The sequence below is a fragment of the Protobothrops mucrosquamatus genome, unplaced genomic scaffold (genome assembly GCF_001527695.2).
Source record: "Protobothrops mucrosquamatus isolate PMUCROS unplaced genomic scaffold, P.Mucros_1.0 scaffold5, whole genome shotgun sequence".
Lineage (NCBI taxonomy): Eukaryota > Metazoa > Chordata > Lepidosauria > Squamata > Viperidae > Protobothrops > Protobothrops mucrosquamatus.
Genome location: NW_015386392.1, coordinates 3,421,383 through 3,493,371, shown reverse-complemented (window position 1 = coordinate 3,493,371; position 71,989 = coordinate 3,421,383). Strand labels below are relative to the sequence as shown.

The 71,989-nt window shown below is 40.7% G+C and overlaps 2 protein-coding genes across 2 annotated transcripts in view; both read right to left on the bottom strand.

The window, feature by feature from the left end:
• Positions 1-4,275, bottom strand: part of EXOG (exo/endonuclease G) — a 29,684-nt gene extending 25,409 nt beyond the window's left edge. Inside the window, exons 1-2 of the mRNA XM_029282954.1 lie at positions 4,105-4,275; positions 309-346 (exon numbers count right to left, since the gene is read on the bottom strand). Of these exons, the coding sequence (XP_029138787.1) occupies positions 309-346; positions 4,105-4,247 (181 nt within the window). The 5' untranslated portion in view covers positions 4,248-4,275. The remainder of the gene's footprint in view (positions 1-308; positions 347-4,104) is intronic.
• Positions 4,276-14,435: 10,160 nt separating this feature from the next.
• ACVR2B (activin A receptor type 2B) lies at positions 14,436-51,841 on the bottom strand. Its single transcript, XM_029282958.1, has 12 exons — positions 51,820-51,841; positions 49,969-50,058; positions 33,783-33,990; positions 29,137-29,246; positions 26,600-26,751; positions 25,701-25,844; positions 23,754-23,897; positions 22,441-22,589; positions 19,961-20,075; positions 18,810-18,948; positions 18,076-18,206; positions 14,436-17,285 (listed from the first exon to the last, which is right to left on the bottom strand). Exons 1-12 carry the CDS (start codon positions 51,839-51,841, stop codon positions 17,091-17,093), a joined length of 1,599 nt encoding a protein of 532 aa, XP_029138791.1. The 3' UTR covers positions 14,436-17,090.
• Positions 51,842-71,989: the final 20,148 nt, after the last annotated feature.

Sequence of the window (71,989 nt, the reverse complement as noted above, 5' to 3'; positions counted from 1 at the left end):
TCTGAGGTCCCTGGGAGTCGAGTAGAGCCCTGAGGATCGGAGCATCCACAAGCTTGTAAGCAGCGTGTGCGTGCTCCCAAAACCCGATATGGTCCTCTGCTCCCGCCATATCTGCCCCTCCCACTGACCGTACTAATCACACCACCCTCTATTAATCCCCCAGTCTCCTCCCTCACCACTCCGCGCCCCCCAGACTGGATTGGCCTTGGCCTCAGAGAGGGCTTCCCCAAGTCCCCTCGGGCCAACCCCGACCCCCCTAAAGACCCCGAACCCCTTAAAAATTTATTTAAAAACCCCTTTAAAAAAGCCCTCAATTTCAACTTCCTTAGGTCTCTTTTTTTGGCTGCTTTTTTTAGCTATGAAAGCTGGTTGGGTGACTTTGGGCCAGTCACTCACTCTCAGCCCAACCCACCTCACAATGTTGTTGTTGTGAGAAAAATAAGAAGAGTGTTGTGTTAGAGGAAGATGTGTTGAATACATTTGCCACATTCGGTTGTTTGTAAAAATAAGAAAGGCGGGATACAAGTAAAGAAATATTAGACGGCACTTTGCTCTAATGCAGTAAAATACACTTTCCAGAAGAGGACGGTCTAGCTGTGGAATTATAACCTCAAGAGAAGTTGAAACAAAAACTTAAGATAACCAATTCTTTCTTTCATAATGATGTACTTAATATACTCAAACATTTTAATCTATATCCCACTTTTATTATTTTTGTAAACAACTCAAGTCAGCAAACATCTCTAATCCTCCTTCCTCCTCCTGTTTTCCCCACAACAACAACCCTGTAAGGTGGGTTAGGCTGAGAGATAGTGACTGTCCAAAGTCACCCAGCCAGATTTTCATGGCTAAGGTGGGGACTGAAGGCTAAGAATAATGAATAGAATAGAATAGAATAGAATAGAATAGAATAGAATAGAATAGAATATATGGAATGGAATGGAATGGAATGGAATGGAATGGAAAATATGGAATGGAATGGAATGGAATGGAATTGGAGTGAAGTGGAGTGGAGTGGAGTGGAGTAGAGTAGAGTAGAGTAGAGTAGAGTAGAGTAGAGTAGAGTAGAGTAGAGTAGAGTAGAGTAGAGTAGAGTAGAGTAGAGTAGAGTAGAGTAGAGTAGAGTAGAGTAGAGTAGAGTAGAGTAGAGTAGAGTAGAGTAGGATAGGATAGGATAGGATAGGATAGGAGCTGGAAGGGACCTTGCAAGTCATCTAGTACAACCCCCTGCCCAAGCAGGAGTCCCTACACCATTTCTGACAGAGGGCAGTCCAGTCTCTTCTTGAAAGCCTCCGGTGATGAAGCACCAACAACATCTGAAGGCAGTCTGTTCCATTGGTTGATTGTTCTCACTGTCAGGAAATTTCTCCTTATTTCCAGGTTGAATCTCTCCTTGATCAATTTCCATCCATTGTTCCTTGTCTGGCCTTCGTGCTTTGGAAAATAGGTGACCCCCCCCTCCTCCCTGTGACAACCCCTCAAATATTGGAAGATTGCTATCATGTCTCCCCTGGTCCTTCTTTTCACTAGACTAGCCATGCTCAGTTCCTGTAACTGTTTCTTATATGTTTTAGCCTCCAGTCCCCTAATCATCTTTGTTATTCTTCTGTGCACTTTTTCTAGGTCAGGGGTCTTCAAACTTGGCTCTTTTATGACTTGTGGACTTCAACTCCCAGAATTCCTCAGCCAATGTGCCTGGCTGAGAAATTCTGGGCATTAAAGTCCACAAGTCATAAAAGGGCCAAGTTTGAAGACCCCTGTTCTAGAGTCTCAACATCTTTTTTATAGTGTGGAAACCAAAATTGGTTGCAGTAATCTGGGTGTGGTCTTACTAAGGCTTTATAGAGTGGTATTAGTACCTCACGTGATTGAATCCCTCTGTTAATGCAACGTAGGATTGCATTGGCTTTTTTGGCTGCTGCCACACACTGTTGGCTTATATTTAATTGATTGTCCACTACGACTCCATGATCCTTCTCACAGTTGCTGCTATTAAACCTAGTTTCACCCAATCTATATCTGTACTTTTGGTTTTTCTTGCCTAATGGTAAGACTTTACTTTTCTCTACATTGAATTTCGTTAGATAGGGCCCAGTGTTCAAGTCTGTCAAGATTCCTCTAGATCTTGAGCCTATCATCTAGGGTGTTGGCTATTCCTACCAGCTTAGTATCATCTGCAAATTTGACAAGTTCCTCTTCTATTCCCTCATCTAGGTCGTTTATGAAAATGTTGAAGAGTACTGGGCCTAGGACAGAACCCCACTACTTACTTCCGTCCGTGTAGATGTAATACCATTAAGGATTACTCTTTAAGTGTGGTTTGTCAGCCAGTTAAAAATCCATCTGATGGTGATGCTGTCTATCCCACTGTTTTTAAGCTTTCCAAGAAGTAGGTTGTGGTCTACTTTGTCGAATGCCTTAGCATTCCACTGGTCCATCACCTGATCCTTGGAACTCACATTCTCACGCTTTCTAGCCTGGTGCTTTAACCATTAGACCATGGGTGTCAAACTCGCGACATCACGTGACGTGTCGCGACGTAGCGTGACCTTTTTCCCACTGCCGGCAATGGGGTGGGCGTGTTTTTGGTGTGACGTGGGCCAGCAGTTTGACATCCCTGCATAAGACCAATAAATAATTCACCACATTCAGTAAAAACCTTCATCCATAACTCTGATTTCAATTTCATATTTTTATAGCGACAGTAATACAAATATGTAAATCACTTCAGTGGTCAAAATATACAATCACCAATAACTGTACTCTATAATGCAGAACCACAAAGTAGAGAAAGCTACTTTTTCAGTAGTGCTGGCTGATTTTCACTGAATGAAGGAAGAAAGGAAATGGAAGACGTTATTTTTTAAAATACATCTGGGTCCTTGCAACCTTGCTAGGGAGCTTCTGAGAAGTAAGGTCAATGCAGGAAACCAGATTCACTTAATGTCCACCTGATTGACTGTAGTGGTTCAGAAAAAAAATCATAAAATGAGGCAGAACTTATTTAACAATTGCCTTGCTTAGTAAGGAAAATTTTGGGCTCAATTATTGTAAGCTGAGAGCTACTTGTATGACCATTTATTTAGCAACTGTTCAAACGTACGATGGCACCGAAAAACAAGACTTATGACTGTCCCTCAGAGTTGAGCCTAAAGTTGCGGCATTCCCATGGTCACATGATCAAAATTCAGACGCTTGGCAACTGATATTTATGGTGGTTGCGGTATCCTGAGGTCACACGATCACTTTTTTGACCTTCTGAAAAGCAGAGTCAATGGGGAAGCCAGATTCACTTAACAACTGTGGCAAGAAAGGCCGTAGAATGGGGCAAAACTCACTTAACTGTCTCGCTTAGCAACAGAAATTTAGGGCTCAACTGTGATTATAAGTCGAGGACTGTCTGAACCCCATGATAAATTCAAGCTGCTATTCCCTCCCATTCATAGAAATAATTCTGGGGAACCAAAAAGTATATTCTAACATGCTCCTTGGCACAGTAGGCTAAAAACAAATGCCAGAAATCTGACTAATGTGAATTTATATACATGGCACTACATTTGGACACCCACAGATTATGTCAAGAGAAGTGACTGATGGGATGTCACATCAAATCATGTTGATGCAAGGACTGTCTATATCAGGGGTAGGCAACCTTGGCTCTTTTATGACTCGTGGACTTCAACTCCCAGAATTCCTGAGCCAGCTATGCTGGCTCAGGAATTCTAGGAGTTGAAGTCCACGAGTCATAAAAGAACCAAGGTTGCCTACCCCTGGTCTATATACTGTGAATTCCAAATTACTTCATCATCCTTCCCCACAATCCAAGTACAACCAGGTCTCACTACCTTACTTTCTGAATGGGTATTGCGATAAGCAATCTCAGCTTATTTTTTTTTAAAAAAACACGCCTTTGGTCTTTTTGTATGGAAGTGCAGCTGGAGCTTCCCGCGCTTGCGCACTCGGACTCTAGCTTCGGCTCAGCCACGCCCACTCTTTAGTGTCATTTCGCCTTCTCGGGCGAATCGATGGCTCTGCGCTTGCGCAGTCGCCTCCTTACCTCTCAACGGCGGTTGTGGTGGCGGCAGCGGTTCTTCTGGCTGGGACGCGGCGGCGCTGGGTGGCCGGTCGGGGTTTCTAAGGAGTTTGTTGGCGAGCAGCCCCGAGACGGTGGCACCGAGAGCCGCTCCGCACACGAAACCGCCGAAGAAGCGGCTCCGAACGAGGCGCACGCCTATCGCCTCTGCCATCGAGCCCGTCGGGAGGACCGCCAGACGGCAAGCGAGACTTTCCTCCGCCCCCCCCCCGCCCGGACTGCGCAGCCTCCCTGCCGCTCCGCTCCTGAGGGGGAAAAAAAAGCGCGCGAAAGTTGCTCTTCCCTCAGCCAGGCGTGTCCTTCCTCTCCCGTCATCCCTATCGCAAATGCAGGCAGTCCTCCACTTAACGTTAGCTGGCTCAGGAATTCTGGGAGTTGAAGTCCACGAGTCATAAAAGAGCCAAGGTTGACTACCCCTGGTTTAGTGACCGTTCAAAGTTATTGAAAAAAGTAACTTATGACCATTTTTCACATCCCCATAGTCACCTGGTCAAAATTCAGCCGCTTGGCAACTGATCCATTGCAGTGTCCCGGGGTCACGTGATTCCCTTTTGCAGCTTTCTGACAAGCAAAATCAATGGGGAAGCCAGGTTCACTTAACTGTGTCACTAACTTAACAAATACGGTGAAAGTTGTAAAAGAGGGACAAAATTAACAAAGGTCTCACTAAGCACCATAAATTTTGGACTCAACTGTGGTTGTAATTCAAGGACTACCTGTAGAGCACAGTTTCAAGAGCAGGGTTCATAAGCAATTAATGGATTAAGAGTTGGACAGGGCAACCTTGGAGGGCTTCTAGTCCCCAATTTCATAACATTAACAGCTTTGTGGATTGGCTGGGGAGGAGAGAAGGGATAGTTTCATGAGAATGGTCAGCAAGTACACAAAACTCCATTTGCATGAGCAGAATGCATGCATGCACGCATGCCGCTCATGCAAATGGAGTGCACGTTAACTGTTCATGCAAGTGAAAATGCGCATATGCGTGCTTCCAGCCATTTCTGTAGCCTGGTTGCAATCCCCTTGTGGCCGTAGTGGGCCATAGCCCACAAGTTGGGGACCCCTATTCTAGTCCAACCACTTGCTCAAGCAGGAGACCCTATTGTCATTTTAGACAAATCAGTGTCCAATTTCTTTTTAACAGCCTCCAATGATGGAGCACCAACAACTTCTGGAGACAATCTGTTCCCGAATCATTGTTCTCATTGTCAGAAAGTTTCTCCTTAGTTCTAGGTTGGATCTCTCCTTGATAAGATAAACCTTACTTCTTATGCTGCCTTCAGGTGCTTTGGAGAATAACTTGACTCCCTCTTCTTTGTGGCAGCCCCTGAAATATTGGAACACTGCTACCATGTCACCCCTAGTCCTTTTCACCAGACATCCCCAATTCCTGCAACCGCTCTTCATATATTTTAGCCTCCAATCCCCTGATCATGTTTGTTGCTCTTCTCTGCATGCTTTCTAGAGTCTCAACGTCTTTTTTTTATATCAGAACTGAATGGATGGGCAGCTATTGTTCTCAAGGGATCACATGAGAAATGAACTGTTGTGGAGGGCTGCTGCCACCACCCTTTGCCCCACTGCTGTGGTGGGCTTAACAAAGACAACCAAGGGGCCAAATATGGCTAGCAGTCCTTAAAATGCCTAGATCTGCTTAGGAGTTTGTGCATAACATCCTTGTAACTCCCTGAAATTTGGCCAGGAGGCATGAAAATAAAGCCACAGAGCAGACAGGGCAATATCTTGATGGGGGACCACTGGGACATCCCAGTTTGTAGGCTGGACTGAACTTGAACTGCTATCTCAAACAGACCACTTCTGTGTCGTAGTGAACAAAAAAAACCCCATGGCTGCATCCATGAAATCATCCTGATTTGAGCTGAATTTAAAGGAGCCTTTAGTATCAGCAGATAGAGCATCTCATTCAACCTAGTCCTAGATGGACTCTGAAGCTAAGCAGCTTGGAGTGCTTTATTTTATTTTTTCTCAGATGGGAGACCAACTACCAGGAAATTGTGGCCATAGAAAAGAAGGGAAAACCCTGAAAACGACTTGTCTTAAAGTAACCATGTCTATGTTGTTTGCATAAAATGTCACCAGGTGTCAAGCTCAATTTGAGGGTGTCTTTGTTGTCTTACATAGTAGAGGTAGTTTTTCTTCTCCTATTCTATGTGAAGTTGGCTGGACTCACAAACCTATAATTGGTTGTTTGTAAATCCCAAGAGCTTCATTCCATACATTAAGACAAAACTATACCAGCTCCACATGGCTTAGTGTCATTTGGGAACTCAATACCAATTTAATTTTGCAAGGAAGCCCTTTTTAAGAAGTATTTGAGGTTCAACTAGTGATATCTATAGAGGAGAAGGCATCAAAACAAGATAGTAGTTGTGACACTAATGCCTGAGCAGAGGGTTGGACTAGATGACCCCCAACCTCAGTCAACTGCACATTCAAATTGGGTTAGGGTTATTGTTGTTATTTCAAGCCCTGTTCTTTTGCATGTGCTCCATTGCACATACAGGTGATCCTCTACTTAAAACCATTCGTTTAGTGATTTTGAAGTTTCAGTGGCACTGAAAAAAATGACTTATAACCAGTCCTCACACTTATGACCAATGCAGCATTCTCTACTGTTTCATTGTCAAATTGGGCACCTGGCAACCAGCATGTATTTATGATAGTTGCAGCTTCTCAGGTCACATGATCACTATTTGCAACCTTCCCAGTTGGTTTCCAATAAGCAAGATCAATGGAGAAAGCCACTCAATAACTGTGTGTTTCACTTAACAAGTGCAGTAGTTTAACAACTGTTGCAAAAAAAAAAAAGTCAGAAAATTGGGCAAAAATCATTTCACAAATGTCTTGCTTGGCAGCGGAAATCTAGTCTCAATTGTGTCATACGTTATGTGCAATTATCACAATAGCTACAACCTCTACCCTGACTTTTGTTAAACCTAATGCTCCACCCATGGGTTCAGCGTAGCAAAAATATTTTTCAAGTAGAATTTATTGTATTAAACATGGTTGGATTTGCACTTCCCTAGTGTTTCTCTTTTAAAAGAATATATAGGTACTGTAGGTGATGGGTCCACATAATTGCTTTTTATGTTTAATTGCACTCTCGTAAAAATAAACAGCATATAATTGATTGCATGGATGAGAAAAAAAATTAGGAACTGGTAAGTAGCAATAAAATGTGAAAGGTTTTCAATTAAAGGTGAAATGTAGCAATAGCAATTGCCAAGCACTACTGTTCTAAATGGATATTTGTTACCTTTATGTGCATCTCAGTTGTGAAATTTGATTAGCGTGTAATGCTTGAACTTCACTGTTATTTAACTGTTTACAACCTTCCTTCATATGTGCAATTTGACTTTCCCACTTCTGTATTTATCAAGCATTTTTTATTCATCTGATGGAAATGGAATGTAATCATGTTAAAATTCTGCCACGTTAAATGTACTGATCTTTGAGTGCCAATGTTCAAGTACATCTGATTAATTATCTTTACACTTTAAAAGCTATGAGGTATTTCCCATGAAATTAGTAATAGTAGGAATTGCCTCCCCCAAAAAGCCAATCAGGCTATTTTTATCTTGTTTTTCTTTTTTGTCATTAAAAAATATCTGTTTAATTGAGCTTATATTTCTGTTCTCACCAGACCAGAATTGGTTCTGCAGTCATTAGAAAGAAATATTGATTGACCATCCCAGGCAGTAGTTTCATACAATTCACCATGTCTGTGTCTAGTGACTGCCTCATATAGTGACCATCTGCGTTTACAATGGTGATGAAAAAGTATCTTCGCAACCAGTGCCTGCATTTACTCTTGCAGTGTCCCTCAGTCCCATCATCACCATTATAGTCAGTATGTCCTGTGCCTGACCCTTTTCTCCCCCTCCCTTTCAGAGTGGAGAAATTCTTGGTGCCCTCTGAGCTTGCTTGTTTTCTTGCAGACATTTCATTACCCAAACTAGGTAACATCATCAGTGCTAGTAAGGAGTGTTAAGTAGTTTGGGTTAACGAAATGTCTGCAAGAAAACAAGCAAGCTCAGAGAGCACCAAGGACCTGTCATGTCAACCCTGAGCTACAAATATTCTCTTTTATTAGTGGAGAGATTGCCTAAGCAAGCTATATCTTCCTGAGTTCTTTTTCTCCAAAAGCGGAGCGGGTCCTAAAAAGTGTTTACTGCAAGTTAACAAACTCAGTTCTGTAATCTTAATTAGTTGATTAGCATTTTTCACTCAGTGACCATTTTGCTTAACAACCAAGTTACTGGCCCCCAACTATAGTTGCTAAATGTGAACTACCTAAAAAGTGAAAATGAATAATGAGTGTTATGTTTTGGTACACATAATCATTTGTACAACAGTGTCCTCTTAAGAGTATAAGGAAGCCCACTTTAGAAGTTGGGGCTATTCCCCGCAGAATTTCTTTGCAACATTATAAATGCATTCTTACCAATTGTTCTGTCCACCATGAATTTCCCCATTTATCCTCCATTCAAACTGTAAAATGCTTGCATTCCAAGTGTATGGTAATACTGATCAATGGATAACAATGATTACAGGAATTAGAATAAATGAAACAGCTACACAAATTAAGTATTGTATAGGTGATTTACCAAACTAGCATGTTACTGAACTGCAAAATCTGTCTTTTATGAAAAAGAATAGAATTAGAATAAAAAAAACCACAAAACAGATGGATAATTTGCCATTTAATGTTTATTTTCATATAGGAAAAAGATAAACTTTGAAATAGTTTTTTCTACATTTCCACCCCCTATTTGCTGGAGTGGAACTGCTTCACACAAGGCAAAAATACTACATTCATACTGTTTTATTTGGGTACCCTGTACTTGAAGCAGCGATACCCAAACTGGCAGATCTAATTTTCAAACATGAGACTCATTTCTAAAATACAACAGTAAAAAGAAACAAAGATCTATTGCAAATGCATGAATTAGGATACAATGCTTCAAAACATTTCCATTTAAGAGCTGCAGTACAGTGAATGTCTTCTTTAGGCCATCTTACATATGATATCTATATTTATATATAATATAATATAATATATATATATATAAAAATCAGCACACTTTTTCAGTTCAAAAGGGGTTACAGCTATGAGCTCCTCTGTTTAAATCTCTTTCTTTTAAGTGGATACTTATGTTTTGTTAACTCAGTAGTACAAGCTATCTCTGATCTACATTCTTTTTTTTTTTTTTAGCTACAAGAGTGAAATATAACCTACAATATTTACATTTCACATATCTTGGTATACAAACAGTACATTGGAATATGAGCCAAGGACTGATATCTTTTGAATTATTTCAAGATTTGATAGAGCTTTCTGCATTTAGTATTTCCTAAATTAATTCTTATTTCTGAAATTTGTCAGAAACCCAAAACTGAAAATTTTGTAGAAGCCAGCAAACTCCTGTTTAGACCAGATAATATAATTTATTAATAAGATGCAACTATTCATCATAAAATTGATTAACATTTCACTATGTTAAGGTAATTTTAAGATCTTTATCTGGTTTCCTTGAATAAACCTCACAATTTAAATGAACCACCACCAAATATTTGGATTAAATTAGGGATTTTTGTTTTGTCTTGTTTTCCTTCCAATTTTTGTTCTTCAACTTTTAGTGTAAAAATCCAATGCTACTAAATAATACAGAAAGCTCTTTCCATAAGAATTACCAAACTGTACTTAGGTTAATTTTACATTAGAAAAGTCATCAAAATTAGGGACAACAGATATTCATAGGTGAAAGATTGTACAGTTCCATTTGCATTTTAAAATGTGGACAGCAGCAAGACGAAGGCCCTTGGCATTTTGTTAATGTAGGGCATAGCATTGGAGATGAAGAATAGTAATCACTTTGATGTATCCAACAATATAAATTAATATGGAAAGTAGCTTTAGTAGAGAAGATGTTTTCCTCTCATCACCAGAAAAATTATGAATAATCGATGTACTTATACGTTTAAAAAGGAAAAATACATGTGAAAATTAATTTCTGTTGTACCACCAAACTTGAATTTTGATGAGAAGATTTTAATATATTGATGACCAGCGATGAAAGTTATGGGAATATATAAATAGATTTTTTTTTAAAAAGTGCAGTTCCCTACCAAGTCAAGATTAATGAAATTAATGCTACAGAATTTTATTCCAGAGAAAATGGTAATGTTCTATTTTGCTGTAACAAAGTAATGGGGTAGACCAGTTTTTTCTAAAGGGCTCAGTAAATAACTCATGTGCTCAGTCTGTTACACCCCTTCCCCAAACAATTATCCTCTCGTGATATCCTTCGGTACCTGTTTGCTATTAGAAGCAGAAAGCAAAAGTTGTCAAGATAATCAGGAAATTTAACCCAATACAAAACTGAAATCCAAATATTATAGAAAAGAAGCATTTTTTCTTGCCACTACATAAATCCAAGAAAATTGTGTATTTGACAAAGCAGCCTGTTAGGTAAATATTTGTGGGAAATAACCACCAGCTTATTTTTACGTGTTTACTCCGCGAGGAACAGTTCCATTCCCCTCTCCCTCAAATTTCTTCATTTTATAGAATGATTTCTTGTTTGCAAATGCTGCTACATTGTTAAGAAGTATCCAGAAAGAAATATTGAATTAATGTGAAATTTGAGGATGATAGATCCTCAAATAGATTGGATGAAAAATCAAACCCAGAAATAAGAAAGTTATAAAAAGCAGCTTCTAGCTTCTAAGCCTCACTTTGTCTTAACCCTGACTGAAAAAAAAAGTTTTAAGAGTTTACAGCAGTTGCTTTGCATTAAAATAAATGAAGGCACAAATAAAAAGCATTAGAATTCATAACTATCAGCCCTGAAATGGTAACTCCCTTGTCAATCAGAGCCAGCTGTGTTTATTTATGACTAAGGGGCACTAAACTCAAGTCTCAGATCGCTAAAAATATTCAGAAAGAGCACATAGACCTTACAGATTTTAGAAAATTCACTGAAAATCTTTTATTAATTAATGAACACTGAAACAACTATTAAGTGGTGGACCTATATTCTGTGCCATTGTCTGGCAATAGATCCACCTCTAGAAAAAGTAGAAATGCATAAAATAGAATCTACTGAAAAGATTAAGAACACATTCACACTAGTACATATATGTTTTAAACCATTAAATTGATTTAAGCTTTTTGCTGAACTGCCTAAGATTTCTACTTCATATAGCTCACAATGCGTACATTACTGATAGATAAAATGGCACCACAATATGAGGTTTATACCCCACAATGCTAGAAGATAGCAATGGCATATCTTTCCCTGTCTCCTACCAAGCCAGCCAAATATAGCATAAGAAAGGCCCTAGTGATTTCTTCTCTTACAGAACATGGATTCCTACCTAGGTTATTAAATTTTACTGTAGGAAAACTGTTAACCAAGTGGCTATGGGCTCTCCAAACAATTATTATGTGGCTGATCATTCTGGAATTCTCAGCATATATTTAAAAATATGTTTAATCTAGGAATGTATCCCTGAATAAAAAATTCAGATATCTATAAAAATAAATCGCTACCTTGAGATATAAAAAGCCAAAACACATCTACAGGGAATTCTATCTCATGCATATTGCCTTAGCAAATCCTGACTTAATTCAATTGGCAGAACATTTTCCAAACATGATCATGATTAAGAATTTGGGAGAACCAAATTAAAACTCACACTTATATGATTTTCTCCACTTCTCATATTTTGTTGCTAATCTTGGTATATCACTGTATCTGAACTGGGGCAGTGGTAAACATAATTAGCTTTTCCATTACTAATCAATGTCAAAATCAAGTTTCAAATGTTTTTATCCTGTCACTATTGCTAACATTGTGAAACAGAATCACTTGTACTGAAAAATGAGGAAACCCTGTATGTCTTGGATAATCATGAAAATGTTGCATAACACTAAGGGCTCTAAATATAATGTGCTTTATTTCTTTAAAAAAAATTTTTTTTTTGCTTCTAGATAAGAATTCGAACTTGGCAGTGTCTCTTTACTAGGATCAAAAAGTGGCATAGATTTTTTATTTGCCTATTGGTTTTAATTTAAGTTGCCCTGTACCAAAGAAGGAACAAAAATAGCTATGTGGACAGGCTGAACCTAGAAATACAAACATCTTAATTGCAGTACACTTTTTTTAAAAAAATTGGACATGGATTGGACGATTTCATGATTCGCACATCGCACTAAAAATATTTCTCCAATTCCATTGTGGCTTAATGTGATGAGTGAATAGGGTATAAAATGAAGTAAGCTTCGAGCTGTAACTCTATATGCCCCCCTTACCCGAGAGAAAATCCCACTTGTTATGTAAAGGACAGCCTTGTTTTTTTTAAAAAAATGGTCCCAATTTCAGCAAATGAAATATATTCAAACCACCACTACTTACGGTAATTGGCATAGTTCTATGTAGACCAAATCTTATTTGAAAATATTTTTTTTCCTCTCGTGCATAGCTATACTTGTGATTGAGCTCCTTTATTGCTATATCAAGAACCTTTTTAATATTAAATATATAAGACCAACTGAAGGCCAGGAAGATTAAAGAGATGCGCTGTTTAGGAAAAAATGCAATTACACAACAGGAAAACTGCATCATTAATAGGTAAATGTGACTGTCAGACACCGGAGATGCTATAGGCTAACCTTTTTCCACCTGGAGTCTGCCAGATGGGTCTGGATTGCAGATTTTTGAGCCAACAGCAGTTTTGGCCATGCAGTGTGGGAATTCTAGGAGATGGGTACCACATATGGGAAGGCTGAGAATCCAAGAAGCTAACAAAAAAAAAGATATGGACAACACATGTTAGCTAAGAAATATGTATATGTTCACATTTGAATCACAGCTAACCAAAGCAACTGGCAATGATCTGTAGCAAGGAAATGTAAGTAAGAAGAAGTCAATCTGGCGCAAAATTAGGTTTGACTCAACCCGTATGATGGGTATGAATATAACACAGATATGCTTCTCTCTTTATGCAGGAACGACTAAGAACACTCCTAATGAACAAAACACAAAAACAACCTCTATATGGCACTTTCTATCAATACTTAAAGCTTCTCGAAACTTTTGTTTCTTGGAAAAGCAAAGCAACTGCTGTACCAAGCTTATTTTAACCATTATAGGAATAATGCTGCAAAACAGGAAAAAGCATACTTGAAGCAACACAGCAATAATAACAGTGAATCTTTCTCACTGCTAACCACACACCTTGACTGTTAGTGACATACAGATGTCAAGGTTTATTTCATCCTATTGGATCTATTTTCCTTCACTTTGTTTTTCCTGAAGCCTCTGTTTTTAAGGGCAACATGATCATTCATAAAGACATAAATTAAAACTTTGTTGAGGCCTCATAATTGGTGGCCTTCCGAATACAGCCTGCTACTCCCCTGTGAAAAATTATAGTCTCTGCTCAAAAAATCACTTACATCGAGACTGCAAAAATCGAAGGAGTTGCTAATAACTTGGCAAGTCACAGTACATGGTGGGTCACAAATTGTCTTAGTTTGGGTTCTGCAGTGGCTTGAGGCTTTGCAGAGCAAATGCGGCAACCACTTTCCACCCATCTTGTATATTCTGAATGCATTAAATCGCTGACTCTTAAGATTTTTTTTTTAATAGAGCCAATGCTGAATCAAGTTTCTGAATCAATCAGATGCTTAATCTTGATATAAAACAGCGAAGAACGATGAAAGTCTATTCCGGGAAAAATGTACAATCCATGACCAATGAAACTATCATCCTGTTTAGTCAATCGTATGCAAAATTGGTCTTTAAGATACTAGTCACTGACAAATGTTGAATAAATCCCCAAGACGTTCACGGCGCCTGCAGAAGCTGCAATGACACCAAAATGACATCTGCACAGTGATGTAATTCTGCAAATGCTGCCATTATGTACAAGTTGCAGGACACCTGAGACAAATATATACATTAGGGCAGCTGTACGATTACATACACGCCACCACTTGTTCCCTAACAGAAACCCACTCCCGAAGTACAGAAAAGGTGTCTGCATTTTTTGAAGTAATAAATTAGCTCATCTTCCTCAATTTTAACTTATGCAAAAGCAAACCTAACGTATTTCAGTTAAGTCCAGGGTTGCTCATGGTTACCTTAAATAGTTTAGATATTCAAGCACTGAGCAAAGAGAAGAAGCATCAGTATTTCTGCTTCCTTATTAGGGAAGCAGCTGTTTCTCAAGAAAAGGATAAAATCTCGAATTTCAGTTCTTCCCTCTCTTGAAATAGTTACAGAAGCATGCAGAGTGAAACTACTATATATATATATTTTTTTGCACATTCACAAGCAGTCAAAAGCAACTCTCTCCCTCTTGTCTTACAAAACCAAAAAAAGCAGTTTGTTTTGGGCACCTCTGCTTCCACATGCCCATTTGGCAAGATTAGTTTCCTTTTTGCTGTTCTTTATTTGTTAGAAAAGCTTCTCTGAGATTCTTCTACAGTTAATTAAAATGCCTTGGGGAAAAGGAATTGCATTGCAACCTTTGTTTTTAACTGAATGATCATTTGTATTGTGTTAACTGGGTATCAGTCAACCAATAGCTGAATAACAAATCTAAAGAAAATAATTTTCATTCATGGACTAGCATCTCCCGGGGGAAACATTTCATAAAGGAAATGCTGTACTAATAATTCTTTACTAAAACAACTTGTGCTCCTACTACTCCCACCAAAATTTTTAAAAATGGAAACAAGCCTTCACAAGTAATGGTGAATATGTCCAGGAATCTTGTATAGCCAATTCCTCTATAATTGTTTACACTTATTTACAATGGTGCTTTATAGAAAGAAAACAGAAAGAAGTGGTAGCATTTTCTAAAAGATTGGGGAATTTTTTTCTTTTTTCTTCTTCTTTTTTTAAAACTCCCTTTTCATAAAAGCCAACTTACATTAAAATTTACATACTCCAAGATAACACAACTAACAAAATATATAATAAAACTCATACAAGTAGAAAATTTTGAGGTATTTCTGGTTTGAGGTGGTCTGTGGTCATGAAGGTTTTTCTTTTTTTTTAGTTTAAAACCTCAAAAGCCACTTCATGTGTATGTGTATTCTAAGTTTATTTCTTTTATAAATCATTGCATGTCTTGCAAGTTAAAAAAATATTTAAATGTTATATTGGCAGCATTAGGAGTATTCACTGACTAGAGCGGATTTTATATGGCGTAGTAGAATTAAGTGTATTGAAAATATGCACCACTGTTAAGACGAAAAAGTTGGGTGACAGTCTTCAGAGAATGAAGAATCAAGAAAAATCAAACCCATCAATTTCAACCAGCTATGAGCTATGTTGAAAGCAAAGGAATTTGTGTATAAAGTGTAAAAGTATACTTAGAAACAGAATTCTTAAAAGATGTGAGTTGCCAAGGTTGAGAAACATTGGCCTAAACTACACCTATCCTTACTATAAATCAAAGAAAGATAGACAACTCTATTCAACTGTATTCAGTCGCCATGACTTTTGCCAAAGGACTATGGAGACATGGACAGAGAAGGTGTCAAAAAAGTTAAGATGGCCATGATCACAGCTGCCATCTTGATATTTTTTTTCTTCAATATACACACATACATTCCCATGAAGTCTCAGGGACAATTGGTGATGGCGTTTCTATGTGTCCTTAATGGGGAATCATTATCTCCCTTTACAATTCTTGATAGTCATAGCAGCTAAACAGCCTTGACATTTGCTCTGCAGATGTTAAGATCTAAGAGTGAAATTGAATTTTATTAGTCCTGGCTACATTTACTTGGAAGTAAGTTTTACTGATTTCAATGAGCCTTCAAAGAAAGGTTGTTTCACATCATGAATGACATCGAATACCGAATGCCAATACATAACTGGATAGACTGGGCTTTTTTTTTAAAGCTCCAGGTCAGACGCTTGTTGTCTTCTGTATTTTATTTTTGTATTACAATGGCAGAAAAATCGCTTAGGGCTGTAACGCTGCCCTGTTAAGACAACTGAGGGAAATCTGCAGTTGTTGAATCCTAAGACCTCATTCTCTGAACTTATAAATGTAATAGAAAGGGTTGATTTCACTTAACATTTCTCAAGCCTGAGATATTTAAGAATCCATTTGTATCAGTGATGTTGTGACCCAACTTTTTCTGCATGTTGCAGCAGTTTAATAGTCTGCCTCAAAACTTGCCCATCCTCTCATTAACTGTTTTCCTGAGAAGTAATTCTTTAGCCATTGTTTCTCCAAATGCTGCAATAGTCCACCATCTCTTCCCCACCCAGCCTTCAACTTCTCGTCTTCGGTTCTACCATCATCAGTTAATATTCTCGACGCAATCACTCCCCCCCACACACAAACACGGCAACACCCGTTAGACCCGTAAAAGACACATCTGCTTTTTTCTTTTCTTTTTTTTTTTAAGCTCACTGTCTAAAATAGAAAAGCAAGAAAAGGAAAAGTAGTAGAGGGGGGGCGGGGAATCCGTTCTTTTGAGAGGTATGATCTCATGGAACAGTCTTGATTTTGCAGCATGTATAAGAAGATGAGTAGGTCGTTTTCTTGTTATCACTGATATTTGGTGTAAAAATTGCAGGTTAGTTAGAAGAGAAAATAGGTTAATAAAGGAATCAAAGAGTTCACTGAGGTTTTGAGGTACCTGCACTGTAACTGCATTCATTAGTCGGCACCTGGATGCTTTCAGAGAGATGTCTTTCTCTTAATTTTTTTTTCTCTTTCAATACAGTAGAGCAATATGCTGGTAAATTGATTCAGTCAAAACAACAACAACAACAACACAACAACAAATAATAACAATAGCAAGAAAAGTCAAGAAAATAGCAGCTGCATTCATGTATATGTATGCGTGTGTGTGTTGAATTCTGCAATTTTTTTTTTTTTTTGAAAAAAAAATCCACTGCGTCTGAAGAGACCAGTGGGAAAAAAAAAGGCAAATAAGGATTTAGATACTTGACTCTTTGGGCAGCAAATCTACGTTGGTGACAGAGGTCACGATGGAAACAAGGCAGTCGAGGGTACTACCATTGGCTGATTTGCGAATCTGGGCAATGCGCTCTTCCACACAACCGGCTGACAGTCTGGCCTCCGCATCATGATCCCAGCATTCTTCAATGGTAACACACAGCTGGGCTATGCCCTGGGTGGCCAAAGAGAAAGGAAAGAAGAATTTAGCAAGAGAAAGTGGATCGATGTAGCTTGAGGAGGCCAGATAATACAGGTTGCACTGGTGGTACGGCAGCAATGCAGCTTCCTCATTACAGTTGTAAGTCGTAACAGCGTAACAAAACGAGTCAAGTCATGTGACTGATTGGACTTTACTACCTCTTTTGTGGTGTTTGTTAAACAAACGTGGTAGACATAAGGGCAAATGCCATGATTGCTAAGCAAATGTCTTATTTGTTGAGTAAAGACATTGTTGGCCATGGTGCGGTTTTGCCAAAAAACCCGCCTAAGTGCCAGGCTGGGTTTTTTTTGGCAAAACTCATAAAAGTTTTGGGACACTGCAAATGGCTGCAATTGTGGCCATGTTGTTGAGTGCCCAGAGTACAATCACATGCCCCTGGGGAGGAAGACAGTCAGAAGTTCAGATTTTCAAAATTTGGATGCTGGGCAACTGGTTCATATTTATGACAGTCACAGCATTGCTGGAGTCATGTGATCAACTTTTGTGACTTTCTGATGAGCAAAGTCGATGGGGAAGCCAGGTTCACTTAACAACCACATTACTAACAACTGCAGTGATTCACTTAACAGCTGTAGCGAGAAAGGTTGTAAAATAGGGCAAAACTCACTGAACAACTGTCTTTCTTAGCATTGGAAATCTGGGGGGGGGGGGGTCAATTGTGGCCGTAAGTTGAGGACTGCCTTCTACTAAATCACATGGACATTTGGGCGGGGGGAAATGTAAGCATCAAGGAAGGACCTACAGGGTGTTTAAGCCAATGGTCCTTGAACACCGGGCGCATCTTCTTATGGACCACAATCTCCTGCAGCTCCTCAAGAGATGGGTGCTGGCCGATTTCTTCTTCAAAAGGCAGTAAGTACTCATCCACTGGACCTGTTTTTGCAAAAGAGAAGACACTGCTATCAAATACAGACCACTGGAACCAACAGGCAGCTCCGATTAATTGGTACCCCTCCCACAGCTGTATTAAACTGTATGCTTCACAGGAATATGTACTAATTACTTATTTCCTTGTTTAAATGGAATCATTTATTTGAGGCTAATGTTGGAAATCAGCATTGTTTAGTCTTCTACCCAGCTTTCCAACGCTGTAGGGGCAATAAAAGCAGATTCTCGGTCTGATTCCCTCCCTTACTGTACATCCCCCTTGCTTCCTCCTCAAGTAATAGCTGTAACGTTTATTTATTTAATTAAAATGTTTACATAGCTGCCCAGCTCTGGGCAGCTACTTAAAGAACTATTTACTGTATTCTTATTAGTTCTCTTTGAACAAGAGATAGATTTGCAGAGGACAGGGTTTTTTTTCCATTTATTTTGTTTTTGTTTTTTAAAGCTAATATATTGTGTTGATATGCTACAAGTCAACATCTTTCTGAACTAAATCTCCATAATCTAACATCAAATGGGTTGGACATACAGTATCCATAATTTCTGAGGAAGCAAGAACAGTTATGGCAAAAGGACATTGGAACTTGCCGTCAGTTGCTGTGCATCTGGAAACCAACTCCCACAATACCAGGCCCATGGCATACATGTCAATTCTCAGGAAGGAATCTCTCTGGAAATTAATTGCTCCCTCCAGGACCTCAGGAGCCATGTATCTTCTAGTTCCCACCTATAACAGACACAGGAATCAGTTACTGGAACTAAACCTGAAGAGGAGATTCCCATACTTTCAAATTCTGGTTCTTTAAAAAAGAAAGAAAGAAAGAAAGAAAGAAAGAAAGGAGAGAGAGAGAGAGAGAGAGAGAGAGAGAGAGAGAGAGAGAGAGAGAGAGAGAGAGAACAATAAAAAGGAGGAGAGGAAAAAGCAGAAACAATAGCAATAGTTGTTGATATTACCTTGGTTACAGATAGTCCTTGAGTTATCATGCCTTGTTCGATGACCGTTCAAAATTAATATGCTACCGAATGAGGGTACTTACAACTGGTCTGTGATGTTGCAGCTGTCACAGAGTCCTCACAATCATGGGATCACGATCTGGGTGCTCGGGTGTCCAGCTCGCAATTATGACGTTGTAGTGAGCCAATGGTCACATGATTGCAATCTCTCCCGCTGGCTTCCCATGAGCAAAGTCAATGGGGAAGTCAGCAGGGAAAGTCAGAGGTTGTTTCCACGGCTTCATCTCCCAAGGATCTCATACTCTGTGGCACAGACCATCCTACCCAATGTTCTCTACAGCAACTTCCTATGGTTCCTCCCAAGACACCCCCCCCCCCACCCATGGATAGCAGCAGTGATGACATTACCTAGTTGGGCAATGAAACGCTCGCAAGAAAACAACCAAGCTCAAAGAGCACCAGGGATCCCACAGTTCAAACTTGAGCTATGAAGATTCTCTTGTATTGGCAGACATTGAGCTGTCTACCATTTTGACAAGATCAATTGACTTGCTGATGCTTCCTAAAAGAATATAGGTAGTTCTCACTTCCTGACTGCTCGTTCAGTGACTGTTCAGAATAACAATGGTGCTGAGAAAGGATAAATTGTATACTATCATGTGTATACAACAATTGTGACTTGTTTTTCAAGATACAGAACCCAGGCACTGGATTTGTCTTATCTTCGCCCACCTTCCAAATTAGGTTTGCGAAATGAAGTAGTGTACGCTAACCTGGAGGTTTACCTGTCCATGAGTATCTCCTGGAGGCTTCCCGGGTTCAAAGCGTACAGCCAGTCCGAAGTCAGCAAGCACGGCAGTTAAGTCATTCTTCAGAAGTACATTCTTGCTCTTGAAATCCCTGCAAGGAAACGAAAAGGGATGGGCATTTAATGTAGCGCATTATCAACATCAAAAAAAAAATCATGTATGTGAGATTTTTGTCAACGATAACATCGACAGGTGGATGCAAACCCAATTTATGAGAAAGATCCCAAACGGGGGAGGAAATCAGTAAGAATAATAGCCAGGCCAACATTAACACAAGTCATGTGCAATGGCATCCTTCTTTTTATACCAGGGGTCTTGAAACCTGGCCCTTTTATGACTTGTGGACTTCAACTCCCAGAATTCCTCAGCCAGGCATGCTGGCTGAGGAATTCTGGGAGTTGAAGTCCACAACTCATAAAAGGGCCAGGTTTGAAGACCCCTTGTTTTATACTCTTGATTCCTTAGCCAGCTCTTTTCTAGAAAGCATGCTTGGCATCTAGAATGTTGCCTTGGATTTTGACCTCTAGCTGGTCAGCTTTATTTCTTCCTTATCTACCTCTTATATTAAACCCCTGTGCTTACTAAGCTACTCCTGGAGTTTCCTTCAGTAGCAATGGGGGAGAACACACACAAAAGAAGAAGGAGAAGGAGAAGGAGGAGGAGGAGGAGGAAGAAGAAGAAGAAGAAGAAGAAGAAGAAGAAGAAGAAGAAGAAGAAGGAGGAGGAGGAGGAGGAGGAGGAGGAGGAGGAGGAGGAGGAGGAGAAGAAAGGGGTTGAATATAATTAAATTACAGGCTTGAGCCAGCAGATGGTAGACCCACGTGTGCTTGGCATTATAATTCTCTTGCCATCAATTCAATTGACCGGCTGGATCACAGGACAAGTGTGGGGCCAAGCAATATAATTAATGAGAGCAGATTCTACGGTTTCCCCCCACCCCATGAAATGCTCTGTCAGAATATGTCATGAAGAGAGATGCTCCTATGGAGAGTCAGCACTCACAAAAGGGTGGAGGGAAAATGCAATGAATTCCCAGGGTGTTCAGTATCCCGAAGGAAAATTTTCACTCCCTCCTGACCCACAATTTTTTGTTTTGTTTTGTTTTTCAAGTAGGGCGAGAAAAGAGGAAAGACAGTTCCCAGGCACTGGTTATACGTTAAAGCTGCTAAAGTTGGCGGAGAAACCATCCGAGAGACCTTATGCCAGATTAGTCAAACTTCTGAGAGCCAAGTACACCCAAAACCAAGATTCTCACAGAGGCTTCCCTGTCCAGATTTATTAAAAGAGAAAGGGGATTAGGCTACAGAATTCACAACAACTAAATCCTTTCATTATTCGGACCCCGTTTGAATTCAGTAAGCCGTAGCTTTGTGTGTTCTCCTAAGCCGCTGATGAGAGGTCCAGATAATGAAAGAAAAAGGTGCAGATATTCTGGGCTTGCCATGTTTCACAAACCACCTTTCTCCTTTGCAGGGATTGGAAAGACATTATTTCTACAGACTACCTGGTGGATGAAAAGCTTACTTAAGACAAGGGTGAGTATTCTATGGTTCTAAGTCCCAGCAGCTGTTTCGTGGCCCTTACAGTTGTGGACAAGGCCACCAATTTTTCTCTCCTCTCTTCTCCTCTCCTCCCCTCACATTCATTTTTGTCCAGATGTCTCCTCTCTTCTCTCCTCTCCTCTCCTCTTCTCCTTTCCCCTCCCCTCCTCTCCTCCCCTCCCCTCCTCTCCCCCTCCCTTCCCCTCACATTCATTTTTGCCCAGATGAAAGAAGAGGAAGAATATCTTCACTGAAGGAAACGGTAGTTCCAACACATAAATGATGGAATGAAGGAATGGAGTACGTCTGAAGTGGATTTACTGTATTGTATCTGAAATTAAGTGCCATTAGGGGGCAGCAGCGCAGCAAGCAAAAAGCTACGATGTTAAGTTTTCAGTTTCTAGCTTAGTAGAAACTGCTTTTCTGCGAGAGAGACCTATTGGTTAAATAATCCTGGGGCAACTGGCATGGAAACTCGCAGGAGGGTCAGGATGTCCCATTGGATTGCTCTTCCCCTGTCCACGTTCACCCTCCTCACTCACTCCCAGCAATTTAACCTGCTACCTCAAAGGAAAACCAAGGAATAGTTAGTGTTCCCATAAGAAGTTGTAATTCCCCTGAGATGTGTGAGGAACACATGCTGTTTAGATTGGAAGAGGAAGGGATCAATACATCACCTTGAGCTTCTTCCCAAGAAGAGCAGCATGAACATCTAAAACAGGGGTCTTCCAACTTGGCCCTTTTAGGACTGATGGACTTCAACTCCCAGAATTCCTCAGCCAGGCACGCGTGCCTGGCTGAGGAATTCTGGGAGTTGAAGTCCACCAGTCCTAAAAGGGCCAAGTTGGAAGACTCCTGATCTAGAAGTAAACAAACTTTGATTTAGTGTTACAGTAGACTAAGAATGGGACTTACCTGTGTGCTATAGCAGGTTTATGTCCTTCTCCCTTGCACCAGGGGATGTCCTCATGCAGATAGGAGAGTCCGCGGGCCATGGTTTCCGCCACGTGGCAGAGCTCATTCCAGTTGACAACGTTCCCCTTCAGATAGTCAGTCAAAGACCCCTGGGGGAACAAACCTAGGTGATGTCTATGACTCTTTTGACACCCTCCCAAATCAGGTCCTTGTGTGTGTGTGTGTGTGTGTGTGTGTGTGTGTGTGTGTGTGTGTGTGTGTGTGTGTGTGGCATTTACAGTGAGCCTGGCCAGTGTTTTAAAGCAGGAATCTTAAGCATGCTTCTTTGGAAGTCAGCCCAAGGGCCAGTTGTAAAAGTATGACTCTGCATAGAAGACACACACACACACACACACACACACAGGGAGTGCTCACAAGAACAGAAAAACAGAAGGGACCTCGGAGGTCTTCTAGTCCAACCCCCTGCTCAGGCAGGAAATCCTATATCATTTCACACAAATGGTTGTCCAATCTCTTCTTAAAAACCTCCAGTATTGGAGCACCCACAACTTCTGGAGGCAAGTCGTCCCACTAGTTAATTGTTCTAACTGTCAGGAAATTTCTCCTTGCTTCTCTGCCAGTGACATTCATCTGCAGGAGAGAATTAAACACAAGCTTAAATATCCTCCAATGGAATCAATGGGGTTGAAAATTAATGCTCAGTTTGTTGGGCCGTTTCTGAACTTACAGCAATACAGCTACAATGACTCAGCCCACTTACAGGTAGTCCTCGAGTTATGGCCATAATGGAGCCTGCCTATGCTGGTCGTAAGGTAACACACCGTGAAATGACCTGTTTTATGACCTTTTGGGTGGTGAAGTCCCTAAGGGAACCAATGGTTCATGATGAGAGGTTTTGCCAAAAAACCTGAAAGTAAATGCTGTATTTTCACACAAAAAACCCATCATAAAACGCAGGCATATGATTGCAGGATGCTGCAAACAGCTGTTAATGTAGTCCAGCTGCTGAGCCCTTGAAGTGTGGTTGTGTGAACATCAGAATTTTGAATCCAGACTGTAAATACCGCCCTTCCCCTCAAGTAAGTATTCTGGAACGACCATTAAGTGGCCAGTCATAACTCAAGGACTACCTGTGCTTAGATTTGTAGGAGAAGTTCATCTGAAGAGGCACCTGTTGCCAGAAGCTTGGCCCAGCTGGGAGAGGGGCTCCCCCTGTGTTGCTAAGAGTCTTTTAAATGCTCCCCACGAGGAGATGCATGCGTCCTTGGTCTTCCTGCCGTCAACAAAGCCTCAACCGAGTCAGCCCTTGTTACCTTATCATGAAAAGCTGTGATCAGCCAAAGCTCCGTCTCCAGGTTGGCTCCCCTCTTCTCGGCTGCAATAAACTGCAGGAGGTTTTCGTGCTTCATTCCTGGGGTGTTGAAGATGTCCCTCTCGCTTTGCCAAGACTGCTTGTCCTGGAGGGATGGCAGAAGGTTAAAAAGAGTGGAGAAAAACAGATGAATCTGTTCAGAGAACAATGGCATCCCTAGACATCGGTGATGTTACAGCCACCCGGGTGCTGTTTTTTCGTCTCCATCCATCAAAAAATAGTCCTGTTATTTGACCTATCTTTGCATTTCTTTCTTATTTTCCAGAACTCTTGTCCTCTTTGTTTTTGCAATTACAGGTAGTGCTCGACGTACAAACACAATTGAGCCGAACACTAAGTGAGACATTTAAGTGCTTTTTATGGCCTTTCTTGCGGCAGATGTTAAGTGAAATGCAGTCATAAATCACGTTTTTCAGTGCCGTTGTAACTTTGAACGGTCACTGAATGAACTGCTGTAAGTCGAGGACTACCTGTAAAAAATGTAATAAATAAAAATAATATAGGTAGTCCTCGACCTATGACCACAATTCAGCCCAAAATTTGTTATTAAGTGAGACATTTTGTTGCCAGTGAGTTTTGCCCCGTTTTACGACCTTTCTTGCCACAGTTGTTAAGTGAATCACTGCAGTTATTAAGTTTGTAATTCGATTGTTAAGTGAATCTGGCTTCTCCATTGATTTGGCTTGCCAGAAGGTCACAAAAGGGGGTCATGTGATCCCAGGACAGTGCGACCGTCATAAATATGAACCAGTTGCCAAAATGTGAATTTTGATCACGTGACCAATGGGGATGCTGCAAAGGTCTTAACTGTGAAAAACCATCATAAATCACGTTTTTTCAGTGCTGTTGTAACTTTGAACGGTCACTAAATGAACTGTTGTAAGTCGAGGACTACCTGTAATAAATGATTCCGAAGATACTTCCCCGGTTTAAGTATCTCACATGTTTGACATTGTTTAAGTTTGTATGATAGCTTAAGCTATCAAAAATCTGTTACCTAGGTACTGTAAAATTTGTTTTCTTAGATGACCCAGGAAAGAAGAATAAAATTTCTAATGATTCCTGTCAATCTGAACATAATGGAGTCTCAAGTCTTTGCCAAGTGCATTATTTATGTTTAATTCTAGCAAGGACGGGGCAATCTTTTTGAGATTAAAGGCACTGACAAGCCGTAGATTTAACGATTTCCCTCTTCTTGCATTAAAAATTACGATCCTGTGGCAATTTAGGGAAAGGCTTTAGGATACGGTTCCAAGACTTTGGAATCAGAGCGCCTTGTGATTTGAAATATTTTATCCCCGCTGTCACGCCTGAGGAAGCTGCCAAGATAAATAACATAAAACAGCAATATATAAAATGTTTGCAGATTCACGGAGCTGGGAACCTATTGCCATTCGCTTGTTCACAGAACAGAGGCTGCCTGCACACTTAGAGAATAAATAATGGCTTAGCGTGCAATCCAAAACGGACCCCCAAGCCATTTGGCTATCATGCAACTAGGCTGCAGTCTGTTCGGCAAACGGTAACTCAGCTTTGAGGAAGTATGAAAATAACCCTTGATTTGTTTGGTATAAGATGGAGTCGAGAGAAACTATTAAACTTTCAAGTTTGAAGTTTTTCTACCTATTAGGTGTTTCTCGATCTTGGCAATGCTTAAGCGATGTAGACTTCAACTCCCAGAATTCCTCCGCCAGTATGGCCGGTGGGTGAATTCTGGGAGTTGGAAGTCCCTCAACGTCAAGTGGGTCAAGGTTGAGAAACACTGCTAGAGACTTTACCTACCTTGAAGACCTAGAACGTGGAACGCTTGATAAAATTGCTAACTTGGAATTCTGTAAACATTTTTACCTTGCTCCAGGTGTTACTGGAAAATAATTCCATTCCTCACCTGTACGGGGAAGATTTTCACTGCTACATACTCATTCATCAATTGTGCTTTCCAGACACAGCCAAAGCGACCCCTGGCTTTGACCTCTAACAGCTGCAATGGCTTCAGTCCAATCATTGGAGAAGGAGGTGGGGGTCCTGGGTCCTAGGAAAGGAAGGAAGAGGGTGATAGGAATCAGATAAAATTGAAATATTGTCAAGGTATGGAGGAATTTCTTGTAGGAGTTGCTATGGAGCTGGCAGGTACCAATAGTGACACAAATTGAGAGGAAGTCTATAGAATCTCTTTTCTTCTCTCAGTGGAGCAGTTTTTAGACAATTTGGTCTGGAGGAGTAAACCAAGAATAGGAAGTCCAGGGATTGCAAGGCAGGAACCTTCTCCAGCAAGCATGGGTCACCATTTTCACCCTAGTTTTGGCTTTGTTTTTAACAAGCTATACAGTGGTGGTCTACATAAAAAGGTAAAAGTTTTCCCTGTCGGTTGTGTCCAACTCTAGGACATGATGTTCACCTCTGTTTCTCAGCTGAGGGAGCCAGCGTTGTCTGAAGACAATTTCCGTGATCATGTGGCCAGCATGGCTATACGCCAAAGGTGCACGGAACGCCGTTACCATCCCACCGAAGTGGTACCTGTTTATCTACTCACATCGACAAGCTTCAGAACTGCTAGAGGGGCAGGAGCTGGGGCAAGGAATGGGAGCTTAGCCCATTGCGTGGCACTTAAGTATTGAAGCCTGGGCAGTCAAGCTCTCCAAGTTCAGCGTCTTTAACCGCTAAGCCATTGCGCCCCTCCACCCTACGCTCAAAATTTAAATTCAATTTATTTTTCATCACTGGAATGAAGGACCGCATTGAGTTCCTTGAACAGATTGCTACTTCAGCAGAATCCGTCTCACATACCTCGCTGACATCAACGTGCCCATACGGAGGCTTGCGGTGACGGTACATCCAAAAGGCCAGCAAGATGGCAATGGAGAGAGCAGTCATGGGAAACAAAGAATAAACGACAACATGGAGCAGCGAGGCGTTGGGAGGCGGTGGCTCATAAACCACTGAAAGAAAACGGTAACTCTGTTTAGACCAGACACAAATGTCAATCTCCGACATCCCGCCTTCAAGCCAAGATAGAAGCTACAGGTAGTCCTCAACTTACGACCACAATTGAGCCCAAAGTCTCTGTTCCTAAAGGAGACACTTAGATAAGTTTTGCCCTGTATTGCAGCCTTTCTTGCCACAATCGTTAAACGAATCACTGCAGTTGTTAAGTTAGTAACCCGGTTGTTAAATGAATCCAGCTTCCCTGTTGACTTTGCTTGTCAGAAGGTCACATGATCAGAGAACCGTCATAAATAGGAGTCAGTTGCCAAGCCTCTGAATTTTGATCACGTGACCATGAGGATGCTGCAATAGTCGTAAGTGTGAAAAAGGATCATAAGTCACTTTTTCAGTACCGCTGTAGTGTCAAATGATCACTAAACGAACTGTTATAAGTCGAGGACTACCTGTATCCTAATGTGACTATTTCAGCCAATTTGATGTGAATGTTAGTACTTGCCCCTATTAATAACAGTTACACTTTTCTGAAGCATTCATAAGCTCCCCAAAGTCTGTCTTTATCTCTCCTTCTATGAAGAGCCCCCAAAAATTCTTCCCCCAAAATTATAGTGCTTAAGAGCCTTACCATACATTTCCCCCCCCCAGGAAAAATCAATTTGAAAGAGAGAGATGAGGAGGAAAAATTTGGGGGGTTCTCAGCATTCAAGCTTTAGCTTCCATTAAGTTAAAACAGCAGGAATTTCTAAAATGTTATATTGTGCCTTTTAAAATGTTATTTTAATCAAAACATTTTAGAGAAGCATGCATATATCATTGAACAGGCTCCAGAATGCTTTGATTTTGGCTCCTGAAAAATGGCCTATTAGGGACCAATATTTTTCATAATTAGTACATTCAGCTGACAGACTGAAGCAAAATAGCAGCATGGTGGCTTAGCTAGGAATGAATAGTCCATTGATCCAAAATCACCCAGTCCTGTCCACCCACTGTGCCTTAAGTGGGCATCATTAACAAACGGCAGTTGTTTTGAAGATGGTTCAACATGTTTGCCATGTTTTCAGAACAAGAGATTCTGAACAGCAACATCTGCAAGAATCTGCAGTAAAACTGAAATGAAGAAGCACAGGTCATGACTCTTATCACACAAAACATGTGTGTTACGGAATTTGGCTCAAGTATTAATTCACATTCGGCATCACGGCATCACTATGCATTTGTCATCAGATTTCCATGAAATTTCTTATTTATTTGTCATTTCATCAAACTTCTTACCCCCCTTACATCAAGCCATCTGTGGCTGGCTCACGGTGCTAGTTTATGGAACTGAGATATTGAATCAACAGAGCGCAGCAGCTCACTGCTCATGACTTAAATGATCTCAAGAACTTTGATTCAATTTTTAAATCAGCTATTTCTCATCAGGACAAAGAGCAGACAAGTCGGTTTGGTCTATAAAAGGAGAACATTGTGTTCTGTTTTCTTGGATGGACACTACATTCCGGATTACTTTTGTGTCTTCTAGATCACTAATGCCTGACCTCCTGCATGCCCTTAAAAGAATTGTAGGAAACAGTGTGACTTGACCTACTATTAAAGATGGCCCTGGCCTAAAATAAAAACCAACCAATCAAAACCACATTTTAAACAGAAGAGGCGGAGGAAAAGCAGGAGGAGGAGGTTCAGAACCATGAAAATGTTGACCACATTCTTTCTGTGGTCATAGACTTTTCAATCCATGACCTTTCAACTCCAGCAATGGACCTTTAAAAGTCAGCTCTTCCAACAAACATTCAGCCTGCTGGAATACACCCTATTATTCTAAGGAGGAAAGGAAATGTTTTATTTTTATCTTAGAAAACTGCGTTGATATATTCATTTCAACCAGAATAACAGAGTTGGAAGGGACCTTGGAGGTCTTCTAGTCCAACCCCCTGCTCAGGCAGGAAACCCTATACCATTTCAGACTAATGGATGTCCAGTCTCTTCTTGAAAACCTCCAGTGTCGGAGCACCCACAACTTCTGGAGGCAAGTCGTTCCACTGGTTAAATGTTCTGTCAGGAAATTTCTCCTTAGTTCTAGGTTGGTTCTCTCCTTGATTAGTTTCTATCCGTTGCTTCTTGTCCTGGTTTGAAGAATAGCTTGGCCCCCTCTTATTTAAGGCAGCCCCTCAAATATTGCTATCATGTCACCCCTCGTCCTTTTCATTAAACTAGACATACCCAATTTCTGCAACCGTTCTTCATATCTTTTAGGCTCCAGCCTCCTTTTTCCTGAACCTGGAAAAAACTGCATTTTGTAAAACAAAAAAAAACCAAAACAAAAAACCAAAAACGGAAACTTACTGAACCAGGTTCAAAACAGTTATAGTTTTGACTCTCACCTTGTGGGCCAGTAGCTTCAGGTAAATGAGTGAACTTTTCATTGCAGAAATTCCCTTCACAACAACAGAAATAGACTTGTGGATTCTCTTCTGTGGCCACACATTCCTGCCTATAGATTAAAACAACACAAAAGAAAAGAAGCTAAGACAGTGAATTCCTGTGTTGTCCACGCAACTCAACCTGCTTCTCTGTGCAAGCAGATTATTTTTATTTTCCTATTTTGCTGATGCACCATATTTTAAGATGTAAGAGGTTTTAAAGGAACAAAATTCTTGGTAAGGGATCTTCAAACTTTGAAAGAAACTGGCAGAAGGTCAAATTAGAGGAAGCAAAGATGTAGTTATAATAGTTACAGGTAGTCCTCAACTTACAACCATAACTGGGAACTGGAACTTCCGATGCTAAGTAAGATGGTTGTTAAGTGAGTTGTCTGATTTTACAACCTTTTTTGCCATGGTTAAGAGAATCACCCCAGTCATTAACTGAAGCACATGGTAATTAAACAACTCTGGCTTCCCCCTATTAACCTTGCTTGTCAGAATCTGGCCGGGAAGGTCACAAGGTTATGGTGATCACATGACCCCGGGACAGTCCAAATATCACAAATCCATGCCAATTGCCAAAGGCTGAAATTCTGGTCATGTGACTGCAGGAATACTGGAATAGTTAAGTGTAAGGACCAGCATCATCATAACTTCAAACAGTTGCTAAATTAATGGTTATAAGTCAAGGACTATCTATGCCAGGGGTAGGCAACCTTGGCTCTTTTATGACTCGTGGACTTCAACTCCCAGAATTCCTGAGCCAGCCATGATGCAATGGTTTTTAGTGTGAAAAATGATCATAAGTCTCTTTTTTCAGGGCTGTTGTAACTTTGAACGGTCACTAAGTGAACTGTTGTAAATGAAGGACTACCTGTATGGTATCACCATCAATGAAATCTTTATGTTGCAAATCCACACAAAATGATGGAGCCTTCACTAAACATGAGAACCTTGTGTACCATTCAGGATGGTTATCAGCTTGTAACTATGAACTAATTCTCACTGGATTTGCCTCCATTTTCTGTTGTTGTTATTATTATTATTAAAATCTACAAGCCAATCTCTTATGAAATAATTTTATTTTTTTTTCTTTTCATGGAAATTATAAGAATTTCTGATTGTCCTTCTTCTATGGCAGGCTGACCTGCCCTTTTGGCTATGCCAGGGGCCAAAGTGATGCAATGCAAAAACACATTTTGTGGTAAACAAACTTTGGCTTCAACCTCTTACGTTCCAGTTTATCATGCCGAAATATTTGGGCCATAGTTTGTAATCTGCACCAAGTGACCTACTTGCACAAATAGTTGTGTAAACCCCTGGTAGAAGTCTCCCTTAGGAAATGCAGAAAAGAGTATTTTGGAGAACAAGCGTCCAAGAAAAATCGCTTAGTCTTCAAAGCTACCCAAGAAAAGATGGCCCTTTATCCCTGTATCCAGCAATTCCACCCTAAATGGATAACATTTCTTTTGAAGTTCAGTTTTGTTTCCTTGGCTGTGTTTAGCACATCCTTCTCTGAGATGCCACCAAGATCGATCACATGTCCTCCTAGTGATATCAACCTGAACTTCTTCCATCCATGATATGGGAATTCCATGCCTTATCACATGGACAACAGGGAATCAGGAGTGTGCTCAGCTGAACAGAGTACAGAGTCCTTGACTTATGACTGGTCACTTAAGTTCTGATGGACCAACCAGGAAGGTACTTATGACCCAGAGTCAACCTTCTTATGGTTGGGGGTCCTCTACAGTCATGCGAGCACACTTTGGGTGCTCAGGAACTAGTCACTATTTCAAAACCAGGTCATAAGTAGCTTTTGGAGGTCCATTGTACCATCAAATGGTCACTAGCCAACCAATCATAAGTCAAGGACTATCTATAATGCAAACAGGGATTCCATGACCCATTCCTGATGACTGGAGTGCTTGCAAGAATCATGGTCAGTTCAAAGAAATGCTCCCACCATCAGCCCACTTGAAATGCCATACCTAATAGGTTCAGACTATTTTGTTTTTCTCTCAGCCATGACCATCATCCCACTTCTCGTTATAAATCTAACTTTTTTCTTTCAGCCACTATTACTGATGTGGTTGTAAACATTTAATAAACTCCTGGAGCAAAGAGAAAACCAACTAAGTGCATTTAAAAAAGAATACAGCTGAGTGGTTTAGCTGACGCCATCAAAAACAAAACAGAAATAGAATGCGGATGATTGTGTGGCCATCCTGAAATGGGCAATTAATGACAATAGTCGCTCAAAAGCAAGCCCACGGTCCCAGTCATTCTGCCCTCGACCCTAAATTGTTTTTCTCCAGATTGCCGCTCCAAATGATTAATTTCTCCTATTCTACAGCAAACAAGCAAACAAGAGCACGTGGTTTGCCACGTACAGGACATTCTCTTGAACAGGTTGGAAAGGACTGGGCTTTCATTGTGCAAAAACACCTGGGAGATATATTTTTTTTTACTTTCCTGGATTCTACAATTACGTGGGAAAAAAAACAGGCAATGGTTGACCTAACATAGAGGCTTTAAACTGAAGTCAGCTTGACCGTCAGCCTTCCCACTCCTCAAAGTAGCTCTGTGAAAATAACCCCATTTAGCAGGGATTACCTTGGGGGGGGGGTCATAGGGAGGGGCAAATAAGGGAACCACTGCTCCCCAGTGCTTAATAATAATAATAAAGTTGGAAGGGACCTTAATAATAATAATAAAGTTGGAGGTCATCTAGTCCAACCCCCTGCTCAGGCAGGAAACCCTATACCATTTCGGACAAATGGCTGTCCAGTCTCTTGTTGAACTATGATTTGCAGAAGCTCTGGCTAGTACAGATAATCCTCAACTTACAACCACAATTGAGCCCAAAATTTCCGTTGCTAAGTGAGATATTTGTTGAGTGAGTTTCACCCCATTTTACAACCTTTCTTGCCACAGTTGTCAACTGAATCTCCGCAGTTGTTAAAGTTAGTGACACGGGGTTGTTAAGCGAACCTGGCTTCCCCCATTGACTTTGTTTGTCAGATGGTCACAAAAGGTGATCAAATGACCCCGGGACACTGCAACCGTCATAAATATGAATCAGTTGTCAAGCATCTGAATTTTGATCACATGAACATAAGGATGATGCAATGGTTGTGTGAAAAACGGTCATAAGTCACTTTTTTCAGTGCCGTTGCAACTTTGAACAGTCACTAAACGAACTGTTGTAAGTCGGGGACTACCCAGCCAGCCATGAGGAAATGGTGGTTTGATATGGCTTCGTTTTTGGCTTGGAGCTCAGCTTCACAGCTGGTTAAGTCAGTTTGATTCCAGACAGTCAGGGATCGTAAAATGAAGGATTTGGGGATGGACTGGGGGGGGGGGGGGGGGGGCTTTCTCGCTCTTAAAAATTCTGGGAGTTGATGTTGGGGGTTTCTTTACAAATGAGGACTTTTGCCAAAGGAAACACTGTAAAACCTGATTTTTAAAAAACTTTTTACCAGTATGTGATGATTGAATTGGTGGCTTTACCAGAAATGGTGCCAACTTTGCTGGCCTTTTGTAAAGTCCTGGCTCTGTGCCCAGGTCTCGGATCCTGAGTATGTGAAGGGACCCATTTATTTAGATCTTTTAAGCTTTGTTCATTTATTTTATATTTTAGAAATTATTTTTGTACATAAGGCAGTGAATTATCTAACACTCCTTCCTTCTCCTCTTTTCCCCACCACCACCACAACCCTGTGAGATAGGTTGGACTGAAAGGGAATGACTGGCTCATAGCCATCCAGCTGACTTTCATGCTTAAGGCAGGACTAGAACTCATGGTCTCCTGATGATTGGCCCCAAGTCATCCAGCTGGCTTTTCTTGGTTAATGAATAATTTATTTTTGCATATTTACATTTTGGTTGGATAAATTTTTGTAATTGCTAGAATTCAAAAAATTGATGGCACACAATCAATCAATCAATCAACTTACTCCATTTGTTTTTATTTTAGTTTTAATTTTGTTCACTGCCCAGTCACCCAATTGCTATCTGATTCCATAGCAGGTCTGCTTGGTGTACAATGTTAAAAACAATTGTTTTAACAACTTCCATTAAGTCTGTTTTGTAAATCTCTACCTAAGCATCAAAAGAAATGAAAATCAAATGGGTAGCTTTTGGCTACCATAAGACTTTCAATGCCCTACTCACTCTGACCCACTGATAGAATGACATAAATAAAATAGGGGGGATGGTATGATTTAGTTGTTATAGAAGAGCAGGCTGAGCTGGAAAGCAGAGTTAAACGTCCCATCAGTTTAGACTCATTGCGTCGCCATAGAGATTCAAGTCCAGCCCCCTGTGAATTCCACTGAATTTAGCCAATTTAACTCTGAACATTAGTGGACTAAATTCTTTTTTATAGGTAGTAATAATAAAACGCTTGTGCTTTGAACTCAAGGAATGCCCCTGATTATTTGTGCCTGACAGTTGTTTACATTAAGAATAGGAATCACGGAGCCAAAATTCTATCGCTGGCAGCCGGTCTGTGGCCATTCCTGTGACATGAACTACTAAACAGGAATTTAGGACAATGTCCCTATTTCATGAAAATAGAATTCCTACCTCTTGGCCCTTACCTGTCATAACAATTGAAGTCATCAAGCCAACATCCTTTTTTCACTAGTTCAATGAATCCAGAGTTGTTCCTCCACGATGCATAGCAATGCAGGCGCTTGTCTTTTTCACCTTCGCAACGCTCCACTCCACTCTGGTTAGTCTTTTCCAGTTCCCAGTTGGCATTGTAATAAATGCATTCTCTTGTCTCTGCCTCTCCCTGGCCAGATCCTGGAGGAAGATGCAAAAGAATCAAACGTTAATAATAACCATATTGTGGGGAAGGAAAATAATGAAGGCTGGTCGATGATCATGCTGAGATCAGGGATGGTGAGACTTGTAGTCCAGAACATCTGAAAGACACCTGATTGAGGAAGATTACTGTCCGTATTTCTTACATTCCCAGAAAGACATAAATAGAATATAAAATGAGAGCAAACCCCACTCCCAATACTGATGATGTTAGCTAGTTTGGGTAATGAAACGTCGGCAAGAAAAGAACCAAGCTCAGAGAGCACCAAAGACCTCTCCAAAAGGAGACAACTCAAAACCTTCTAGATAAACCCAGAACTTCCAGCATTCTCACTACTGCTATCCAGGTTACTGGATGACCACACTTGAAACGTCTAAAGGATTAGATTGCCCATCCACAGAGTTTGCACATACAGAAAGTCCTCACTTAATGACCAGTTTGAAGTTACAACAGACCTCTGCAGAGCTACTTAAAACCAATTTTTCCAGACACTAGAAGGTCAGAGCATCAAAAGTCACAAAATTAGGGGATAACATGTCTGGAAACCCAAATGAAAGGACTGGTGATGTCACTTGCATAAAATCCAAGACGTCAGTCTTGGATGACAAGATTAGAGGGAAAGGACAAGGTTATGGTGACCAGGATCCACACTCAAAACCTCCTTTAAAAGGGAAGACCACAGTGGTGGAAGCAAAAATGTAAATTGGATATAAGGGATGTTTTCTCTGGAATAGAATCAGCCTGAGAATTCACTTTTCATTATTTGCAACTTAGTTTTTAAAAACAAAAAACAACCCACCCCCCTCCTGTTTTTGATTTTCGGCCAATTCATTTCTCAAGGGCCAGAAGGTTGCCATTCCCACATTTATACAACAATTTTCGCCAATCAGTTGGGAAATGAAGATTGTGTAACCCACAACTGGCCATAATGTCCTACCACGTCCTAAGGTTTCTTGGATGAAAAGAGAGGCAATGAACTCATAAAAAGCTAAACAAGAGATTAATTTGCGTCTCTGTGTTTCCTTTCTATGGTTTTATCTATTTTAGCCCCTCTTCATTTCATTTAAGGCAATCCTGCTCAGTTCCCTTAGATTTCCAAAGCACAATCCAAATGACTAAGAAATAGAATATTGATCTTTCTAGGGTCTATCAGATTTCCCAATCTGCTGGCATTCCTAATGCTAATTGTTTAACAAAAGGCTTGTGTTGGGTGCTCATTTTTCACATCCACTGATCTAATGCAGGGATATATTTTTAAACTACAATGTTCAGAAAATTGTTTCAGGCTAGAGAATTGTGACACAAGTTTATATTCCTGCAATTAGCAAATGTATATAATCACCGTAACAATGAAATATATGCTGTACTATTTATTTTAAGTTGGAGTAGTTAAGCAGTTTTAAAATAAAAACAATTTCATATTTTACTGACTGATCAGTAAGTATATTCCTATTGGTAGAAGGATTTATTGTTAACCATTTGCAACCATACTGAAAAAGCCAAGGAAATAATTGCAGTTTCAAAAATGTGTCAATAGAAGATTAACAAAATTGGTTAGTGCAAATGTTGACAATATCAAACTACTTTAATTTTTTTTTTGCCTCCTGCAATGTGTAGCAGAACAGGATCAGTTTTATTATGCAGACAGCTATCTCTCTGCATTATATAGAATTTGGGCATATATAAATAGAAGAGGTCTTCTGGAATGAAAAAAAAAGCATGTCAAGAAATGATAATTATAACAACAACCTTAGCTAAGCTTCATCTTGGTATCAAAAGTGAATATATATGGCAAGAAGGAATAATTAATCACAGCCATTTCCAAACTTCAGCTTCCACATATGGTAATTATCTTTATCAGGCTTTCTCTTATTATTATTGCATATATATTGCATATATATCCAATCCTCCTCACCTTAATTAGACCAAAAATATTCAAAGAGGATAAGACTCTTATTATATTTCTTCTTTTAACCTTATAATAAAATGCATGGTTTAAAATATTGCAGAGAAAAAAAGTTTTAGGAAGATACATTATAATCAACTTAATCTGGTAGAAGATCATCATAACTATAAAGAGAGTTTATATTATTCTGGAGGAGAAAATCTCCTTCATCTTTTCATGGGTGAAATGTAGCAATCACTTCTTTTAAGCAAGGAAAATATAGGAACTAAACACAACTGTTGCATTCTTTAAGGCTTTGATGCCGGGGAAAATGCTTCGGAAATCAAAGGAATTGTTTTCAGATAACTTTGTTTCTCAACACAACATAGCATACTTCTGCTTTGCAGAAAGATTAAAGAAACTCCCACAGATTCCCAATTAAGTAATCAGATGAGCTATGTAAGCAAAGGAGAACTGCAACAGAAGGATTCTAAAAAAACTTTCCAAGATGAGGCAATTCCATGGGGCAGAATGTGCAACAAAATCTAAAATTTGCTCACACCAGACTGTTCTTTCTTTCTTTTTCTTTCTTTCTTTCTTTCTTTCTTTCTTTCTTTATTTCTTTCTTTCTTTCTTTCTTTCTTTCTTTCTTTTTCTTTCTTTCTTTCTTTCTTTTTCTTATTTTTTCTTTTTTTTCCTTCCTCTTCCCTTTTTTCCTTCCTTCCCCCCTCCCTCCCCTTATCTTTCTGCAGTTTTTTGGGCAAGGCATTTTTTGGGGGGAAGAAGCATTTTTTGCTTCTTTCCTAGGACAGAAAGAGACTGATTGGTCCATGGGCCTCATGCCCAAGGCACGACTAGAACACATGATATCCTAGTTTTCAACCTGATACTACACCAAACTGGCCCTTAGAAAATGCAAAAAAATAAATGTGTTTATGAAAAAGATAGGAAGAGCAAAATCAATCAGCCAAGGTGCCACTGGCCCTTTTTCCATGATAAGATAACCTAGGAAATAAAGACATAAAAAAGCACTTTATAGCAATGCGTTTTTTTCAGGGAGAAAGGGGTGGGCTGAATTACATTGTCCCACACTGTGTTGCGAAACTTACTGAGATAACACATTAACTAATAACTTGTCTGCCTTGAATGAAAAGTACTGATTTGCTTGATTACTTCTGATGGCTCCGACAACAGAAGATCTAGGCCAGTATTTTTCAACCCTGACCACTTTTTAAATTGCATGGATTTCGACTCCCAGAATTCCTCAGCCAGCATGCTGGCTGAGGAATTCTGGGATTCGAAGTCCGCACCTCTTAAAGCTTCCTTTTCTTCAAGTAGTCGAGGAAAGCCTTTTATCCCAACAACAACCCTGTGAGGTAGGTGGGAAGAAAGAGAGTAATTGGCCCAAAGTCCTGCGGTGACCTTTCATAGTTCAGATTACACTTGTCAGATAGATCCCCTTGTTCCTAATCCACACCTTAAACACTGCCATAAATCTGCCGGAAAACATCTTTGTTCCTGATGATCAGAGGTAAACATTATAAAGCAGTTAAACAGATAAGAGGGGGAAGTCCATAAGCCTCTACTTACAAGGGAGCCTTCCTTCAGAGGCATGACTGTAAAACTGCTTTGTTAAAAACAAGTGTTTTTTTTAATCCACAAGAGTGAAAAAAAAATGACAGATATACAGCTTTTAAGATCTAAGGAGAATAATTTCAGATCAGAAGTCACTTACTGATGCCCTAAAGCAGCTTATCAGATGTTATAAATCTGCTTCAAAAGGTGCTGAGTTGACCAGGATAGCTACTCCTACCTTTCCGACATTCCTATTGGTCCTTCTTGACATTTTCAAGTACCACAGTTCTAAATCACATGGCCTGATCATTTAAGGAGGGGCTGGGGCTGAATGCAATGCCAGATAAGCAGGCAAGAGAAGTTTAATTCATAAGGGCAAACTTCAAGTAAATCAAGGCTCCTAAGAACTAAATTGGATTTGTTTTTCATTGTCGGTACCTTCTTGCAGGTGAACAATCCAAGTTGTTCATCCACCTTCTTGGCAAAAAAAAACAACAAACCAGAAACTGGACCGCTTATCTTGGGGCTGTGAAGACAGACTCTGTTAAACAGTGTTATGAAGTTTTTCTGCACATCTGGATCCAAATATATTAGGAAAGATGCCTGAGAAACCCTGGAATGGAATTCATCAGTTAAAGATGCCCTATTCTCTTAGAAGATCTTAATTATATAGAAAAATGAACATTTGTCCAGCAACTAATTTTTTTAGGGATAATTCTTTTAGGTCAATCCATCCCATTAGTTCAAGGCCTAATTCTTTGAAGAAATCTACAATGCACTGAAAGATGGAAAGTAAAAGAAGAAAGTTCAAGAAGCAACGGGTGGAAACTAACCAAAGAGAGAAGCAACCTAGAACTAAGGAGAAACTTCCTGACAGTTAGAACAATTAACCAGTGGAACAACCTGCCTCCAGAAGCGGTGAACGTGCCAACACTGGAAGTTTTTAAGAAGAAACTGGACAGCCATTTGTCCGAAATAGTATAGGGTTTCCTGCCTGAGCAGGGGGTTGGACTAGATGACCTCCAAGGTCCCTTCCAACTTTATAATCATCATTATTATTATTATAAGTCAACCAGCATCAAGGTGGACAGACTCAGTTATAGTAATGATGAATGCATCTTGGAAGAGCTGAAGGAGCAAGTTAGAGAGAGAACATAGCGGAGAAAAATCTATCTATGTGGTGGCTAAGAGTCAACTTGGCATGTAACCAATTATATTATATTTCAATAGAGAAGCTTTTTTTTCTAGCCTCTCTCTTCAACCCCCTCCCCAAAAAAACCAATGGAAGATAATATGAACCTGCCACAGGATAGAGTGAAAATTAAGTGTGTGGTGGACAGGTGCTCTCCAAATGAACACTTTGCCCCTATTTCTATCGAGGTCTTAAAAAGTTTGAAGAAGATTCTACCCCTTACTTGAATACAAGATACCTAGATGTTCTTCCTTCCCAAGCTAGAGAAAACTCAAGGAGGTAAGTCATGTCTCGTCCTCTCCTCCTCAAGTCCCAACTGGAGAGGAAAGCAAATTTCTTTCCATGATCCCTGCCAAAAAAACAGTGGAAAACATAAGGCCAAGGGAGTTTTGGAATGCTGTTTACAAACCATTTTCTCTTTTTCAGCCATACATATTGATGGGAGTGAGTGACCTTAAATGGGCTTCTTTTAAAGAACAACAGACCTATAAAAACTTCTCTCTNCCTCCCTCTCTAATGTTTCTATAATCCAAACCACTTAGACTTTTTAGGATGCATCTAATAACATGCAGAGGCAAAGACTGCCTTCCCTGACCCAAGCCCATTTCCTACAAAAGAAGAGCTATTCTCAAGCTTCCTCTCCCCACTGGCTTTGAACTGAAATTAAACCTTCAGCTAACAACCAAACAAGTTGTCATGTTTGTCTTTTTAAAAAAAGGTGGCATCGGGGAATCAGGAAGCCTTGCAAGACAACATTTGCTCCTCAAGAGACCCAGAAGGAAGCCAACAGATTCCTGACATAGTTCAAGAGGAGAAGAAGCCAAAACCCATAAAAAGATTGACTTGGGTGCCTTTGGTTTTCACATTCCAGGAAAGAATTTTAAAAGCCACTACCGTTATATTTTAGGGGTCAGCTTCCTATTCTGTTGGGTATAATCTATTTCAGGGACCACAGAAGTATCTTGAGGCAATTGGAAAATTCCAAGAATTGTCCTGTCTTCCAGAGTATCGCTGCGAATAAAAAACAGAGTAGAAGACTTGTTAATTTTTGTCAAGGTGCCTCTGTGGTGCCCTGATTTCTTTTTATTTCTCTGCTCTTTGGCCTCCCAATTTCATCCTTCTGTTTGGCCACCCCTGCTGTCTTCGGACAATTGAGTCCTTTCTGGGTATCTCTAATTCTTTTGCTTTACACCCTTAAGCCTTTTGGCTAAGCTTCATTTTCTCTTCGTTGTTTCCTATTTTTGCACTTCATTCTAAAGCAGTGGTTCTCAACCTTTTTAATGCCGCGACCCCAACCGGTCGTAAGTCAAGGACTAAACCGGTCGTAAGTCGAGGACTACCCAACCAGTCGTAAGTCGAGGACTTTCCCCGCCCGGGAGTGCCGCGCATGCGTGGTTCCGCCCCCTGCGCCGGCCGAGGCGTAGCTGGCAAGCGGCAGAGATGGAGCAGGCCGACCACCAGCTGGCCCAGCCCAAGGGAGGTAAGGCACCCGCCGGAAAAGGGGGAAAAAAATGGCGGACAAAAAAAATGGCGGACAGCCTTGCTTGGCGACCCCCATGAAATGGTCGATCGACCCCAAATGGGGTCCCGACCTACAGGTTGAGAACCACTGTTCTAAAGCTATACGCCTATTTTCAGACAGCACCAATCCAAAAACAGGGTGGAGCTAATTCACTGACATTTTCCCTCCTCTTTTTCATATGGAGGTTCCATTTGCAATTGAAGAATTACAAAAGGAAGAATACTTCCCATACAGAAGGCAGGACAAAGCAAAGGCTCCATCTGGAAGGACCACCCAGGTCAGGGGTAGCCCACCTTGGCTCTTTTATGACTGGTGGACTTCAACTCCCAGAATTCCTGAGCCAGCCATGCTGAGGAGAAATGGAGAGTTTCCAAGCTGAGCCATGCTGGCTCAGGAATTCTGGGAGTTGAAGTCCACGAGTCATAAAAGAGCCAAGATTGCCTACCCCTGACCCAGGTTGACAAAAAAATTTTTGGTTCCAGTCAGGACTCTATTGGGTCCCACCCTAGACACCGAAAAGCTGTCTTCTTATATCCTTTTTTTTCTTTAATTTATTTATATCCTGCCCTTATTATTTTTATAAGCAACTCTAAGCATTGCTACCCTCTCAGGGGGCTTCTGACAAAGTCAATGGGGTAAGCTGGATTTGCTTAATGACCACAGGTTCATAAAATTGGGTGACTCATTTAATGACCACATCACTTAGCGATGGAAGTCCAAGTCACAATTGTGGTCACAAGTTGAGGACCATCTGTAAAGGCAAGAGGTGTTTCAAAAGGTAGTCCTCGACTTACAACCATTTGTTTAGTAACCATCTGAAGTTACAACAGCACTGAACAAAAGTGACTTGTGATTGTTTTTCATACTTACGGTTGCAGCATCCCCATGGTCACGTGATCAAAATTCAGATGCTTGGCAACTGGCTTGCCAGTTGTCTTTCTGACAAGAAAAATCAATGGGAAAGCCAGCTCCACTTAACAACTGTGTTACTAACTTAACAACTGTGGCAAGAAAGGTCGTCAAATGGGTCAAAACTCACTTAACAATGGAAATGTGGGTTCAGCTGTGGTCGTAAGTCAAGGACTACCTATATGTAGCCATTTCTTCTGATAATCTCAGCCATCTACCAGATCTGTCATTCTGGAGGGCTTAGCTTACATCTCAGAACCCAAAAGAGCTACACCAATCTTACTCCACCTTGCCAGAAGTGCTGGGGTGACGAGTCCCACAATTTCCTCCCAGCTGGGATTAAGAATTCTGGGACCTGCACCCCGAAGGTATCTAGAGTGTGTGAAAACAGGAGACCCTACGCTACATTTTCAAAGAGGTTTAAAATAAGTAAACCCAGCTAGGATTTAATAAGATCAAAAATACAGCCACCCATAAGAAAGTCCATCTACTCTCTCTCTCTCTCTCTCCTCTTTGTAAACAGAATGCAGGATTCACGCAGGGAAGTCATAACTACCGCAGAACATGAATCCAGCTGAATGGAGCACTTTTTCCATTATAGGTTGGCCAAACATCTCTCAGGAGGACCATCCTACTGGAAGAAAGAGCATCCTCATCTCATTCCAGGGCGACTTCTGACTCCATTCAGCCATTTATTGGAGCAATATATTTCCTCGCACATAAACGCTCAAGCACCTAAATTAAAGGCTACGGGCTGTATGCTTTCCAGCCCACTTTTGCTGAACTTTGAGAATGCAGCATAGTTCGCTGAGGTCCAAAGGCAGCAAATGTGAGGGAAATACCTCATGCAGTGGAAGCTCCAATTGCAGTTGTGGTCATAAGTAGAGGACCATCTGTAAAAGCAAGAGGTCTTCAAAAGGTAGCTGGCAGGCGTAACTCTTTAAAGGACCAGCACAGTGTTTTTCAACCTTGACATGAACTTCAATTTCCTTCAATAGGCGAGGCAGCCCTTAAGTGAGTTGTGCCCAATTTGACAGTCTTTTTTGTCGAGCAGTTATTAAGCGAATCACTGGTCGTTAAGTGGATCATGCAGTCATTAAGCAAACGCTCAAATGGCAGTCACATGACCCTGGGACACTACAATGCATGTGCCCAAATTTTGAACATTTGACCCTCAGGATGCTGCTACAGTCCTAAGTGCGAAGCCTGGTTATAATAACCCCGTTGTAACTTTCAATGATCATTAAATGAGTGGTTGTAAGTTGAGGACTACCTGTAATAAATGGAGCTACAAAAATGACCATTGAAAGTGACTTACAACCAGTCCTCACAGTTACGACAGGTGCTGTAAAACTACTCTGCTATGGAGTCAAAATCTCAGCAGTTTTACTCTCTAGGATGAAGTTGGAAGCTCCTCAATTGTCCTACGGAAATGTCTCTGAAATAATATGAGCCTCTAAATTTTTTTAGCCAGGTTTCCTCTTCTTGACATCTTACAGAAATAATGGGACAGCAATTCTCCAACTGCCAAGTCAGGGAAGATATTTCTTTAAAGATTTGAGAGATGTGAGAATAAAATGCACTGGAAAAGCCAGCTGCCCCAAGCAAAGTTAACATTTTTGACTAGAAAGTCTAGTTTTTTTAATGGTTATGCATTTGCCTCTTTTTTCCCCAACTTGGGATCTTTCAGATGTCCTTCAGCTCTTAGGACATTAAAAAAATGGTAATTTAAGCCCAGCCTATCTGGAAAGCATTAGATCAAGAAAGGCTGTTCTGCTGAAATCATCACATCAACTCTTGGGATGATGCATGGACATCTAAGTTTCCTTGCATCTCTTGATAGGGCAGTTATGTCAGGATTAAATACTTAAACATCTTTATGAATGGAATGCATGTAATTCTTCACATACTTATGAACTTGTAGCAATCACTGTTGGAGGAATGGCAGAGGAAGGAATGGGTCTAAATCCCCATTGACTGGCTGGTTTAAGTTGGTGATTCCTTTTCCCATATTCCTCTTTCCCTTCCCTTCCCTTCCCTTCCCAGCAGACAGGTAAATGTCTGGTGCTGGGTGGGAGACGGAGCAAGGGATTGCGAGAGTGGCTGGGAAACTGTCACAGAAGATTGAAAATAAGTATATGACCACAACAGCAGCTGATAGCACTGAAGTAGCCACAACTTTCCCTACATTTTAGATGAATTCTATAAGTTAGCCCATTTAAGGTGCTTTGGTTCAAAAACTATTGCCCTATGATGCACCATTTTGCCCAGTTAAAGGTCATGATAATGAGACTTTAGTAGTATATAGATTTTAATTCCCCATAAATTTAAAGATCAGCAGGCTGGGGAAGTCTATAGTGCATCATCTACTTCCTATCCCCACACACTTTCAAATATATACCCTTTCAGTGAAGCATCTGGTTCAGATAGGATCATTAAATGTTCCTTTAGATTTTCTCCTTGAAGATGTCATCGTAAATTCAGGCTCTTCTCTCTGGCTGTGAATAGTTTGCTGAAAATGAATCAAGGCAAAAAGGTATTTCCCCAGACAAGCCTGAGTTAAAGCCAGCCTTCAAGCGCACTAAACTGTGATTGCAAACTGAGGAAAAAGGTTTTTTTTCTGCCTCTGAAAACTGGGCTCAGCAATTATTCTCACTGGGAGGGATATTGTCACTATTGCAACTCTGTGGTTCATCCCTGTTGCTTTTCCTTTCCTGCCAAAAGTAATACGCTGCTCAGAGTCAGCTGGAATGAAGTCAGGTAGAAATGCTACTAACAGACCAATGAATCAGATTGTAAATATGCAGGACAAATTCAGAGGCCAGAGAACAGATTCCAGTATCAAACTGGTTCAGGTGAGTTACTTACAGAACGAGTAGAAGGTCTGGATAACATAACCCAAACTCCTTCCCATTTGATGAATCTTCTCTAGAGAATTACTGTCTTTGGCTTCCAAGGTTGGAAAAAAAAATCTATGGATAGAGGTGAACCAACAGCTAACGGCCATTGCAGCAAGTTATTCAGCAACGAAGTAAGAAGATAAATTAGCACTAACAAAGAAAAGAGATGAAAAGCAGCAAGGTGGAAAGACTCAGTTATGCAATGAATGCAATGTTGGTCAACGTAAAAGAACAAATTAAGGATAGATCATGGAGCAAATATATGCACAGGTGGTTCTTGACTGACAATCAAAACTGGCACCAGAATTTCCCTTGCTAACCAAGGCAAATGAGTCGTGCCTGATTTTACAACCTCTTTTGCCACAGTTTTCAACAGATTACTGCAGCTGTTAAGCAAATTGTGTGGTTGTTAAATGAATCCAACTTCCCACATTGACTCTGCTTGTCAAGAGCTGGCTGGAAAGATTGCAGATGATGATCGCTTGATTCCAGGATGCAACCGTGTTACATGGTGGTTACCATCCCCACTGTGGGGATGCTGAAATGGCCACAAGTGCAAAAAGTAAATCACTTTTTTCAGTGCCATTTTAAGTTCAAATGGTCACTAAATTAATGGTTGTAAGTCAAGGACTTCCTGTACTGGGAAAACAGTAAGGACTTTTAAGAGGCAGTTTCTTTTTTTCATCAAAGCAAAAAAAAATGGATTTAAAAGGCCTGCAGGAAAAAAAACCTCACTTTTAGTTATCTTATTTGTCTAGCTAATTTAGCCTATAAGGGCAGTTTGATACAATAAATTACATCCAAATTGGGATGCAAATGAGGACATTACTAGTAAGGGAAGAAAAGCTATTATGCTACTGAGTATAATTTGTTTCAGAAGACCTGCAGGACCAGGTTAGGAGAAAATCTATCTAGGTAGTTGCTAAGAGTTGACACTGATTTTATAGCACATAATTATCATCAATCATTGGCAAATAGAAAGTATCATAAGGTTTGGTTGTGCAATTTGAACCTTCATAGCTTTTTTTTTTACTCCTCGGTGTGTTGGATTTTAGAAGCTATCATCCTTCAGTCAGGAGGGTGAGGATGATGAGAGCTGAAATCAAACACATTAAAAGATGAGCCTGGAAGATCAGCATAGTCTATCTTAGCACAGCAAGCTCTCCAAGACACAATGTGGGGTGTCTGGAAAAGGAACGGAAGAAAGAGTAGATATAAATTGCAAAAAAGATAGAAAAGGAGTCAGTTTGCAGCTTAAGAGAATAACAGAGTTGGAAGGGACCTTGGAGGTCTTCTAGTCCAACCCCCTGCTCAAGCAGGAGACCCTGGACCATTTTAGACAAACGGTTGTCCAATCTCTTGTCAAAACCTCCAATGTTGGGCCACCTACAACTTCTGGAGTTTAGATAGTTAAGCTCAGCCGAGGTGAGCAGAAAGCTGGAAAGAAGCATTTCAAAGTATTGAAAATCATTTCTCCTTAATGAACTTGCAATAAACAGAATTGAAAAATTCCTATTTTGGTTTCCAAAATTTATTTGGATTTGCAAGAAAGATAACTTATTGAGATCTATGAAGGGGAAAGGACACTGCTCCCTCAGTGACCCTTAAATCCTTAGATCCCGCCAAATGCATGTGCTTTTTACTGCAGAAATAAGATAAGTATGTCATTTTGCTTTGCTTTAGGTTTTTGTTTAATTTGCATTTAATAAACTCTTTGCTACAAATCTCTAAATTCAAAATCACTGTTGCACTTCCTTTCCTTTATTTTTTAATGAGGCTTCTGCTGATGTTTAATGTTCATAACTTTAGCCTCTGGCAAGGAAAGCTTATTTTTTTAAAAAAAACAAACAAACAAACATCAAATTGCAAGCTTTCTTTTTTTTTTCTTTGGCTCTTTTGCAAAAAGCAAAAAAAAAAAAAGGTGTCCAGACAAACACAGTTTGGGGCTGTGTGTTAAGAGAGCCCACAAAAAAAAAAGCACACTTTCCTTCTCCTTGCCACAGATTTGAGCATTTTGTTTGGCTGATCCAGCAGAAAGAATGCTGGCAAGATAAATATCATTATCTTGTAGAGTATGAGAATTTGGGCATTAACTGAAAACTTTCTATATCAACCGTGCTTCCCAGATGGCATTTCAACCAAACTTCTGATAAAGAGAAAGACTGGTATGAAACACCCACAGAGTGGTTAGTTTTCAGAGGAAAATGCAATCTGCATTTTCTTAATCTGTTCCACTTGATTGAAAAGCATTGGTTTTAATGTCCCCCTTTTTTTTTTTTTATTGTTTGGTTTTGAAAGTTGAACGGATTTTCAGGGGTTAGCAGATGGCCCTCGAGTGCAGAGAAATGCCCTCTCTTTCACTTAAGTAACAGCTGCCCAGCCATCTGAAGTTTTTCCCTCTTAAATCCCAAGAGAAGGCCTCACACGAGGAAATTAGTCAACCTTACAGTAATGTGATTTTCTAATACTTACTAACTTCTCCATCCTTTCCTTCAGGGCTGTCGTAATTTCAAATGGTTGCCGAATCGAGGACTATCTGTGTTATATTCGCTACTTCTAGAAATAAAGGCTAGAGAATCACATTTTACATAAGGCAAAGGAATATCTGAGGCAGTCACAAAGGAAAGAGAAGGATTGGAGCCATTTTCCTTAGGCCCCGCACCAACAACCGCAGTTATGCAGAGCAACAGGCTAAGAAGGCTGCTGCTTATAAAAGCAACCAATATTTACAAGGGCTACATCATGCTTTCCTTGATTAACTTCAATGTACGCAGACCACTCCCAGAATTCCTAGCAAGGACCATGCTGGATGGTGAATCCTGGGAATTGGCAGGCACCAAGGAACCCATATCTGCTTTTTGCTTTCAGGAAAATGATGTAAGCTGTACTCTTGGCTGTATGCACGACTTCAGGGTCCGTGTATAAAAGGGAGGGCCAGATTTGTGTTGCAATGGCACAACACTGCTTACATCAGGGGTAGTCAACCTTGGCTCTTTTATGACTCGTGGACTTCAACTCCCAGGATTCCTGAGCCAGCATGGCTGGCTCAGGAATTCTGGGAGTTGAAGTCCACGAGTCATAAAAGAGCCAAGGTTGACTACCCCTGGCTTACATCCATCTCGACTGCCCCGGTTAAACTGCTGCACCTCATCTGCAAGATTGGAAAAATAACTAATGCTTCAGATTAATCAATACTTCTAAATAAGTAGCAGCTTGATACCGAGTTTGGTCTCAGCGACAAGATGCAATGGGTTCCCTCTTTCTTACCAACTTCCTGCTTTGATCTGCAGTCTCCACAGTTTTTTACACACACACACACACACACACACACACACACACACACACACACACCCCTAATCTCAAAAAGGGATTTGAGAAGGTCTTCAAAAAGAAGAAAGCTACAAGCAGCCATTCTTCCTTCCTTCTTTAGCCCTCCCTCCATTCTTTCCTCCCATTCTTCCTTCACCTTCCCTCATTTCCTTGCTTCCTTCCCTTCCTTCCTGGCCCCTCATTTCCCTCCTATCTTAATTCCCCTTCCCCATTCCTTCCTTCCCTCCCTCATTTCCTTCCTTCCTCCCTCCCCATTTTCTTTCTTTCCTCCAGCCTTATTTGCTTCCTTCTTCCTCCCTCCCTTCCCTTATTTCCTTTATTTCCCCCTTTCTTGTTTCCTTCTTCCTTCCTTCCTTCCTTTCCCCCTCCTTCATTTTCTTCCTTCTTCCTTCCTTCATTTTCTTCCTTTTCCTCTCTTTTCCTTCTTTTCCTTCTTCCTTCCTTCCCCCTCTCATTTTCTTCCCTCTTTTCCTTCCCCTTCCCCTATTTCCTTCCTTTCTTCCTTCCCCCTCCCTCATTTCCCTCTTTTTTCTTCCTCCCTCCTCCCTCCCTTCCTTCCCCCCCCCTTGCTTCCTCTCTCCCTCCAAATTCACATTCCTCCATCGCAATTATTTTTCTCTATTAACCTTCCACTGTCCTGTCATAATCATATTTGAACTTTTGTGCCTTGGTTCACTTATCCTTGTCAAGGATCTCCCTCTTTGACCCTGCCCTGGGAAGAAGGACAGGCCACTTGGCCTCTCCGGCACCAAGACCTTTCCCCCATCTCAAAAGGGGGGGTCTGGTGCCCTTTCACCACACCCCTCCCCACAGATGGCTGGAGATGGAGTTTCCATTCCTGAAACAACTGACCTCAGCCCCCCTTTCAGACAAGGTCACCTTGCTAGACCCACCACCACAACTCCCTAGAGGAAACAGGGCCCAGCCTGTTTTCATGGTTTTCAAAGGAAGAGCAGAATTCCACACACCCCAAAATAAACACACCTCATTTCTACCAGCACAACTGCAAGAGCTCCCCGGCAATTAAAATAGGTACAGGCCTGCCCTAGACGAAGCAAGAAAATAGAAGGGTTTGAGATAAAGTGGCTTTCACACCCTACCTATTTTTGGTTTTTTTTTAATTGATGTATTTATTTTTGGCTTGGAGGAAAATACTTAACTGCCCGCCAGCAATATCTAAACAGGAAAACTCTTTTTTTCTCTCTCTCTCTCTCTCTCATTTCCCCCTCCCCATCAGCAGCCCCCCTCCCCAGCAGCACTTTCATTATTGGCCAAGATCAAAGAAAGATTAGCCATTCAGCTGGTTGAAAAGAACCCTCAAAAGATTCACATTTCTCCCATTTTGTACCTAAACTGTCAGAAGCCCATTAATTTATTTTTAGGGGCGGGGGGGGGGGGGGGGGAAATTAAAATAAAATCCAATGATCAAAAGAAGATTTTTGAAATAGAGGAGGGGGTTGACAAGGCCTTTATGGGCATTAAAAGGTGTCGCAACGCTCTGCACATTATTCCTCTTTTACAGAGAACCCAATCTTAATAACTAATTATCCATTGATTACCATATATATTGCCCTGTGTAGTCCTTTGCATGAGTAGCTGATTTGAAACTCTGCAACCTGCAAGAAAATTTGAATTAAGAGGAGGAACAGTCAGCTTTCTCACGCTTCTTAAGAGCCCCCCAAATATGGAAAGGATGGAAGAACTGTTCTATTGACTCAGAACTTCACAGAAAGTGGGATGGTTTGGCTGGGGGGGGGGGGAAATACTCTTATTATTGGACGATCAGACAGAAAGGCAGTGTTTATTTCTAGACGAATGAGACACACCTCAGAATGTAGAGTTCTTACCAACAGAGGAGAATATTTGTAGCTCAGAATATTTGTTATCCCCGTGTAGATATCACTAGCCCCCTCTCTGATACTCTTTCGCAAGGCCCTTGAGGATATATAGTTTTGCCAGCGGGCCTTGGGGTTTTATTTATCTATTTACTTCCTCATTTAAATTTGACTAAAATATAGGTTTTCTTTCCTCCGCAAACTGCCCAGAATCACCGTGAGAGAGTTGAGTGGCCATATAAATTTATAAATAATAAAATAAAATAAAATAAAAAACACCATAAAACTGCCTTGTTTTACGACTCCTCTTAAGATTTCCAGCTGCATACTGCAAAAATCCAGTCAACACCAGAGGGAAGCAAAGCGATGCAGAAAAGGCATGCCTTTACTGCCACCTAGTGTCGGCCTGTGTTTTTTGCAGCTCTGAGACAAGTAAGTAGCCCTGAATTTCCTCCCTTCTCCATTTTTCTGGCCACCGGGTGTGCCTAACAAATTGTAGTCATTATGTTCAAACCTTCATTGTGAAAAGAAGGGGAGGCAGAGCACCCAAAGCCACAGGAACCTTTGATGTTATCTAAAGGAGCAAAGGAAGACGGGTCTTCCTCCCTCCTTCCCACGCTACCTCCATGCATTCATTTGCAGAGGCAGCTGTCTGTTTGGCAAACAGCCAGCTGGAAAGTAGAGGGGTTTTCCTTTTCTCCCACTTACCCTCGCTCAAAAAACTTCTTTCTCCAGTACACAATGCTATTTATAGCTGCTGGCAAGAAACCAGCTTCAGTTCAACCACAAAACCACAGATTTAACTCACGCAGAAACACACTTGTGATAATCGGCTGGCAGCGCAGAGCATAAAGGATGCTTCCTTGGGAATCGGGCTGCCCATCGTCCACCAAAGATACTGCCCATTAAAGAAGGGGGAGGGGTAGAGGGCAACAGAGATTTGTGCCAAGGGCTATGTTCAAAACCTGCGGACTCTTGTCACTGAAATGAAGAATCACCTTTTTTGCCTAATGGTAATACAGGTAATCCTCAACATAGGATCACAATTAAGTCCAAAATTTCCATTGCTGAGCAAGACAGTTGTTAAGTGAGTTGGGACTAGACTAGAAGACCTCCAAGGTCCCTTCTAATCTTAATATTCTATGTCAGGGGTAGGCCACCTTGGCTCTTTTATGACTCGTGGACTTCAACTCCCAGAATTCCTGAGCCAGCATGGCTCAGCTTGGAAACCTCTCCCTTTCCCCTCAGCATGGCTGGCTCAGGAATTCTGGGAGTTGAAGTCCACGAGTCATAAAAGAGCCAAGGTGGCCTACCCCTGTCCTATGTCAGTGTATCTCAACCATGGCAACTTTAAGATAGGTGGACTTCAACTCCCAGAATTCCCCACCAGCCAGTTTGCTGAACTTTTGATAAATGACTGTGCATATGGACCAGAGAAAAGTCACTTTATGGCGCTATTAGCCCAAAAGAATCCAGGAATAAATCTAGGAAGGACAAGGGTTTCTCAGTGGTGGCCCCCCTTGTAGGACAGGATTACAGCTCAGACATGCTCCAAGCTTGCCCCGTGCTAAAGGTTGCCAGATCCTGTTTTACAGCCCTACTTTTTATTTTTGATCAGGCATACTTTATTCTAATTTTGTCCGAGTTATTTTTGTAAGATGGATAGTATATACACGCATTAAATAATCATGAGTAATAAAGATCTTCTGCCAGCCCCACAGAGGAAAGGCGATACAAAGATTGAACAAATAAATCCATCCAGATACATTAAAAAAAAAATGCAGGGCTCTGCTTCTTAAACTGTCAACTTTATTCTGAATGCCAATAAAACTGAGGGTTCCCCTGCATCAGTGAATAAATAAATCTCCCTGAATATCAAAAATAAAAACAAGTGGGGGGAAAAGAAGGCTTTCAAACTTACATCGGAACAGGCTGAATTTAAAATATATTTTTTTCTTTTTCATTCTCCGCTGAGACAGTATTACATCATTTTCCAGTGTGCAACTGGCTTGTTGTACTCCCCTAAAACATTTAACTGGGTTTATACTAAGGGGAAATTGGTTTGTTTGGTTTTAGCTTAAAATTACGTGTATATATATATATATATATATATATATATATATATATATATATATATATATATATATATACACACACACACACACACACACATAGTATATAGGTAATCTTATTAAAACTGCTCAGGGATCACGTGAAGTTATGCTCTATCTCAGAGGTCCCCAACCTTTTGGGCACCAGGGACCGCTTCCATGGAGAGAGGTTTTTCCGCGGACCGGAGGGGGCGTGGTTTTGTGTGCTGCCTGCATCTCGCGGGTGGGGCTTTGCTTATTTGTGCGGACCGGTTGCTGGCATGCCGCGACCTGGTACTGGTCCACGAACTGGGGGTTTGGGACCCCTCCTCTACTTGAAAGAGGGAACTTAGGAACTTGATCTGAAGTTATGATGGTCAAAAGACTGCACCTCAGCTGCTCAGCAATATGGTCACATGTACAGCCGCTGCGTCCTGCTTTATGACCGTTTCCCAAAAAAAACACCGCTATGGCAAAACAGTGCCTTAGTAGTGAAATTAACAACTGCTGCAAAAAAAAAGTTGTAAAATTGGGCTGGACCAGCCTGTTTTATAACCGTTATGACTCACGGCCATAATGGGCAGGCTCCATTATGATCGTAATTTGAGGACTATCTGTACCATGATTTATTATTCAGTCTGTGCTTTCAACAAACCACTGTTTAAATCGTGGTACACAAGCCCTGGCTCTCTAATGAATCCTAAATGTGCTGCTTTGTAATTCATGTTAAATTGTTTCTCCCCCTATTCCCTAGAAGTATCATGCAGAATAAGCAGAATTTACTTCCCGTGATTTATAAAGGCCACAAGATGTTACTTTATTTAGCTTAAAAGGTTGCTCTTCCCTGTCTTATTCAGAAACTCTGAATATAACTTGTAAGGTTGCTTATTCAACACAGAAAGTGTCTGTTGGGCAATTCCGTCTCCCTCTCCGCACATTTTCTACAAGGGATGAGCTCTTCCAAAGGTGATGGTGCGTATGAGCTGTTTCCTATTGTGCGTTGTAATTATTTGTTATAATAGGGAATAAAGGCTTAATTAGCTTCCAAGCTGCAGATATGATTTAATTAACTCTTGCGCTGTATGTAGAGCACCTGTTTAGTTAAAAATCAGCGCCTGCTTATTCTGTTCCGAAAAGAACGACTGGATGGGCACCTTGCAATTGATTGACTGATTTTTTTATTCCACCTTTATTATTTTTATAAATAATCCAAGATCATGTTTAAGGGGGGATTAGAATTCACAATCTCCTAGTGATTGGCCCAAAGTCCCCCAGCCAGCTTTGATGCCTAAGGCAGCACTAGAATTCACAGTCTCCCAGTTTCTAGCCTGGGGCCTTTACATCAAATTGGCTCTGTAAGAACTGAGCAAAAGAAAATATGAAGAAACAAACACAAAAATGATGCTTATTAGAGTGTAGCACACTGTGCTTGGAAGCACGAAGATGCCTGAACTGTTTAAGCAAGAGGAACATGGATTTATAGTCTTGAGGTTGCCCCTTAAAGACTTTTTAGATTTATGCACCCACTAAGAAAGCATAAGTGATAAGAAGCAACATTAACTCCTTTTTAAAATAAGATCTGACTTCCTTCTGAGATAAAGGTGAGCAAGTGATTCATTGCTGATAGTTGTGGGAGGAAAGGAAGGAGAGCTGCAGAATTTAAGCACAACCTTAAGGACTTGACCTCTCCATCTCCCCTTCTTGTTGGGTGGCCATGCTTAAATTAAAAGTCCTATTCTTAGAACTGTGGGACACCTGCAAGGTTTAGCCAGAATAAACAAAATTTAAAAGCACCATGCAGACTTCCCAGCTCTGCCAACTATCATTGACAGAGACTTTTCCTAAATTAATGCACTTCCAAGGCTTATAAAACAACTCAAGACTATCAGTGCAATTCTGAGCATGTTAGGTGAGTGGATTTGAAGAGGGCCAATGATGGACCGAACTTGTGCATATGCTGAATAAGTAGGCCGATGTGGCCCACAAGTCTACCTGGGACAAACTATGATCTGAAATCTCCATTCAAGTCCCTTCCAATGCAGCATCTCTATAAGAGAGTGGTTCACAAACTTTGAGCTCCTTTGAATCCTTAGATTGATAGGGAACTCCTGTTCTGTCTAGATAGGCTTGGGTTACCCTCCTATAGCTGCAGGGTTCTGCTAGTCCACCCTTCTTTCAGAAGTGGGCCTTCCTATGCTTGTGGACTTCAACTCCCAGAATTCCTCAGCCAGCGTGCCTGGCTGAGGAATTCTGGGAGTTGAAGTCCACAAGTCATAAAAGGGCCAAGTTTGAAGACCCCTGGTCTACTTGTTCAGCTTATGAACAGTATCTATCAATAATTGGCTGCTGCACATCTGCCATATTTGGGAATGGAGTCAGGAAAGACCGTCATTAAGTGAATCCAGCTCCCTCCATTAACTTTACTTGTCGGAAGCTGGCAGGGAAGGTTGCAAATGTTGATCACATGACCCAGGACACTTCATTTGTCAAAAATACACATCAGTTGCGAAGCGCCTGACTTTTACGTGGGGATGCTGCGATGCTCATTAAACGCAAGAAACTGGTTGTAAGTCACTTTTTTCAGTGTTTGTAACTCTGAATGGTCGCTAAATGAATGGCTGTAAGTTGAGGACTACCTATATTCTTTTTGCCATTGTTTAAAGAGTACATCACTTGGTCAGAACAGGTATTATCTGAAAAAAAAACCACACACATCTTTCTAGGTAAGATATTCATGATTATCACATAAATTCTCCCCCACAGTGACAGTTTTAATTTCTCCCATCTTAACATGTCCTTCTTAATTTCATTTCATGTCTTAATATAATTAATTCAGGGCTTCGTGATTTTTAGTTTAGCACAGGGGTAGGGAACCTCGGCTCTTTTATGACTGGTGGACTTCAATTCCCAGAATTCCTGAGCCAGCCATGCTGAGGGAACAGGGAGAGGTTTCCAAGCTGAGCCATGCTGGCTCAGGAATTCTGGGAGTTGAAGTCCACGAGTCATAAAAAGAGCCAAGGTTGCCTACTCCTGGTCTAACACCTTAACCACTGGGTAAACTGGTTCTGTAATGGTTCTTGCCTATTTTTCTCCAGGTTATCTCCCTGATACTCTACACCAGAGTTCTTCAAACTTGGCAACTTGAAGATACTTTTATATGGACTTCAACCCTCTGAATTCCCAGCCAACCTGGCTAGCCGGGGAATTCTGGGAGTTGAAGTCCTACTACCTTCAAATTGCCAAGTTTGAAAACTACTGTTCTACATCCACATACAAGACTCTTATACCTGTTCATTTGCATATAATAACATCCCATCCAAGGTACAGCTTTTCAAAATTAAAAGTGTCGATTTTACCTTACTATAGAATTAGAGAAATGATTATTTTTGAGAAGAGAAAAGAGGATCTCCTGAATATTTACCATACTTCCTCCAAATACTTTCAGGATTTACATGCATTTTTTCCCCCTCGTTCAGTAACCAAATGTTTGCAAACCAAATTCTCACCTTCAAACCCAAAGCTGGCTAAACCATTAACCCCATTAAAAAAAAGAGAGAAAGAATAAGTTACCAACCACTTACAATTTTATTCCATTAAAAAAAAAAAGGATGGTAGGTGGTTTTCATTAAATGAGAAGTTTTGGAGAATGCGCCAAATTCTTCCCCGCCAGCTGGAGGGAAGGGGCACCCGCCAGCTGGAGGGAAGGGGCAAGTTCTAAGAAATGACGTTGTTAGAAGAGTTTGCTAACTTTCCCTCAACTGACAAGTCGGTTGTTTTCATTTCGGCAGGCTGCACAGTCACCCACAGGAGAGAACATACAAAAGAAGCTTCTTATAAACCCCTTTCATGGGATAGTTCTATTGACATGGCAGCCCTGAAAACTCCCAAGCCAATTTGAAATTTAAATAGCATTCTTCTGTTCCTCTGTTACTATAGTCAATTGCAAGCGCACACACGCGCACGCACATACACACACACACATACACACACACACACCCCTCAGCTATTTTCGCTGTACAACCTTCTTCCCCACCTCCCACCCCACCCCAATTCCTCTCCATACACAACGGCAGCAGAACTGAATGGGTCACAGGGCAATGGATAGCTAGCAGCAAAGCGTTGCCATTTATACAAATGCATATTACCCTCCATGGGAGCACCAGGTGTTTAGCCATGTTTCCCACACACCCTCACCCCGAGCCACACACCCTTTTTGTTTCTTTTACAAAGGGAGCTAGACGCCTTCTCTCTTGCAGTTGGTTTGCAAGCTGCCCGCGCCCCCCCACCCAATGTGCACCCTCTTTTAAAAAAAATCTGGAGGCTCCTTTAAAAAAAAAACAATCACAAATCTCACTTTCCTAAGTGGTGGGGAGATAAATCCAACCCAAGAATGTAGGTACGATTTCTCACCACTGTGCAAACATTGGGAAGCTGCATAGCAGGGGCCCTTTCTGGCTGCTAATATACAAAAATGCGGAGCAATTCCCACTAGTGAATCCGTGCGAAAGGGATAGGGCTTTAGTTCTCTTTCCTTTGCACCCCAAATCCCCCATACCTCAACTTGTCTACTACTTCCTGCAGCTGGCTATCTCTGCATTTCATACAATTTTTTTACAGCTTTGCTTCAAGGAGTCCAAAATCAACAAGGGGTGTGTGCTGGAGTCCAAAGGTCATTGGTTTTAGGGCTGTCGAAGCTGTGTTTGCAAACACTTACCAGCAGGGGGACCACTAAACACTGGCTGAAATATTAGCCTTCAATGTAATCAATGAGCCTATTAAACAAAGGAAATTAACAATACATCTCTGGATGGAAAGCAATACATTATTCATTAGTGTGTAGCAGCAGTGCCCCCAGGCCATATTTGGGGCCAATTTCCACATGACATTTCCATTCAAAACAGGCACTTGCGTACAGCTGATAGTACAGCTGATAGGGTAGCCTCTTTGGTGTTAAAAGGAGGGACAGACCAGGAATATTTTATAAGACAATAAGGATTTTTTTTCTATATTGAGGAAAGAAAAGAAAGCAATATGCTAGCTACCTGAGGCCTTCGGGACACGGAAGGAGGCGTGGGTTAATGGTAAAGCATGCACTTCCTACTGTATGTCATAAATCTCAGGTTTGATTCCTAATATCTCCACAAGAAGCTGGTTGGTGGGACCCACAAGATGTCCAGCCGGCCTGCATGAATTGGACAGGTAGAAATACCTAGGAGAAGACTGGTCCTTAATTTGAGATGGTCTTATCTACCACCCCACAAAGCAACACTAGGCTTGTAATCTCAGCCAGCTCCAAATTTTGTTTATCACAAAGGCAAGCTGTTCTGGCAATGCAAAAAAACCATCAGAGGTGGGTCCAACCTATCTGTGTGTGTGTGTGTGTGTGTGTGTGTGTGTGTGTGTGTGTGTGTGTAAGTAAAGGGATAAATGTGCTATCCACTTTGGGGGGAGTTGGGGAGGGAAAAATATTTTAAGGCATTACAGAATTCCTAGTTTGCTCCGATTGTGCAATCTGACAGCTGGCCAAACAAACTGTTCTTGCAACATGAAGGCCTTTATCCAAATACAGATTTTTTTTTTCACTCCTGCTTTTGCATCTCCCCTTTGCGAATTGACTTAAACAAATAGTTGAAAATATGTTCCCACACATAAATTAACACATGAAACTACTTGCTTAAGAATTATCTTGACCTGTCTCAACAAATGAGATGCACCAAGCATTGTATTCTGGATAACAGTTTACTTCAGACCTGTGTTTTCAATCTCAGCAACTTTAAGATGAGTGGACTTCAACTCCCAGAATTCCACACTGGCAGAGAAATTCTGGGAGGGAGGGAGGGAGGGAGGGGAGGGAAGAGGGAGGAAAGAGGAGGAAAGAGGGAAGAAAGAGGAAGTAAGGAAGTGGAGGGGAAAGGAAGGGAGGGAGGAAGAAGAAAAGAAGAGATGGAGAAGCTGAGGGAGGGAGGGAGGAAGGAAAGGGTGTGTAAAAGGAGGATGAAAGCATGGAAGGAAGGAAGGAAGGAAGGAAGGAAGGAAGGAAGGAAGGAGAGGGAGAGAGAGAGAGAGAGAGAGGAAGTAAAGAAGTAAGGAAGTGGAGGGGGAGGAAGGAAGGAAGAGGGGAGGGAGGGAGGGAGGAAGGAAGGAAAGAATCTGAAATCATCAGAAGCAGAAGTTATACTGTTTTTATTTAAGGCTGCAAAGATGGACTTTGTATATTTCAAAAATCTGGAAAATTGGAGAGGAATCCAATTGTCTCTACAGGAAATATTCTTTTCCGTTACAGAGTTTGCAAAAAGCTGCTATATTTTCAAAGTTAGCATTTGACTCTGATCAGATAACTCCCCAGAGTAATGATCAATCAGTGCTACCAAAAGTTTACTCATTAACAGAAGTGAAGAAAGTTTTTTTTTTAAGTGGCAGTATTACAATCTCCATGTTTCATCTGATTTTGAGGATTCAGAGGGTCTTTTTTTTCAATGTTTCGAATTTAAAAAAATGCCCCTTTAAACAGAATGGGTGCCACAAACACCTCACCTATTATTTTATTTAAAGTTTTCAAGGCCCTAAAAGTCCAAGGTTTAATTAATTCATAGAAAGATGGCAATGGGCTTGTTAAACAAATTGGTGTATGCAAAAAAGCAAGTGGGGCTTTAAATCTAGTATAACTTTGTCATTTAATTTAAAATTAATTTAAGTCTTCCATTTAAATAAATGAATAAATCTATTGTTTTGTCTGCCATCTTGACTTTTTTGACCCTAATCTGCAACACTGCTAAGCAGAAGCGAACCACAATTTCAGACTTGGTGCTTCCTTGAACATTACCTGGTTCAGGTGTAGCTGAACCTGGGGGGGACTTTTTGTAGAAGCCGGCATTTCATTACTCAGCTACAACTTTTCCAATTTATTAATCTAATACTTCAACAGTGCTTTCAGATCATTTGTTTGAGGCCCATTTTGCCCAGAGGGAGAACAGAGGTTGTAAAAGTAGCTTAGCCTACATTACCGTGCAGCAGTTCCATGACTAAGAAGGGATTTAAATCTTAGTTCTGAAAATTCATCTATAACACAAACACCACCATTTATTTTAGCTTCTAACCCAAAAGACATCTTAATGATATCATGATTTTTAAGGTACCAATTAATATGTTTTAGGTATATAAAGTCTGAGCCAGTTTGGTTTAGTGGTTATAAGGCACCCAGCTAGAAAGCAGGCGACTGTGAGTTCTAGTCCTGCTTTAAGGCATTAAAGCCAGCTGAGTGACTTTGGGCCAATACCTAGTAGGGCTGTATTACTATTATCCTTCTCATCTTTTCTATTACCTATTCCTTATCTTCTTATGACTACAACTTTGTTGCTTGTATCTTGCGATTTATATTAATTGTTTTATTTAGTATTCTAGTATGATTTATGTTGGTTGCTTATTTGGTATCCTATGACCATTATGAATATTTTTATGATTATAATTATGATTTGTCTCTGGTTGTTTGTATGTACACTGAGAGCTTATGCACTGGAGACAAATTCCTTGTGTGTCCAATCATACTTGGCCAATAAAGTATTCTATTCTATTCTATTCTATTCTATTCTATTCTATTCTGTTCTGTTCTGTTCTGTTCTGTTCTGTTCTGTTCCGTTCTATATTCTTATTCCTTTCTATTCTATTTTACCAGGAGATGGGTGAATTCTAATCCCACCTTTGGCATGAAATTTAGTTAGGTGACTTTGGGCCAGTGCCTCTCTCTTAGCCGAACCTACCTTACAGGGTTGTTGTGAAAAATAGGGGGAGGAAAGATTATTAAGTAGATTCATCACCTTGAGTTATTTATAAAAAATTATAATAAAAGTGGGATTGAAAAAAGATCTAAATATATAATAAACACATTTGCCAAATGGGCCTGCTGTACCACCCAGTTTCAAGAAGAAACAGGGACCAGCTGCAGGCTCAGAGAAGGCAACTCCAGCAAACCCAGTTAAATTTGCAGGAAGCCACAAAGCTGATTGCCAAACAAGCATTTCCACATTGCGGAATTCAGTGGGAGAAAAAGTGACTTCCTGGGGTTAGCCAAGGACAGGAAGAAAACAATTTGTTCTGTTTTCCCAGGATAGGTGAGTGAAGGTAACAGGGCAGGAACCAACCACAGAGCACTCTGTGCAACTGGAATTTGTAAAAGATGCAGCAATACTCGTCTCAAAAGGGATTGATTTATTGAGGGCAAAGAGGTTGGTTTCCTTGTTTAGATCCTGCCAATCAGATTCTGGTCACAGTGGAGTAAAGCAAAGCTGATCTGATGCATTAACTCACCTCAAGCTTGCAAGGCCTTTATCAGAGAAGTCCCCTCCTCCCCCCTGCCCCCCCCCCTGCCCTGGGAGATTCACTCTGTGAACCAGGAAAGTGTCTACACATTTTAGAGTAGATGCACCACAAAAAGCATTAAAAAAAAAAAAAACCACCCTCATTAAATTGCCCCCTACATTGGCGTTCGATTGCAAACTAAAATAAGTTGCTCAACCTGATAGGCAGATTTTTTTTTTTTTAAAGCGTGGCTAGATACAGGAATCTATATTCCCACACACAATAAACTTTAGCTAGAAATACTAGAATGCCGGGCTTCCTGCATGCAAAACCCCTCTGCCCAGATCAGAAGCTTGGCAGAGACTAAAAGTTTTTACGTTGCTAAGTGAGAAATTTGTGAGTTTTGCCCCGTTTTGCGACCTTTCCTGCCACAGTGGTTAAGCGAATCACTGCAACTGCTAAGTTAGTGACACGGTCGTTAAGCGGATCCAGCTTCCCCCATTGACTTTGCTGGTCAGAAGGTCCCGAAAGTTGACCCGGGGGGACGCTGCGACCGTCATTAATAAGAACCGGTTGCTGAGCCTCTGAATTTTGATCAGAGATGTTGCAACCGTCGTGTTAAGTGTGTCATAAGTGTGAAAAATGGTCCTAAGTCTCCCTTTTTCAGTGCTGCTGTAACTTCAAACGGTCACTAAGTGAACTGTTGTTAAGTCAAGGACTGTACTTTTATCTGGAGGCAGAAGGATTATTTCTACAGCAACACAGGAACAGTCTCCCAGCCCCCCTCCCTCCACACACACACACACACACACACACTGGCTGCCCTTCCCCTATCCGTGAAGGATGGGGATAGAGAGGGGTGTTATTTAGATTAAGGAAACTATAAAGGCCCCCCTCCCTCCCCCTTGCCAATACTACCTCTTTCCCATCTTCCCTGTCAGAGATAAGCACAGGATAAACCTTGTTTGCTGCCAAATTCCCAGAGACAAAGGCGAGAGATTTGTCTCTTTTGAAATGTTGACGCTTTTAACCTCCTCCCTTTCTTTTAACTTTAAAGAGTCTTTTGCAAAGAGATTCCCAAGAACTACAAGAGAAAGAAGTATCTTCCCTGCCCCCTTCCCTGCCCCCACCCGGAAATTTCCAATCAGGCATGCCACACTAACCCTTGCTTAGGTTAGCTAGTTCGTTAGTTCGTTAATTATTAGATTTTTATCCCACCTTTATTACTTTATAAGTAACTCAAGGTGATGAGCTTACATAATACTTCACCCCCTCCCCTTCTATTTTCCCCACAACAACGACTTCAAACGGTTATTATGCGTCAAACTCTTGTCAACCCCAAGTTTGAGGCTGGAAGGTGGAAGTTCACAGAGATTATACACAGGATCGGTTTCTTCCTGAAAAAAGTCAGGCTTTAAACTTGAAAGTGCTCAAAAGTCTAGTTCTCATGAAGGTAGGAAAAGTACCTTCTCGACTTACAAGCACAATTGGGCCCAAACGCTAAGCAAAACATTTGTTAACAAGAGTTTTGCCCCCGTTTTACTCTTTTTGTTAAGTGAATCGCTACAAATCTAGCTTCCCCACTGAGGTTGCAAAAGGGGATCACGTGACCCCAGAATTCTGCAACTATCATAAATTCATAACAGTTGCCAACTGTGCCTGCCTGAAGGTTGATTACGTGACCCTGGGGATGCTGCAACAGTTTTAAATGTGAAAAATGGTCGTAAAACACTTTTTTTTCAATGCTATTGTTAACTTTGAACGGTCACTAAATGAACTGTTGCAAATCAAGGACTACCTGTGTTTGGACAGGAGCCTGAAAGTGATTTTCAACCATAAGAAAGAGGGTTGAAGACCTGGCTTCGAAGCCTCCTTTTCCTTCTTGATTGAAAGTAAGAAAAGTCTTCTCATTTTGTTGTCAAATGTTGATAAATGATGTAAAAATGTACTGAAGTGTCGTCTATCTAAGAACAAGGACTGGGCCAAATTCCTACCTCTCCATGTGATTCTTCCTTGGTTTTCTCTGACAGAATAACAGAATAACAGAGTTGGAAGGGACCTTGGAGGTCTTCTAGTCCAACCCAACTCAAACAGCAAATCCTATATACCATTTCAGACCAGTGGTTGTCTAATCTTTTCTTAAAAACCTCCAGTATTGGAGCATCCACTCACAACTTCTGGAGGCGAATTGTTCCACTAATTAATTGGAAAACTAAAAGAACTTTGAAGTCCTTCACGTCTATAAAAACCAGGGAGAGAATTTTCAGGATTCTATTCTCTTTCAAGTTGATATAAATAACTTTTCTCTTGTTGAATTCCTACAACCTCATTCCCTATTTTATTCTGGGCTCATATGATAACCAGGACACAACAGGGGGCCTTGAAAATAAATACTGAGTCAATTATAAATACGTTGGAATGCTAGGAAGGACCCCCATGGAATGCAGTGAAGTGCTAAATGATAAAAGAGGCACAGACTTGCTGTATTTAAGAGTCCAATCTTTAACTCTAATTTCCCCCCCACCAGGAGTATTACAAAACAAGGAAATGATAAGTGGGTTTTCTTCCCCCCCACTCTCTTCATTCTTGTTGCTTTCTTTTCCTTATTCTATATAACCCACGAAACTACTAGGACTCAAGAAACTACATTCATTTTTAATCATTTTAGGTCCTCCCGTAAACTTCACAGCAGATCGCAGCCAGAAGCCAAAGTTGTCCAATTTTAAATGGACTTAATTATCTGATTAGTTCTTGAAGAGGAGACCACAAGGAAACCTCAAGGCTGTTGACTGACTGGGAAGTCACAAGAACATCCCAAAGGCAATAAATGGCAAAGCACTTCTTTGTAGCCACGAAAAGTCCAAATCAGTTTGAGGAATGCTGTATTTTGATTCGATTACGCACCATCAGATTGGTGTTGATTCTTAGCCACTATATGTATGGAATTCAGGTTCACTACTGAGTATCCAGAAGTATTTAAAAACTGGGAAGTACACCATTAAAACTACTGTGATTAAATTAGATGTGATAGTTTTATGATTATTGTAGACGTATGGTGAGAAAATGAGAAAAGTTAACATTTCCTTTCTCCCTCCCTCCTTTTCTCAGTCCTTTCCCCCCCTTCATCTTTCTTCCTCCCCATCTCTTAATCATCCCTCCCTCCTCCTTTTCTTACTTTACTTCCTCCCTCTTTTCTTCTCCTTCCCTTCCTCCCTTTTTTACTCTCCTTCCCTCCCTCCCTCCCTCCCTCCCCCAATGTATATCCTGCTCTTCTACCTCCAACATAAATGTTCTGTGCTATCCAATGTCTGACTTGCTAACCATTATACCCTCCTTGTACATTACTATCTTTCCCCCAACCTGGTACCGCCCAGAAAATTTGGGCTGCAATTTCCATCATCCCCCACAGAGAGCTCTTTATGGATGATGGGAGTTACAACTCCCAACCTCATTCAAAAGCATCAAAACACAGGCACCTTTTCCAAAAGAAGCATAAAAAGAAAATAGGGGTACTTTATATATCATGGAGTTAAAAATTTTCAGCCACGCGCTCGTCCTGTAAGTATTCTAAAATGAAAACGCAACCACTTCAGGACACACGCTAAGCTGATGTTTTCCTTATTGTGCAAACGGGCCTGAAGGAAAGACAAATTATAAAAGCAGTGGTGACAAAAACCCAGTATAACAGAAGTAAACTGGGTCTTCCCAAAAGCCAGGTTTTTACTCTTGCTCATGCGCAAATAGGTAAGTAGGCATGAGCCAACAAGAAAAAATACCACAATCCTATGGATGGAGTTACGGGGTGTGTGTGTGTGTGTGTGTGTGTGTGTGTGTGTGTGTGTGTGTGTAATGTGTGTGTGAAGTTAAACAGTATGGTTGGCAGGAAAGGAGCATTCATGGGAACAGATTGTGATTCTTTTCAACTCCTTTACTGCAGAAAAGCCCTACTGTTTTCATTCTGCCTTCTTTAAAACAGTAAGCTTGAGCATGGAGGAGCCAAGGGGAACTTTTTAAATAATAGTGATAATAAAAGATTATTTCTCCATGACCTTCCAGGGAAAACACCGATGAAAGCTAGCCTAAAAACCCCATTTCCCCAACCCACTTGGGTGTCAAATAATGTGCTTGTAAACAAAAAGTAATCAAAATAGCCTACAGGCAGACTGTTAATGACTATATTAAAGACATATAATTAAGCAGCAACATTTGGTAGCAGCAAACATATCTCCCCACCTAAAGTGCAGCTGCTAAGTGCTGTCAAGCCCTGCCACTCACAGGCAGCCAAGGCATTCTGGAGCAGCGTAGGAGAACTGCTCTTTACAATTTGATGTGGCATGATCAAAAGCACGCTTGGGTCGGGTGTAAACAGAAGATTTGGTTCCTGTCCCAGCTATTTTGGACTCCACATTGGTGTTTCTCAACCTTGACAACTTGGAAGATGAATGGACTTCAACTCCCAGAATTCCCCAGCCGGCCTATCGTTCCCCAAACTGCACACCACCCTTGCAAAGGTATTAACAACGCAGTATAGTTTTAATTGGAAGGGAATTAAAACAATGATTAAAAAGGCAACATCTGCACAGCATTCATTCATTTACCTTACTTAGCTGGCTAACGGGACCACTCCATTCAACCACTGACTTTTATATAAACAATAAAAGCAAAGATGTTAGTTAGAAAACTTTTGTGCTACTGGGGAGGGGGTTGCTGATACTCAGAAGATGAAAAAAGTTATCATTTTGAAATGGTTTTGATTACAATTTCAGTGTTTGCAAGGAAGGTAGACCAAAGAAATTCCTTGTGGACCAAGAAATGAACTGTAAACTGCAAAAAGGATTCCTATATTGTGGAATCCCCAAGGATTCCAGGATTGCACCAATCTCAAGGCTGGGTAGGTTTACCCCAAAATTTCAGCTTCCTAAATGCCTAGTCAAACTTGACTTCTTAGGTCAGTGTCAAAGCCATAGAAACCTTTCTACCTCATGACATCTAACATCTTACTACAGCTTTGCACTTCTGTTTTGACCTAAGGGAGTAGATCTACAGAAAGTCATAAAACACTAGCACCCTGCGCAAAAAGGCAAGGTTCAACTCATGAAACCTTGCATTGGCAAGGAATTTAATTTTTTTCCCCCTCCAGTTAGTTGCAACTGCTGTGGGATATATAATATCAAAGGTCATCTTTGTTAGCAAATGCCAATCTTTGCTTGCAACTTTGAAATCTAGATCTGGATTATCTCTGAATGATTTTGCCTGCAAAAAGTTTTAGCCTGGTTGCGATTTCAACATTATTAAGACCTTTCAAAAGAAAATGAAAGATGCTATGCACTGAACAATCAAACTATGGGATGCGTAGCTTTAAAAGTGTACAAAAAGCCTATTTACTTCGGAAATATCAGTTAGGATTTCATAAGATTATAAAATTTATGGATAGTTTTCCCTCCGTTGTGGCAATAAACTGGCTGGTTTGTTTGGGAATCTACCCTTATCATGGATTCAAATAGAAGTAGAAGCTTTTAGCATCTCCTTTTTAGAAATGAATGCAGTGAAGTGGGCCAGGTGTGGTAGGCCCCACCCTGCAGTGATGTCATAGTATAAGCCCCACTTTTTCGTCTCTAAGTTATGAGGATGCTGCTGGCAATCGGCTTTCTGCCAATAAGCAAATCACTGAGGTCGTTAAGCAAAACATCACATGACTGCAACTTGCAACTTTCCTAGGTGACACTAGAACTCAGAGGTCTCCTGGTGATTGGCCCAAAGTCAGCCCAGATTGCTTTTGTGGGACTAGAACTTACTTTTGCCTGGTTATTGGCCCAAAGTCAGCTAATCATTTTTTGTGCCTAAGGCAAGTCTCCTGCTGATTGGTTGAAAGTAACTTGGCTGGTTTTCATAACTAAGATGTGTATATTTATCGTGGTTTTTATTATCGCCTGTTCACCGCCCTAAGTCCCGTAAGGGAGATAGGGCGGTATATAAATTTAATAAATAAATAAAATAAAATAAATAAATAAGATGGACTAAAATTCATAGATGCCTGGTTTCTAAGCTAGTACCTTAATCACTACATCAAACTTCTTTGTCTTTTGGCCCAATTTTTAAAGTATTAATGTGTACTTAGGACCTCATAACGTTGTCTCTTAATATTGGTTTTAGAGGATATGGTAATTTTCTAATTGTTATTAATGGTAACTTCTTTAGTTGTTTTAAGATTTGCTCTGTGCTACTGTTTCTACCCAAATTACATTCCCTTTTTTTATATTTTATCTAACGTTTTGCAAGCTATCCTTTTATTTGGTAGCGTGGAGTACATTTCTTGCAACAACCAGAGAAATGAATGAATGGGTTGCATTACATGTGCTGGTATCAGGACTGGAATTAAGCAAGAGGAGGAATTTATTGTAATCAATTTCACACACCTCCAACCTGCAGGCAGAAAAAAAAGAGGCAGTAGAGAGTTAAACTTATATCTACCAAACTTTACAGGAGAAATACCAGCTGCGTCCAGCAAGAGGAAATATGGAGAGGAAAAGAGAGAGGGGGGGGGGAGAAATAAGAGTGATAATACTTTCAAAATAAGGAATATTTTCTCCCTGTCCCAAGTATTTGTTTCCTGGACAAGTCAGCAGAGTTTTAATTATCCTTACATTTTTTGACATTACAGGTTGCAGGAATGGGCCAGGCTAGGAGTTATGGGTGTTTGGGAAATAAATGCTTGCTTTCTTCTTCTATTTCTTTTAATTCCTATATCTGGGTTGAAAGCCTGAGGACTATATAAGAATGCGCCCGAGATAAGCCTTGGGAAACGAATGTTTGCATAACTCCACCTGTCTTTCTGCCAATGAAAGATAGGGAAAAATAAGGAGGTGCCTTTCTCAAGACCAGCTAGGAGGCAGAGAGGGGCAAAAGAGCAGCTTTGAGCTGGCATGACAAGAGATAAAACACCAAGAATGGCAATGACCAGGGGTTTCAAGGAGTAGTCCCTAACAATTGAGGCCAACATTTCTGTGGCTAAGAGAGGCAGTTGTTAAACTGAATTTTGTCACCTTTTACAACCTTTCTTGCCACGGTTGCTAAGTGAATCACTGCAGTTATTTAAGTTGGCAACATGCTTATTAAGTGAGTCTGGATTCCCCATTGACTTGGCTTATCAAAGGGTGCAAAAAGTGATCACGTGACCTCGGGACACTGCAACCGTCATAAAGGCAAGTCAGTTGCCAAGCATCCAAATTTTGATCACATCACACACACCCCACCCTCCAAAATGCTGCAAAGTGTGAAAACTGGTCATAAGTCACTTTTTTTCACCGTTGTTGTAATTTTGAATGGTCGCTAAACGAATGGTTGTAAGTGGAGGACTATCTGTACAGGTAGTCCTTGACTTAGGACTGATGGCTTAGTGACCATTTGAAGTTCCAACACATTTACATACGATCAAAGTATGTAAATGTGGTCAAGCTCCCCAGTGCCCACGTAACTTAACTTCAGATACTTGCCTGTGTTTATGGCCATTTTGTATAGGGTCACATGACCAACTTTTATGGCATTTTTGCTGAAAACTGGCATTTAACCTCCAGTTTTCAGCAAAACTGTGCTCACAGCAAACTACTCACTTAACATTAAGGTACCTGCAAAAAAAAAGGTCATTAAATCAGGTCAGTCATGTGATTGACTGCCCTACGACTGTGATGATTTGCAATCATGATGGGCAGGCTCTGTTACACTCTTAAGTCGAGGACTAACTGTAAACATGCATTTAATTCCCCTGCAAGCACAAGGGCTGTGGGAGAGACATAAAAGAGATTGCAAGATGCATGTTCTAAACATCCCTAGGAGAATGGTGCTGTTGCATTTTGTTCCCAGTATTTAAAACAGGGGTCTTCAAACTTGGCCCTTTTATGACTGGTTGGATTTCAACTCCCAGAATTCCTCAGCCCAAAAAAATATATTAAAAAATCAGGTCTGGTCATATGATGCCTCAACTTACAGCTATAATTCTTGGTTCAATTATGGTTGTAAGTCAAGAACTACCTGGAACTGGCCACCATTGCCCATGATGTGGCTTTAAAATAAATGCTAAAAGATTTCTTCAATTAGCCCGGAAGATAGTAAAATGTGCTCAGTCATGATCCTTATCTTTTCAAATTCTGCCAAATGGGTCTTCAGCAAAAGTATTTCCAAAGCTTTAAAAACAGCTGCCTGTTTCAAATAGGATTTATTTGAATGCCATTAACTCTGATCATGTTATGCTCCTTGTCCTACTGGTGGCATATGTTTGAATTTACTTTTACTACACTTAAATTGGAACATGATGTCAATTTTTAAACATTTATCCCAAATATTTTTATCTTCCTTTTCTCTTTAAAAAGAAGTTAGGCCCCGTCATCTCTGCTCAGAAATACAATCCTGAGCCAAGATTCGCATTATCTCGGCAGACCACAAAGTGGTTTGCTTAGCTTGGCTTATCACAATGTTTGAATAAAGGTGCCAAGGGCAGCGTGATTTACTTTTCAATTAAGTTTACTTAGGGCTGCAATTTAAACAGTAATCATAAGAAATCTGGAAACCCTACAGGAAACCTAAGGGGGAGGGACTGGGGGAAAAAAGAATTAAATCAGACAAATCCAAGAAGTTTGGGTTTTCAAAGGATCTATGCTTACTCATAAATGAAGTTATCTTGTATGTGTTTAGCTGAAGGTAAAACCATTTAAATTCAGTAGGATTTAATCCTGAATGAAGTTACAGCCCTGAATTAATTGTCCTGCCTTTCAAAAGCATGCTTTGGGCCAAGCTGTTATAAGCTTCTAACATCTAGATAAAAAATAAATGGGCCACAATCTTCCATACAAGTTGCTGTAAAATAACACTTCTGTTTAATTATTAAGAGCTGGGAAGGCAAGCTGTAGATCCCAACAGGCAGAGAACAGCTGTTAGCTCAACAGAAAGTCATTCACATCGCAAAGTTGGGACTCTGAAATTCTATCAACAATAACTGTAAAATGACTCTAGGAACCCTCAGAGTTTTGAACTGGCTTTCATATTTAGGAGAGCTATTTTTAGCTAACTTGGGTTTGTCAAACACTAACTTTGAAGAGTTTTACACTTCAGGAACAACCTGCAAGCAAATAAACCAGAAAGGGTAGATACACATTGCAAGTTTGACCAAGTTTATTTTTTAGCATCAATGCTTGCACAAGTAATTAATCACTGGTGACCCAGCCTTGTGCATAACTGATTAGGAAGTGATTGATCCAAGGACTGTAGACCTTTGCATATTTTCCTAAAAGTTATGTTTCATCAAACCCAGAAGGTGTTTACCACTACATAAATATTATTAGAATTGCTTTTGACTTTATTAAAAGTTACAGTCAGCAAATAAACACCTCATTGTCAATGGAGGTTTTGTTGTTAAACCTGATTGTATTCCCCCCCCCCATACTGTATTTTAAGTCATGCACATACATCTGAAGATGGATAAAGCTGTTGAGATGTTGGGATTTGACCCTGGAAATCCTAACATTCAAGAGAGATGCTAAATTTACACTTCATGATTCTCAAATGCTGGGGTTGATCTAGACCAGGGGTGTCAAACTACCAGATGCATCATAGCAAAACCACGCCCACCCCATTGCATGGCAAAAAAAAGTCATGATACGTCGTGACATGTCACATGATGTTGCAAATTTGACCTCCCTGATCTAGACTCTTGTCATAAATGCAGTGCTATGTCCTGACTGTTTGTAATAAATGCCATTGTGATGATCCAAATATCAATACAAATAGTCCTCCCTTAATGACTGCCCTGTTTAGTTACAACAGCTCTGAAAAAATAACTTTGAAACTAATGACTATCACAGCATCACAGTGATGGGTTTGGGGGGGGCGACTGGCAATCAGCATGCCTTTACAACAATTCCACGGTCACATGATCACCATTTGTGTACTTCACTGCCAGCTCCCAACCAGCAGAGTCAATGGGCATACTGGCATGTGATGTCTTGCTTAACTACTTGCATCACTTATTCCAATTGTGCTTGTTAAGTGAGCACTACCTGTAGGAATGTAGAAGACAATCTATGGAAATGCAGAAAGCCAGTTTGTTAATATACTTACCCAACAGGAAGAAAATCTTTAATTTAGGAAGACTAGACAGGGGAAAAGCTATATGTACAGAACACACCCCTGAGCAACGCCCAATTGGCCAATTAGACTTGCCATCTCCAGCTGATACCAGCATTAGAGCATCCCCCTCAATACTTTTGACTTTGTGCCAATCACCAGGAGGCTGTGAGTTCTAATCCTGGCCTTAGTCAGAAAGCCAGCTGGATGACCTTGGGCCAATCCCTCTCTCAGCCCAGGCCCACCTCATAGGGTTGTTGCAGGGAAACAGGTAGAATTGCATCTTAATTTTGGTCACGTGGTGTTGTGTGAAAAAATGGTCATAAGTCACTTTTTTCAGCACCACTGTAACTTCAAACGGTCACCAAATGAATGGCTGTAAGTCAAGGAGTACCTGTACAGATTTGCCACTGTTATTTACTGGAATATTCTGATTTTCCTTTCTAATCTGCAGCCCCTGGATTTCTTAATGACCTCCCATCCAAGTGTTATTTAGGTCTGACCCTACTTAGCTTCCAAGGCCAGCCAAGTGCTAACCACTCTCTTCCTAAACTTTCAAAAATCAGCCTTTCTGCCTAACAATGGCCTGCAGAAGGCTCAGATGGCATGAAACCCAGGGGATCGGATGGGTGGCATCCATTTACCAAGCCCCAATGCCAATTGCCCAACATGAACATTAATTAAGGCGATCCAGCCAGATCACAACTTCTTCTTTGTTCCCTTGTGGATGGCAGAAATGACTTTCATGCATCAGAGGTGACAGTGAGACGAGGATTATACTGAAATAAATAAAACTATTTGAAATATGGCCTGTCTTGTGATGCCTGTTTGCTTATTGAGATCACTTGCCACAGAATGGCTTTGGAATCTTTGGAGGTGTGGGATATATATTAACCCCTTTAATGCTGGCTTAAATGAGACCACACATGATGTCATAGCTAACAGCCTCCATTGTGGCTTCTGAATTCCCTGGTGGTTGTGTTCATATTGACAAGCACTCGATTAATAGCTGGTTGGGGACTTCTGCGATTTAGGATAGAATAGAATAACAGAGTCAGAAGGGACCTTGGAGGTCTTCTAGTCCAACCCCCTGCTCAGGCAGGAAACCCTGTACTATTTCAGACAAATGGTTGTCTGATAAGCAAAGCAATTGGGAAGCAGGATCCACTTAACAACCGTGGTCCTAACAACTGCAGTAATTCATTTAACAAGTATGTGTTAAGAAAGGTTGTAAAATGGAGCAAAATTCACTTTGTTTTGTTTAGCAACAAATTTTGTGCTCAATTGCGGTCATAAGTCGAGGACTACCTGTATTTAGCTGCTCAGGAAGGAAAAGGATGGAGAACTTGCACTTGCAAGATCGCAAATACAATTTTTACTGCTGTCTCTTTTCTTTTCTCACTATGGTTACTAAAAAGGATTGCTTCTTGCCATCGTGATTTAGAAAAGCATGTGGACTGGTCACTTGCTTAAGCTAAGTAGCCAGGAACAGGGCTAGAATTAAGGAATTGCTGAATTCCACGAGAAGAAAAAAAAAGATATGAAAGCAAGCAGCATCACAGCCTTTAATCAAGCAGGCATCACACCTTAACTCATTTGATTTCTGTTGTGATTCCATTTTAACCAAAGGAGAAAATCCCCCCCCTCAAAAAGAGGTTTTATTGGAGATTGTAGGTATTACCACCATCTGCTGTAATTGGTGGGTAAGTTTCATTTGCTGAAATCTGCCAAACAGATGTGCAAATGATCAAAAACACTGGCATGCTGCTTGAAAAAACATGTGATTTCTTGGCCGCAAAAATTGATGTTTGGGGAAAAGACATTTTCGTCCTTACTTTCCTCTTCATCACAAATTATCCCAAAAGCCAGGAGAGGGGAGGGGCCACCCCCAAATCTGCTGAATGAAAGATAGCACAAATCTGTGTTGAAATTTTGCTAAAGAGAAAGGTTTTCTGGTGTCAACAGTTAACTGCAACTTGATGGATCCTGACTTATATATATATAAAAAAAGAATCCCAAGAAAAGTTAAATTTTCAATCTCTGCCTATATGAAAACTCTTAAACATCTGCAGGTGCAGCCCCAGAATACCTGAAAAAAAAAAAGTTTGACAAAACCCCAAATTGTTTCCCTCAACAATTTTTGCAACTTATCTTTAAAATGTTTTTTTTCTCTGTCCATGCATCCCTCCCAAAAAGCAGAGGAAGGAAACAAGGCGGGGGGAGAGAAACAGTAGACTGAGCAAATGCTTTGAGAATATAATTCTAAGAAATTCAGAAAGGGCAACCTATTCTGCCAGCATCCTCGAAGCGGCTTTGCAATTTTAATAA

Coding starts and splice junctions, on each gene's coding strand:
- ACVR2B (XM_029282958.1), bottom strand. CDS start 51,841: ATGGAGCCTGCCCATTATGGCC. Junction 29,247..33,782: donor GACTTCAATTGTTATGACAG/GTAAGGGCCAAG, acceptor TTTAATCTATAG/GCAGGAATGTGTGGCCACAG. Junction 17,286..18,075: donor ACCATTGGCTTAAACACCCT/GTAGGTCCTTCC, acceptor TTGGCCACCCAG/GGCATAGCCCAGCTGTGTGT.